Raw genomic sequence first — 72,089 nt, forward strand, 5'->3', positions numbered from 1 at the left:
AAAAAGAAAGAAGAAGCAAACTTTGCACCTTTTGAAAAACATGAATTGGGAAAGCAGCTGCTAATAGGAAAAGCCTCTGTATTGAAGCTGTCACTTTGATATTCAGCACTTGTGAATTTAACAGCCTGTCAAGCTTTAAACTCAGTTGGGGACAGTCTTGCGACTTTATTCCCCTCCAGTGTAATTTTAGTAAAATCAAAATGTTACAAAAGCAATTTGTGCTTGGCAAGCGCTACTGTACTGTATGTGAAGAGAGATTCTGAATACTCAGAAATGTCACAGAGAAGCATTCTTCTTGAAAAGTGGAAAACTGATGTGCTGATGGCTTCTTTGTGTTCATTTGACATAGTTTCTGTTCACTTTTGTATTGTATTGTTTGCAAAACGCTGTCTTATTTCAAGTCTGCTTGATTTCTGCACATCTGAAAAAAAGCTGCATTATTGACATACAGTACTGCTCATTGCAATAGTTCATTTCTGTCTTGTCTAAAAGATGCTATCTTAATGTTAAAGGCTTTTCAGTCTAATATTGGAGAGAAATATAGCTACACAATAAACTGCTGCTCTAACTTTTCAGGGCAGGTCTTAGTTCACTAGAAAATGACAGCCAGGTGTATGTTAAATGAAGAGTTCACCTCAAATTGAATATTTGCAAGAAATGTCCAGGTCATCCAAGATGATGTTTCGTCTTAGTTCCTTTTTCTTCACTTTAGATTTGGAGAAATTTGGCAGTGACTCCAGTCCATCAGTTTATGTATGGTAAAGTGAATACCTGCATATTCGTAATGGACAAATCTACCATTAAGATGTTTTTAACTTAAAACCATTGTTTCTGGGTAAAATATGACTCCTCCATAATAGGAGTGAAAAAGATGTCCTGTCTGAATCAGGAGAGAAATATGCTTAATAAAAACAGTTTAAACAATTCTAAACAAATATGTCAGTAGATGTTGACGTGAGAGGACAACAGAGGATGGATTTTGTTTAAAAATATGGATTATTGACTTTTTTTTTTTTTTGTTGCCGAAAGCGGCTTTTAAAGTTTAAAAGTATTAATTATGGATGTGTTTCCTATGAACATTTTCACTTCACAAGACATTAAATGATGGATTGGAGTCATGCAGATGATTGTTTTTATTACACAGTTGATTTTTTGGCTCTCATTGAAACGGCACCCATTTACTTTTGGAGGATGAGCAAGTGACGTAATGCTTTCTCCAAATCTGTTCCTATAAAAAAACATGTTCATCTACATCTTGGATAGGCTGAGGGTGAGTACATTTTTGGTGTCTGGTTTACCAGATCACCTCAGGCTTTCTGTTGTGCAACAGACAATAATAATCATAATAATAAATCTTTTTCTTCTTTTTGCTTTCTTGTAGAGTTTTTGAGAGTATATTTCCACTTTTTCCATCCTTTTTATCCTCTTTTAACAGTTCGCTGTTGTCAAAACTCTGGGAACATATTTAAAGTTTCAAATGTTTTCAGAAGCAGTTAAGAAATGATGAAGTGATGTAGGAAACAAACATTTGTGTTGGAGCATGGTGGGAGGTGATAATTGTGTCCTCATGCACTCTTCACTCCTGTTTGTCGATGATTAAACATAGAGGTGTCACTGTTGATTATCAAAATATAAGTGATGAAAGGCACTTCATGCTATTACAAAAAAAACTGTAATTTCAGATGTTAAATTCACATAAAAAAAACAGTGCAACAGAAACCTTTAGGAGTGAGGTGTCATTAATCAAGAGCGTCAGATGTAGGAAGAGCGGGGTGAGAAGGTGAGATGAGATTTGGTGCTCAGGGCTTATTTTCAGCCTCCATCCTTGAAGCAAAGAATTAATCAAAAGAAAAATATCTCTCACTCGTGTCGGATTCTCGCAGTGTAGCTCACCTCCAAAGTGTCTGGCATTTTCATTTTGTTGCATCAGCATCTGTACTGGCCTTTGAATAATGTGTACATTTTTTGGTAAAAATCTTCCAGAAGAGATCTCATTGAAAAATGATTTATCACGGTACGCATCAACTCAAATCATATTTATAGCACTCCACGTCCCACTTCCATGCAAACTGTTTGCATGAGATAATATTTCAGTGTTTTATTTGCTCATTCTGGTTTCCCGGGAGTGAAAAACACAACACCTGTACTAATTACTCCCCCGTGAAGAGGAAGTGAAACTATCAATGGCCCGAGGCCTGCTTGCTTGATCCAAAAATCACTAAACTGAGCACAGCGTGAGCTCTCTTTACTGCCAGTTGCTGTGAGCTTAAAGGAAATACTTCACGCAAAAATGAAAATTCTGTCACCATTTACTCACCCTCACGTCGTTCCAAACCTGAATGACTGTGTTTTCCCTTTGGAAAACAAAAGAAGATTTTAGCAAAAACAGCACCATCAAAGCCTCATAAAAGGAAATATGACTCACTCACTGTATTCCAAGTCTTCTGAGCCATTTGACAACTCAATTTAACTCAAAATCTAACTTGACAGCTATGTTTACTTTTACTGCATAGTAAAGAGCAGCTCAGACAATATGCTATAAATAAGAAAGTTTTGAAAGACTCAAAGTTGAGTAAATGATGACACACTTTTCATTTTGGGGTGTACTATTTCTTTTTCTTTCTTTCTTGATTTGTTCTTTTTACTTCACAATACGAATGAAATCAAGAAATTGAAAACAACAACGAGCAATGTAATTCGTTTTATTTGTTGCCAAAGCATTACTATAGATGAAATTTAAAAGTTAAGGCATCTGAATCAGATACTTTTCTCCTTTATTTACTCCACTGACTAACTCTAATACTGCTTCTAATCTGAAAGCAACATTTCATTAGATCAGTCCAACAATTAATTCCTAGACATTCTTACAAAAAGTAGAAAAAAAAAAAAAAACATTTAGAATCACCACAGTAAAAACAGAAGAATGTACAAAAACTTCAAAACAAGCTAACATGTGCCTTTTACTGATATGTACTCATGCACCCTTTAGGTACAAGGTTTATATTTTAAAAGGATAAAACGTTTTTACCCAATTTTTCTAAAAGTGTATGTAGATATTAGTATGTATAAGACATATTTCTGCCTCTAATAACACAGTGGTTTTTCCTCAGTGTTTTCCCTCTTGTCTGAGTAAAGATTCTTAAAAGCTGAACTTCTGAATAACGAGTTTTATGTTTTGTGACAAGTGATAGAAAGTTTCGATCTTGAGACAGGCTCTTTATGGGTTACTATTTAAAAACATGGGGAATTAAAAATGAGACACTGAGGACTGAGATGCCTTAAAGCCAGTCACAAAGAAAATAGTGCGCATGCTTATAATGATCATTAGATTAATCTACAGGCAGAGCAAAAAAGATTCTTATGAGGTGTTTAATATTGAGATGATCGGTGAGCCTTTGGCAAGAACTGTCATACAATCAGACAACACCAAAGCTATTCTCATCTTTTAACAAACTTCTTAAAATAGTACTTCTTACTTGTTAAGATATTCATGAATCTGATACCTGATTCATATTGTGACCCTGGAGCAGTCATATGTCGCTGGGGTGTATTTCTAGCAATAGCCAAAAATACATTGTAAGGGTCAAGATTATAGATTTTTCATTTATACCAAAAATCAATAGGATATTAAGTAAAGAACATGTTCCATTAAGATATTTTGCACATTTCCTACCATATCAACACTTCATTTTTGATTAGTGATATGCATTACAAGGAACTTCATCTGGACAAATGTAAAGGCAATTTTCTCAATATTTCGATTTTTTTGCACCGCCAGATTCCAGATGTTCAAATAGTTGTATATCAGTCAAATATTGTCCAATATTTAAAACCATACATCAATGGAAAGCTTATATATTAAGCTTTCAGATGATATATTAACCTCAATAAAAATAAAATAAAAAATACCCTAAACACCTTTTTTTATGGTCCAGGGTCACATATGTCATATATAGTATATCGAATATAGATATGAGACCAATTAATTTCACATTATTGTTTTGTAACAGTGTTGATTTCAATGTCTTCATATATCCCCTATCATTCACATTCTGTCTAACGAGATCAAAGACTTTCCTTCCCTTCATCTGAATAGCATCTCATTCTCCTGAGCTGATGTTTGTTCAGACGCTCAGCTTTACAAGGAGTGTGGCGTATTCTTTCATCTGTACTCAATATTACCTCTTTCTGAGGAACAAATAAATATGTACAATCTCAAATATAGAAGACATTTCACACGTTTGTTTCTGTTAGAAAACAGTTACTTCACCGCTCCAGCAAACAGGATTGAGGCGTCATGTGTGCCTGTAGGAGTTTATTATATGATGTGTATAAAAGGCCAGCTATTGTGTCTCATATGAAATACTCTTTCTTGCTCTCATCCATGGCGTCCTGCAGGGCAGGGTCTCCACGCAGAGCAGCGTCTGCTGTCTCCCCGAACTTTGTGCCCTTGGCCTCATTGGTATGATATGTGCCCTTGTGCTTATACAGGTATCGCAGAATGACGGCCAGGAGGAGGATCAGGACCAGAACCACCACAGCAATGACAACTAGAACACACAGACGCAGAGAAAGAGAAGTTATATTAGAAGGGAACCTGGGGGATGCAGCTATAAGGTGAGACTGAATGTCCTGAAATAAACTGACTACACTGTTTTGAGTTCAGAGGAGCACTGCTGCCGTGTGTGTTTTTGTCAGTGGTTGAGACAGAAAAGGGATTTTAAAAGGATCATTGTTCTGGGTTTGTTATCACAATACATGTTGATTAATACAAGAAGAAAGGTAGATAATCAGGAAATTAGGATTTTTTTTATAGTGTAAGTGTAACAACATGCCACAAACGCTATTGATTGAGTTTAACTTGTACTAATTCTAAAACATATTTCTGATTCAATAGCTGATGCCGATATCAATATCTAATGGTGGTTGATGGTCACAAGTATTTAATAGTACAAATTCATGATCATATTTTTTTCCAGTAAATAAGATGTAGACATTTTGCATAATATAAAAAAAATAAATAAAACTTGAAATAATTTTTATTATTAGATAACTAAAACCATAAAAAAGGAAAGAAAAAAAACTATAATTAAATGGAAAAAGTAAAAAAAAAAGTAAAAAAAAAAAAAAAAAAAAAAAAAAAATATATATATATATATATATATATATATATATATTTTTTTTTTAAATTAACAAAGAACAAAATTACTAAAACTTTAATTAAAATAAAAATGTAAGTAGAAAATATAAAAGTTAAAAGTACTTCAAATATTAATAAAAACTATGATAAAGAAATAGCGAAAGACACGTTCTGTTGATCAATATCTTCATTTGCCTGGTTGGCCAATTATGTTGAAATAAATATTGGCTGATTTATTAGTCTATGGTCTATAACTAGTTTTTGTAATTTTATTTTCAACTCAACTTTTCTTTAGCTATATTGAAGTGGGAATTTAACATAAACCATGTTTGACATCATGATATTAAAGTGAGAAGTTGGGGAAATGCGATAACAGAATGTTAGATTCAGATGTAAATTTAGCTAATGAAAAACTGTCAGACTTAAGCAATGAAAGCTAATCTTTAGAGTACCCTGTCTGAAGAGAATAGCAGTAAACCACACAGCCCTAACAAACTATGCACAATAAAATACACAAATTTTCTCCTTATATGCCAGACCAGTTTCCTGAAAAAGGTTTTGAGGGCATGTATCATTAGAATCCTGCTGAGGTTTACTGATTCCAATTACTTCAGTGTTGAGAACAAACCCACACACTGATTATTCACGTGTAAATGAGCTAAAGTGAGACCACTGTGGTACTGGTACTGCTTTTTTCTCCTTTTTTCTTTTTTCTTTCTTTCTTTTTTTTTTTTTTGCTCAGCCAGAGATCTTCTGAGGCCAGGAAACATCTTGTGCACAAATTACCTCTCATTTGTACAGAAATCTTCCAAGCCTCTCTGACCATCATCAAAGTGCTGTTCTCAAAATGTTCTTGTAACTACACACTCTGGAGGCAGAAAGCATCTTTTCCCACTGACTTTGAATAAGTAACATATTGCTAATATGTCATTATCATATAGAAGATATTTTACCAGTGCCCAGCTTTGCTCTGGAAAAATGTTGAAATGGACTGGATATTTAGAAATGGATATAATCCTCTGTCTGCTGCCATTTACATTGCTGTTTAGAATCATTGTTTTGGACTGTCCGTGTTCCTGTTTTGTCATCTACCACATCATTTCTTTCTGTGCCTACAGAAGTGATAGGCCCTAAAAAAACAACTGTGTCCAGACCTAAATGCCCATAATTAGGTAGAAATATTGACTTAAAGCTGCGGTAGGGAACTTTTGACGCTCTAGCGGTTAATAAACAGAACTGCTTGCGTCTTGCGGAAGAACATCGTAGCCGGAACTACTTCTCTCTGTTTATGTCTATGAAGAATCACAAAGGTACTGGGTTACTCCGCCGCGGTATCCCTGAAGCAATCTAAAATAGTCCGAATATAAACACTTATTATAGGTGCACCCTAGTGATTCAGGACAAGCTAAAAACACGGTTTGGAAAATGGATTCATGGTGTACTCGCTTATTATGTTAATTTTTCTACATTTTGAACACAAACAAAGTTACGGACCGCAGCTCTGATTGGTTGTTTTTTACCGGGAGCGCATGACTTTCTGCAAATGGCAATAGGACCACTGGGAGGAGCCAGAGGAGCTTGATTTGTACACAGATTATCTGTCTCATATTCTACTGTCAGGACATAATGACAGGTTTAATAAATATGTAAAAAATATTTTTTTTTACAAAAGTTCCCTACAGCACCTTTAAGGTAAAAGATGCACAGTTTTAGTGAGATTAAGGCATGTTAGATGTGTGAAAGTCTGTGAGCTGCTACTTACCTCCAACTATGGCTTCAAAGTATGGTCCCTCTAAAGAAAAGAAGAAAATATTGTGATGAAGCAGAATTGTATATGTCAAACTGAATTTATTTTTTGAATGGGAATGCTCATATTGCATCATTTTGTCCATTTTGTAATATAGTTCTACTAACCTCCACAGATTTTAAGCATTTTTGATCAAAGTTAACGTTATAAAAGTTAGCTCTGTTTTTCCATTTCTTAATGGCTAGAGTTTTGAAAATGTTTGATGTAAAGTGATTTTTTTTTTTTTTGTGCAGCATGCATGCAACTCTACGACGAGATCCTTCCTGCCTCAATAATCCCTCACAAAACACATACTGTTGACTTTCCTCCTGTGTTATAATAACACACATGCATCTTTCATGATGCTTTGTTTTTATAGACAGCTGTCTCCCCCGTTGTATTGCAGCGAGACTCATTCTTTCCGTCACCATGGGGACAAAAAGCTCGTTAAAGAAAGTGATTGAAGGTAATCATGAATTATTGCAAAGGCAACATCTGCTGCCTTGACTTGACTTTCACTGAAGGACAGGCAAATCAAACATGTTGCTTTCAAAATGGAGATAGATCTAGTGAGACCCCAAAACTATTTTTAAACAGAAAGGATAATGCAGGCTTGACCAAGCAGATGCCCCCCAAACATGAACAATTAAGCTCCCTCATTAGTGTCTAATAACCTGTTACATTGTGATTAAAAGCTCATTGTGATATGGTGTTTACAGCCTGATTATATTTGGAGTAATTAAGGAGACACAGAACATTCACATTTGGGTAAAGTGAAGGGCATGAAGGTGTGTTTGAAGGTATAACAACCGCTCATGTGATCTTTAATGTCTCTTTATGAGTTCAATAATTAGTTGTCCTTTAAAAGGTGTAGTGATATGAAAATAAATAAATAAAATAAATAAATGTCAACCTCACAGAGGCTCTCAACCAGTGAATTATTCATACATCAATCAAAAGTACTTCCAGCTCCATCATGGTTCTCTCTGCAGCATCTTTCCTCAAAACTTTATTAAAACTATGAAATATATGTCTTTAAAAGAGAGTCTGGTTTGTTTTCGCAAAGTTATGATGATTTTACTTTGAGTCGTCACCATTATAGCATGCAGATGTGTGACCTTTTAACCTCAGAACTGTCCATGGAACCTCTGTTAGCTTCCTCTAGAAAGCAGGGAAGTCCGTAGTGACATCTAATGAAGCAAAAAAAAAAAAAAATAAAGTAATAAATTAATTACATGTGACTGCAAATTTCTACATTAATACTGACAATTGAAAACCTTTGCTTCTGTAATGCACACCACAAGACCAGGGACCACAACACAAACAAAAAAAATGACCTAGTGCACCTTTAAAAATGCTAACATGTGCTTTAGCTGGTAGGAAAGTTTGGAAAGTTGAATTGTTCAAAAGGGGCATGAAGGACACTGTTGTTTTCATATCTCATAGGTCACGTTTTCATTTCTATAGAGTGAATAGAGAAGCAAACTGTTGAAATCTATTTAGGACTTGAAGCTGAAGTGTGGAATTTCTGCACCACTGGCTTCACCGAACCAAATTGCTAAAATAATGGTTCGCTTTCAAACAATCCTGCCACAGACTCACCACCGGCTGACCGATGCTACTCTAGTATGCTGGAACAAACGAAGCACTGTTTTGATAGCGCCACAGCATAAATGGCTTACTGTTAGCCTTTTTTGCATATTAAATTAAGATATATTCTTGACAAGCAGATGTGTGGCACAGGGAGACCAGCTATTTCAGGCTAAAATATATGATGAATAATGGATATATTTTTTATTTTAGAGCAGAAATTCTCTATATAGTGGATGTTAAGCCCGTTATAAAAGATCTTTCTAAGTCATACTCAGCGTAGAGCCACAGCACCCCAGGACGGATTAAATCTCTGCTAAATTTGCCATGCAAACACGAGGGAGCCTGTCTCGCCTGGAGGCGTCCCCTCGTTAGCCTCGTTAGTGAAATCCGCCAGCCGCTGTGACATGGAGGAGGACATCTGTGCTGCGTGGCCAGATCTGAAGAACAGCTTCTTCTTTTTTTTCACAGCCTGCCATGAAAGCCGACGGGCTGGACCTGAAAGATGATGAGGGCCAAAGGCATTCCACCCTCTCTCTCACTTCTGCCACACAGACCCAGGGCAGAGCAAACCCAGCAGCAAGACATTTGCTTTCATCACCTTCCCAGAAGTGGAGCTAATCTTGCCCAAAGCCGGCTTTTGAAGCGCACTGGTAATTGTCTCCCGATAGGATGGGCCGCAAAACCAGGAGCCAGAATGAATTCCAGTCCCTTCAGTTCTTGGGTGGGAAATGCATTAAGCTGATAATTTTCCAGCTTGAATTAATGGACATTTCTCATTGTTGCTCTGCCCAGTGCCCAAACTCTAAATCTGTCCAAATTTCAGCAAATTGGAGAACTACCAAAGCAATGGCATTTAGCTCTGATCTGAACATTTTATTCATGGGGACAACCAATGATCTGGCTGTCATCCGTTAGCCTCACACACATTGGACGACTAGGTTAAAAGTAGCCCTAAATAGTCTACTTTTAGACATCTACTAGAAATTGATTGATTCCCAAAGAACTTAATCGGTTCTTGAAGAAGACACCAAAAATATCGCTTCCTCTTGTAGTCCAGAATCTATCATTTTTCTGCTGCTCTCTTTGGTTTTCATTAAATGTACCACAGAAAGCCCATCACCTCCCTAGGCAAGCTCTATAGTACATTGTCAAAACCGCAGGAATAGAGGTCCTTGTCTCATCTCAGAGGTGATGAAGTTTCAGGGCAGGCCTTCATGTTTCACGTAGAGAATTAACAGCTCCGATGTCTGTCAGGAAAGCACTCTACTGTGGCCAACTGCCTGTGCCAAACTAACAGTGAAAACAGCCACTAAACGCCTCGCTAAACTCGCTCTTAGACATTCCTTTCCTCTCATTCTCTTTCTCTCTCTCACACACTTCTCAGATGATTGGCTGTTGTTTATTATTCATCATCCTTGTAAAAGAGCAGCTTAAAAATGCCCTGGTGAACTTGAAAACTGAAAGTCCACCTCACTTAGGCAATCTCTGATATACATACACATACTGTACATACCAAAAGATAACACAGAGAAGTTTGTTTTCAGTGAAAATCAACCCAGTGGATTTCTTATAGTTTCCACTGAATGTTATAATGTATTATGTATAAATACATTTAAAAATTGAACAGATTACACACTTCAGCTTTAAACCAGCTGGTTTTAAAATGCAGGTCCAAATCCTACAATGTGAAGAAGCATTCAAAGCTAAGCAGTGTCCCTTTAAACAGCCCATTTCCAGTAAGGACATTGACAATAGATGATAACCTGAGGGAGCTGCAGAGAAGCCTCAGCTTATAATGAACCTCTAACAAACCATACAAATGCTCAGTCCTAGTTAATCAACATATTTTAATTACATACATCTCCGTGGTGCAGCAGTCACAGTGAGGAAGAATAAGGCCACCACATAGTCGAAAGTCTATGTCGAATCCTCCAAAAATTCCTAATGGATTTCAAACTGTTTTACATATTTTCTGCTCCTCAGAGGAGGTAAGAATAAGAATTCATTCCCACAGTCCTTTAGTGCAAGGTTGTTCAACAGAGTCTGATGGGAATGTTGGTGAGACCTTGGAAAAGTTTAGTCAAAAGCTAAAAAAAAAAAAAAAAACCGATATTTAAAGATGACAGCATGGCAAGTGTCATATATATATAAATTAAAATCATCTTTACAGTAATGCATCTGTATAGGCTACATGATAAATAAGAAATGCAATTGTCTTTATATTTTGGAACAAATCATATTTTGGTGCCTATATGTCGTGATGATCTCCTCATTCATGCCTTTTCAAAACACTATGGAATTAAAAAGTTTGAAGGTTTAAAGTACAACTGACCTACTCTCTTCACAGTGATATGTTTTATGTATCAAGCTCAGAATGACTTGTAAACCCTTATCAGACTTGAGATTGTAAAAAGGAAATATTGATCATCACGTTATTTACTGAGTCTGCAATGCACAGATCCACATCAAAAAGGCCTCAAAACAGCCTTGAGTGAAAGCATGTAAGCCCATCAATAAATCTCTCATTTACTGGTCAGGAGCTCTTCTCAGATTCCTACGTGCCACCAAGGCTATTCAGACCTTTAAATCCTCCTCTTAAACAGGTTTTACGATAGTCATTTCTGTCAGACTTGAGAGGACCAGTCACTGTATTTCTACACTGTATTGTCTGTGATGTGACTGCCCTGTAAGATCATATCAGAAAATTGATGATTGAGGAAGCTTGTGTCAAGGCCAAAGGATGCTCATCAGCCTCCCCATGTAATGAAGAATTGTTCTATCGAATCAGAAATCACTGTCTTACACTGTTTTACAACTTTAAGGTGCAGTAACATTTGCAAAAGGTATGTTGTCTGCTGTCAATGTAGTTATGTATAAAGCACAGCTCACACAGAAGGCACTTTAAACCAAGCAGTTTTCTGTTTGAATAATCAACTTTAACCCACTGCAAAATCTGCATTGGGAAAATGTCTACCATGATGCAAAATTCCTGATTAGATGGATTCTTATTCAAATAAGTGTTTTTTTTTTTTTTTTTGCCCACAAAAATGTGCCTAACTAGCTACTTTAAATGTGAAGCCACATATATAGAGGAACATATTTTTAAACATTACTTGGCAGTGACTTAACATGTTGGGTGCCTGACAAAACAAAAAAAACAGAAGAAAAGAAATACACAAGACAAGACAACACGAAAGAAACAAAACAAAACAAAAAATATCAATTTGTACATATACTTGCTTGATAAGAGAGATGTTTGTAGACATAATATTTTTTTATTATGCCTTATTGCAAGATTTTCTAATGAAGAATTCTAGATAAATTAATTCTTCAAAGTAAATGTATCTTATTTTTAAATTGTTTCTAAAAGAAAACAAGCAAAAAAAAAAATCTTACAAAATTTCTTACATTTATTTTTATTTTTATTCAGCTGAAATTATTATTCATTATTGAAAATAATTCAATTATGCAGTAATATTACCCCTGTGGTCAGATACATAACCTGCTTAGACTAGTGTTAAAAGTTAATCATCTAATTTTTAATTTTGGTCCTAACTTTTTGAAGCCAGTCACATGAAAATGTAGATTGATCTAATCTGAATCCAAAAGTAAGACTGATTACCACATACATGTTTAGGCAACTGGCCGCTTATGTTCATGTATAGTGCATTAACTAATTGAATTCTGGGTTAGAAGTAAGTGAGTTATTCATTGAGTCAGTAGACCAGAGCTGAAGTAGCATAAGAGGGTTAATCACATCAAACTATTGCATCGATTTGCATCATGCAACACCCATACAGCTCACTGAGCACAGACAGGGCAGCCATCGGGACAGCAGGTGCAAGCATATATTACTCAAGAGCTCAATGGTGATTATAACCCTAAATTCATAACCGTGCTGGGCTGAGATGGAGGAGACAGAATGAGGAAACCACATGCTAGTCTCCTTCCATTCCTAAATGAAAAATGAGCCGAGTACAGAAGACAGGGAAGGAAACAGGGGTAGTAGATGTGACTAATGGAGTGAGATTTCAGCATGTCTTGGAGGAGGAGAGAGGGTGGGAAGCGTGCTGAAAGCTTGTGCTGTTACATTGAGGAGGGGAGAGAAGGACAGATTTCTGTTATTGAGCTGGGCAGTCTCAGAAGGGAACCGACGCTGTAGAAAATTTCATCCTGCCCAACCTCAACACAAATCTACTGAAATTTTAACTCTGTTGAGGATTATATGGCAGCAAACGGTATAATACAAATATATAACATTGGTATTTTTTAACCCTGTAACCCTGTAAGGGTTCACATAAGACCTGTTCACACCAAGAACAATGACTATAAAGATAACAATAATTATGACTTTATTAGCGCCCATCCATTGCTCTGTAATCATAACTGTGTACTTCACTTTTGTCATCTGCTTTAAATGCTCAAGCTCTTTAAAGTTATTCTGATTATTCTTATTATGGCTGTCAATGTTTTGTCAGACATCAGCTGGATTTTTTTTTTAACTGATTCCATAAATATTGTTACAGTGGTTGTGGGACTCCCCTATTCTTATAGAACTGGAATGACTATTAAAACTATGCAGATATCGGTATTATATTCCTTGGTGTGAACAGGCTTTAGTATATAAAAAACAACAACAAAAAAACTAATATCAAAGTTGTTTATTAGGCACATTCAGACATATTCCAAATCTTCTGAAGCAGTATGATTTGGGTTAGGAAAAGTTCTTCACTGAAAATCTCCACTGCAGTTCGCAAATTTATTCAAAGGTGTCATAATCAGAAACAAGACACACAAGAGCCATTGACACTGCTGACATCAAACCTGTCGTGCAGCCACTTTCAAATGCTTCAATAAGTATGAACAAGATTTGAGAGCTACCATTAAAGGGAAAGATTTTCAGAGAATAATGATCCAAAGGTTTCATTGTTCACTGCAAAAAATAGCTGCAAAAAGCTTGATGTGCTCTCCACTGAATAAAGAAACTCAGGATATTGAAATGACCAACAGGATGAACACAGCAGGAGAGTGATATCTGAAAGCCAGTTTATGACACAAGATTAATAGTGGAGCATTTCCTGATAGGCAAATTCAAACTGCCACAAAAAACTGCCAAATGGTGGAACAGTTGCTACAAGTGTAAAAACACTGAATTATGCCCTCATTTTCTGAGCCATGACCTAGTTTACAGTGTCATTAAGCAGAAAATCATCCTGCTGTTTTCATCCTGCTTCATCTCGCTCAAGCTAAAAACATTTGGGCTCTGTAAAATTTTTTTTTTTTTTTTTTAAGTCTCTGTAGCTCATCAGTACAGCTTTGATTTGATTAAAAATGCAGTAAAAACTGAAATATTCTAAAATATTATTTCAGTTTAAAAATACATTTAAAAATGTAATTGATTCCTGTGATGCCACAGCTGTGAAGGCTAAGTTTTTAAAATAAAACTAAATAGGCTTACACTTTATATTAAGGTGTCCTTGTTTTACAAGTACTGAGTAATATTATTTAACTACATGCACTTACTATACGTTTAGGGTTAGGATTATGGTTTGGTTTGGGGTTACTTGCATGTAATTACAGTATGCATCATTTATTTTTGTTATTATAGTAAGTAGCCTGCATGTAACGTGTAACTAGCACATCTTAAAATAAAGTGTTACCCCTAATAGCATATCCTGTAATGACAAACAAACCAAACCATCAAAACACAAAAACAGTTTGATTTTAGTGTTTGGTGGTACAGTGTTCACTAGCTTTATGAAAAAAGTGCTGGTATGAAAGTGGATCCACCCCACAGCTGTGCAACTAAACACACAAGCAGCTCACTCTTCCACACCATTACACAGACACACATCTCTCTTTACTTTTTATAACACCCTCACTTCCTATTCATAATCTTTACACAGACTCGTCAGTAAGTGGCCAGTAACAATCACTTATATTGTACATTGACATCTATAGATTCGAAATGTCAGTTGCAGTTTTTCTGTATTTTGACTCCGGTCAAAACAGGTCACTTGGCTTTGTCAGCGTTCCAAAACTCTTGCCTTTTTTTAACCCTTACATAAGCTGGTGTGAATCACCCTTGAGAAACCGCATGCACTTCAAAGAGCGAATCCACCATATTCCTTTGAGCGGCGACACAATGGCTCCGAATGGCCTCTGCTGCCTAGATGGCTTCATTCATCATCTGGATATGCCTCACAATGCCATGTGCCATAATCAAAGCAGCATAATTATTATTATGATATTCATTTCTATAGATGGCACTTGCCCTTGAGAAGGTCAGTCTATCATCTTTGGGACTAGAACATCTAATCTTTGCGAGCGGCGAAAGTGTGAGAAATAGATTGAGAATCGCAGGAAAATATGTAAGAGAAGGAAATTGCAAATGACCCCGAGGTCACTTGGCCACAGATACAGTTATTCAGTGGCCCAGAAATCAGATTGTGGTGCTGAGGGGGAGGAAAAATCAAATTGAGAAAGAGGACTGGAGGCGACAGAGTGCACGTCTATGAAGATAAGAGGAATGTGGAAATATCCACAGGGACCTAAACCTGAGTGTACAGAAAGGGTTTTAAAGTTTTCAGACTTTCCATTGCAAGTTTATAAGTACAGACATGACATTACCATCTTCATCCGCCTGTCCTGCAGGTAAAGGATTAGCCGTTTCACACCACAAGCATCAGCAGAGCTGCAACAACATAACTTTTGTACCACTCCTCCTCTTATATGACATAATGAAACCCTTTGTTTGAAAAAAAAAAAAAAACAAGCAAACACATTTTGTTCTCGGTCAGCTTACAGACCATTCACATGATGTAATTTTCCAATGATTTTCGAGTGATCTGAACCCTCAAAATCAAAAGGTCCACTAGATTGTGCATATACACTAAACATGTCCAGCTCACGTTTAATAGAGTATATTTTGATGCCTTTTTGGGTATAAGAAAAGAAGATGAAGAAAATGAAGAATATACAGGCTTAATTATTCACATTTTTGTACAGATTTAAATATATGATATGATGAGAAACTTTTTTTTTTTTTACCTAAAAAATAAGTTGTTTCACTATGTGAAAGTGAATTAAAAGATTAGTTCACTTCCAGAATAATAATAATAAAAAAATCCTGATAATTTATTCACCCCCAGGTCAGTTTCAGTGCAGCTTCAAAGGGCTCTACACAATCTCAGACGAAGAATAAGTGAAATGGTCCATCATTTTCAAAAAAAAAAAAAATAAAATAAAAAAAAATACACATTTATATCCTTTTTATCCACAAATGCTCATCTTGCCCTAATTCTTTGATGTGCGTCTATGATATAACATAATGGCATTGGAAAGGTCACGAGCGATTAGTTCTTCATCTGTAGGATAAGGTGAAGAATTCCATGTCATTTCCTCCTCAAACTTTAAAATTGACCGATATTGTTGTTTTATCTTTTTTTTTTAAGAGGGCACGATTTCAGAAAAAGAAAACAATTGATCGTTTGACTAGATAAGACACTTACGGGATCGTGTAGAGCCTTTTAAAGCTGCATTAAAACTGCAGTTTGGACCTTCAACCCATTGGCCAGCACTGAATTCCACCATATTGAGAAAAATTCTGTAATGTTTTCCTCAAAAACCTTAATTTCTTTTCGACTGAAGAAATAGAAGATATGTTGGATGACACAAGGGTGAGTAAATTATCCAATTTATATTCTGGAAGTGAACTATTCTTTTGAATTTTTGTAAGTAGACCTACACCGTTTATGTCATTTTATTTATATTTATGTCATTTGTATACTTTCTTTGTAGCAATGTGAAAGGGAAAGTTTCCCTATCATTTACTCAAATTCATGTCGCTCTAAACAAACCCTTAGGGGGCGCACCACAAATTTTAAGAAGGGTAATGTAATAAATACATGCTGTTTATGTGACCTTAATGTTAAAGTTGCAATGAAATGGAAAAAGTTAATTTTTTTTTCATATTATGTCGTACATTGAAGTGATTTTTTGAAAAAATGTATGTATGGCATGGACTGGATCAAACCATCCTGAACTCATGATGGAAACGTAATTCTGGGAACTTTTTTGCGATATGCAAAATAATATGTAGGACTATGTACATTTTGTGACATATTTGATGTTTAATGTCCACTGAGTGGCGCGAAAAGTGTGTTAATTTTTTTTCCCACTGAAACTATCAAATTTTATCTGGTGTTGGTTTTATGTGAGTCAACACTTTTCTGACTTGAAATGTCAGATGAATGGTGCTATAACTGTAATGCGTTTAAAAATAACGTACTATTTGCACCAAATCCTTTACCTACCAGATAGTATGAAACCAGCGGATGTGACGTAAAAGCCTGTTACGTCCAGAAAATGAAACTTATGGAGCTGTAATCATAACTGTGTAAGAACACAATTAGTGCTCTCTGTTTTACAGCTTCTAGTGTTCATTGCCTTTGGAAACTGCAGTGATATGTACTTATATGTTTTTGCAAAAAGGTTTCCACAGGTTCGTTTCCGTGATGAGATCAGGTTCACTAAAGATCCAGAAGATTAAGTTAAGATATTGTCATTAAGATTTAAGGTCAAAAATTCAATAAAATAAAATTTAAAGATGAATCGTTCACAACAACTGAATTTAGAAAATATATTGCATAAATGTTTATGTCATGTTAACTTTAAGGCAAAGTTTTGTTAGGCTTATGGTTTGAGGGATGTTAAAAAAAATTTGTTTTCCTCAATCAAATTGCCTTGTCTGCTCATGACACCTATATCCTCTCCACAAAAATTCTGTCATTTCCAACATATCTTGACAATTTTTTTTTGTCAAATTTAAAACATATTAATGGAGGATCATATGGGTCATTGCATCTGTTCCCAAATACAATCTCTAAACAGAAACTGAAAGTCTATTAAAAGCTACTAACTTCCTTCTGGTGCTGCTGTGAGGCTCATCATGAGTTCAAGCTCACTGGTATGTGGGGCTAGTCAGCTAGTTATAAGAATCTGAATATTGTACACACACACACACACAGTCCTGTGGGAGTCTCAGTTTAAGAGCGCTCCACAATCCCTCTTTCTCGGCTTTTCTGCAACTGATTTCCTCAAACAATCTGGTGTTTCTCTCCATCTCTCTCTTTCCTTCATGGCCTGAGGTCACATCTGCCTGGGATTTGAGGCTCAAGTGGTAACCGTTCCTATCTCACCCAGCCATATGTCACGCATCTCGCCTCGAAAGAATACCTCTCCCTCTCTGCTCTCCACCACACTCTCAGATTCCCTCATTCAAGCTGAAAGTCGGTGATTCTCTGAGAGAAAAGGCCTTTTCAATGAGTTTACTAATGGGCATGTGCTCTCATGAGCCAGTCAAGTGACTGCAGGCCCACTGAGGTCGATTTTGGACAGCTGGTTAAGAGCAGTGCCTGTTTCCGTCAGTAATAATATAAAGAGCCTGCTGTTGATTCTCCAACATTCCTGTGGACGGACATACACATAGAGAGAGATAAACTGTTTTTAAGCTGGATTTTTTTCCTAATGATATCATGCTGGTTCTAAAGACCTATAATAAAACTGAAGAAACTGAATAATTAACTTACTGCATTGCATCTGTGTTTATTTAAACAAAAAATAAAAGATTTTAACTTTTTTATCATTTTTTTTATTCAAAGAGTAAATGGTTAGCAGATTTTAGATGGTGTTTAGTAAAATTGTTAATTATAATACAAAGAATTGTAGCCAATACTTTAGTTTTGTAGTGGAGTTAGAGATTTCATATTTCAGTATTTCTTTTTAATAAGAAATCAGTATTTTTTGTTTTGTTAATGCTGAGTATTTGGAATTTCTGTAATAATGAGGTAAACATAAAATAAAAAAAATGATATATTTTTTATAGTTACAAAGTTTCAATGTTTATAAAAACCATAAAAGCAATAACTAAAATTATTATTATTAAAATACAATTATTAAAATATTGAATTATTATTGTCATCATTATTTTTGAAAGTTTGTAAAACATAACCATCCTTGAACTTGTCATAACGTAAGATAAAACATTACTAGTTGAGTAACCTCTGTGGTCCATTACAGCTACAAACACAGATGTGCAGACTGCCCTTCATTTAACAGTTCCCAATTAAAAACAATGCCATGGCGTAAGTGTCAATGCAAGGTGAATGTGCATGCAGCTGTTGGCCTGCAGCAGGATAGAGACCAACAAGTGTTTTGTTCTCCATCACATACTGGGGGACTTGGATGTGAGAGCTTTCAGAACAGAAGATAAATCAACATTTTGGCTCGTTGTTTTGTTGCTGTGAGGAACACATACACACACACACACACACACACACACACACACACACACACACACACACTCACTCAGTGTTTGTCCTGTAGCTAAGAAACATCTACAACCCCTCTGGTTCTAACTTTGTTTCATCCTCCACCAAGAACAAAGCAAAGTCTTGTCCTGTTTCTCTTATTTGTTTTCTCTCTTCTTCTCTCTTCTTGCCTCTCTACACATCTTCTTACTTGTTTGAGATCTATTTTATTTATCTCTAAATAAATGTAAAAACTTAACCTGTCACATCAGTAAGTCATCAGATAGCATTGTACTACCCTCATCCGTCTCCACAGGCACAGCTTATGCCCCTTTTTAATGCTTATTTAAACTCACCACTATGCCAACACACAACAGGTGATGACCTGGCTTCTTTGAAAACTGATCCTAAGCCTGTGATCTAAAATTCAAGCTTGAAACTGGTCACAGATCTGTGCCGTGACTTCATCACAATGCACACAGCATCTTTTTAGAATTACAGAAAATTATAGGGATAGTGATTTTCCCTGAGGATTTCATGAATCCATTTCTAAAAGTCACATGTTGGAGTACAATAATAATAATAATAAAAAAATCGGTATTTCTTCCATTATGTTTTTTTTTAATGCTCTTTTGAGTCTCAGTTTTCATTATTTTAAGAGACAGCAAATCAAATGAAAGAAAGATGCAGAGTATAAGTGAATTTCAAGTGCTTTACAACTTCTATGAGTTTCAGTTTTTAAAACTTTCTAGAGTATACAATATCTATTAGAGTACCACAATGTACTGGGTATTTCTAAAAAACATCAGTATGCATGAATATTTAATTTTAGAAATGTCACCAACAGATATTTATAAAGATTAATGGGGTATAATTAATGCCAGGAAATGCCAGCCCCAAATCTTGGCGCCTTGGTCTGGAGGTTGTTCATTTAATGTAAAGATTTCAGGTCCTTAATTTAGTTTGCTGTGTACTATTAGACATAATTAGCCTACATTAAATATGATTTCATATGTTAAAATGTAAAATGTATAAGGTTACCATTATGTAACTTTTAATGGACTATAGCATTTTCTAATACACTTTAATCTGCTCTGAAGGTTATTTAATTGTTTTAACAGGTAATAAACAGGCATAATTATTTAACCTCAATTATGAAAATGCTATAGTTTCAAAAACATCGTTTTTTTTCCTTTCTTTCATTTAACTTTAACATCCTGTGGGTGTGGAGAATGCATTTCAAATTCCAACTCATTTATTAAAAGGGATGTTACATTTAAATTTGGAATTTGGCTTTTTGCATGTTTTATCTCATCCCTTTTTTAGCGTCAAGTATTTCTAGACACTAACACACATCCTTTCCATGTAAATTAGCCTCAAAAGCTTATTCCCCAAACTTGCTAGATCACAGTATCCTTTTGCACCCCCCACAACCCAGAATCGTTCTGTATCAGAAATTTCACCATGCACAGTAAACTCAGCACTATTTTTGGGGGGCGTGTTTTCATTGCTTTCTAATTTGCATAATTCTCTCCAGTGCTAAAACAATGTAAACAACATGTGTAAACAAAGGACGTTATCAGCTGGTACAATTCATTCATGGTGAATTATTCTCAAACTGTAATAATACAGATTTCTGTTGACTATTAAGAGCTTTGCTGTATTTTGACTCTTATGGGCTTGTTATGCTCTCGGCTATGTTTTCACAGCTGGTTGTTCCCGATCTAAACATATTCCATATCTCATATTCAGAGCTGTACCTCACCACCGTCACCCTCTGTCTGGTACACCAGCAGTTCCAAAGCTAGTACAACGCAACAGTTAGCGAACAACAAAAGGTCCACAAAATGGTTTGATGTTTCAGATGTTTCACTATACCTTCATGTGATAAAGCACATATGATTGATATTCACAAACACATAAGGAAAATATAGCAGGGGTAGTTTTTTATTAATATACTCTTCAAATGTTGGGGTCAGCGTGATTTGGTCAGTTTTAATGCATTGCTGGATGAAAGTGTATATGTATATATTAGTATTTTATTTTATTTTTTTTACGAAATCAAGACATGCTTTTATTAAGCAATGCATTAAATTGACCAAAAATCAGACATTAAGGACAGAGACTAAGAATAGACTTTCTATTCAGAATGTTTAAAAATGTTTTACAGTTTGACAAGAATATTAAACTGCACAACTACACAACTACTTTTCTACATTGATAATGCTAAATCTTTTATGAGCACCAAGTCAGCATACAAAAATATCACACACACATAAAGCACACATCTGATCCCACACATATCAATTCAGAGCAGTCTGCTCTTCTAAATGTCACCAATCCACATCCAAACACAGCCATTTGATAACACTGCACTTTGTCGTCCCAGCTTATGCTGACACTCATTCAGTTCAGTGCACAGAACTACAAAATACTTACGAATAGATATGGGTGATGTGTCAGATTTGCTTTCAGTGGGGGTTACGCTACGTTCTGTGGAGTTGGCCATTACAGACGTGTGAAGGAATATTTGGCAGTGAGATTGAGGGGGACAGCTGTGGGAGAGTCTTCTCAGGAATGATGAGATGTCTGTAGAAAGAAAGAGAGAACAATTGCTTCACTCCAATGTGCTCTCAGGGAAACAGAGCGAGGAAATAGCAGGAGGGTGCTGTTTATGTTCCAAGATAAAGCACATAACAGATTACTTCATCCAAATCCCAATGTGAATACTGAATAATATTTGCACTTGATATTCTAATGTTATCCGTTATTTACATTAGCTGCACTGCATGTTTAGATATCATTAGGAAATTGTTAAGCATGTTTGTTTAGTACGTTTTTACCTTGGCTGATACCGATAGGTCAAAGATCTCTACAATGTAAACAAAACCTGACTCCCAAACACAATGTTTTTCCCATTTAGACCGCATAAAGAGGATGTGACAAAAAGGCAGCAAGATGCCACATCTCTAGCCAGCAATGTTCATCTGAGGCTTGTGTGGCATTCTAGCTATTTTATGAATATATGTTATAAAGTTCCTTAAAATTGCTGGAAAAAAGCTCTGTTTGTGACACAACACAGCAGGGTTGATAATTTGATGGGACAAATCAGAGGCTAATTCTAAATCTGCAATTATTATTTTACATGTACCTCACTGTTGAGTTAATCTGTGCTTTCTAAAGAGGATTCAACTGTCTTGCAGGTGTCAGTGAGTCAGTGGATACTGGCTCACAACCCCCACACAATGTGCAGTCCACTTCTCTATTGCTTAATGGTTTAATGTGACTGCACTTGCTCCACACTATATGACCATTCACCGCTCTCACTGAAAATAAATTGGGTCCTGGCAACCTAATCTGGGTGGTGTGGGAGTCATAATGCATTTTAAACACTAACATCTAATGTTTTTTTTCCAAAATCTAAAGTTTTATGAGCAAGGTCTGATAGACTGATAAAAAGTGACAGTAAATTCATTTATAATGTTAAAAAAGAATGTTACAACACTTAGAAAAAATAAAAAGTTGAGAAAGCTCAAACGTTTAAGGCAACCAGCTTCAGCAGACTTTTGAGTTCTCAACTTGTTTTCAGTTTATAAACTTAAACTTTTAGGTTTTCCCAATTTTTATACAGTGAAGGTCACAGTGCCCACAAAAATATTAAACAGCAAAACTGTTTACTGATAAATGTTTACTGAGCAACAAATCAGCATATTAGAATGATCTCTGAATGATCATGTGACACTGAAGACTGAAGTAATGGCTACTGAAAATTCAGCTTTCCCACGTCTCCCTTAAATTGAAATAAAATGTCACATTATAACTGTTTCTGATCAAATAAATGTAGCCTTGCTGAGCTTCAAACTTTTGAACAATAGTGTACCATCAGGTGACAGGTTTGTTGATAGCAAATTAAATATTCAGAATTCAACTGAATTGAGAGCTTATGAATTAGAATCAAATCAAATTAGGAAGTCATTGCTTTTACGCAGTTGGTCTGCTCTGAACGATATGTTTAGGTGCTGTACTCTGTTCATCTGATATGTAGATGTGTACGCAATATAGTGCCATGTGACTCATTCGATTGAACTCCATTGGCCTTATTTAGCCTTTGCTGAATTTTCTGGCAGTGACTAAACAAAGGAAGAGGCCTTATCCTGACCCTGGGCCTTATCACTCACTGTGAAACAAAGGAAACATTCACAGTATTTCATTCTCTCATCAGCACACAGTGTCCACACCCTGTACTTCCTTCCTGAAATCCAGCGATGGAATTCTTTTATTGACATATATCAAAAGTATCATACTCTGACATTCTCTTGTTTTTAGTATGTAGTATTGCAGACTTCAGTTTGAACGCTGTCATTTTTAAAAGATGGGTTTGACAAGGCTACTAATTTATAAACTTGTTCGACTCTATGAAGATGTGTCAATGTTTATGCCTGCAGCTGAGGGAGGAGCTCTCATAAATGTTATATGTGATGATGATGGAAAACAAGTTCTCACTCTCACTCTCTAATTTAGGATCACTTTTATTTACTTCCCACTTCACGACTCGGTGGTAGAATAAGGCAATTTTAGCTGGTTTTAAGTTTAGCTCTCTGTTATTTAAAAACAGCACTGTTAATGTCGTCTATGTTCAAATATGAGCTTTGAGGTAGCAGCATGACTGGCTTTTACTCTAATATTTACACTTGAAGCTTTTATACAAGCCTCAGGCAACATGGGTAGCAAAGCAATAAGGATGGTGAGGAAAAAGCAACCAACACATGCCCGATATAAATGTGGAGGAGCCGAGGCAATTTAAAAACATCCCAGACTGGACATCATGTAACTGGTTAACAAAATGTCTAAAGTAGGCAAGGCAACTTTGAAGAAGCTAATATATATATAAAAAAAAAATTTTGGGTAATAATAAAAAATTATTCATTCAAAAATACTTTTTTTTTTCTTCTGAGGAACTTAAAAGAAAATAAATGTCTGATGAATGTTTATTTATTTATTCATTTAATTTTTGGTCCATACAATCACAGTCAATGGCATTTTTTGAAAACATATTATAAGGTTTTTTTTTTTTTTGTCTTATTTTTTAAAATGTATACATGGAATGACAGGAGGTTTAGTAAATTAAGACATAATTTTCATTTTTGTGTAAACTACCTGATAAATATCATTCAAAGGGTTGTCAGAGTTTAGAGTTTACTATCAATGATTTAGAGAGATGGCTTCAGTATTGTGAAATATAGATTTCTGTGTGTTTGGGGTATACATGTGCAGCTTAATATAGCAGGGCAGATGTCGCTTACAAGTGTTTGTGGGTATTTGCTGACCTGGCATGTTTCTTCTCTGTCACTCAACACTTTTAAACTACACACAACCCTCTCGAGGACCAGACACTCTTTCAGATAATAACGAAAGCCACAGATTTAGATATAAAGTTAAAATTTGTTCTGATTGGAAAAAAGTTGGGCAGATGTAAATAGCAGAAAAACGTAAAGTTAAAGACTGTTAAAGAATAGTACTTGTTTTACCACTTAAAAATACTTTAACAATAATGTACCATGCTTTATATGTAATACATTTAAATCTACAGAGCAGCACATTTCATGACCGCAGGCTTTATTTTAAATTCTAAAGTGAAATCTAACTCACCAACTTTTCTTCAACAGTTTTGCAACAAGTTCTCCTGTCCTTTTTCTAGGAACAGAAATACTTCCTCTGCTCAGTTGTTCTTTCACTTTCTAACAGGATGGAAATATTATCATGAATCATATCAGAGGTCTGTTTTTAGATCCGTTAGGTTTAAATGTATAGCACGTGAACTTCCCCTTTCTGCCCACTCCACCCTTTACATACTGCTTTACTAATAGTTTCTTGTGTTCAACCAATGGCTGGACAGACTCCTCCTCCCGAGTAAAGCACAACCTCACAGACTCCTCCTCTGGAATAACACACAGCTGTTGGCAGACTGAGCCCAGGGAAGGGGGAAGATAGCTTGACTGAGAGGAAAGACAGAGGTAGACAGCAATAGTTATGCAAGGGAAATGTGCAATTGTGAAATATGCAGCTGTGAAATATAGATTTTTTATATTTACAAATATTTAATACTAAACAAAATATTAATAATTCAGTTTAGCGATATAATTTTTTGTCATTTACGTCAATCAATTAAAACACTTTAGTATAGGGACCAGTTCTCACTATTAACTAGTTGCTTGTTAGCATGCTATTAACATATTGGCTGTTTATTAGCACTTATTGTATACTGCATGACCATATTCTACATCAATAATTTTACCCAATAGCTGAATTTAACAACTTACTAACTATTAATAAACAGCAAATTAGGAGTTTCCTTCTGTATGCCCGAATATTGTAATATTAGACACTGATTAAATAAATTTGTCTACATGGAGCAACTGCAGTTTTGGTTGTCTAACTATGGTATCAGCTCTAAGAAAAGCAGAAAAACAAAAGCAGTGGAATAAGGACTAGACTTCACGAATGCATCCAGTCACACCTGCTCATGTTCACGCCGGCCAACTGCAATCTCACACCTAGAAAAATAAGCTACAGCTCATCAGACAGTGACTGTAGCACTTGCCATCTGTCCCTGGATCTACATTACAGGTATGTGTGCTTTCAGGTGTGTTATCCTGCACAGCCATTTAAAATAGATGACCATGTTTCTCTCTACAATTAAATAAATGTTTTCAAAAAGCTCTTATGTGCAGCATTTATTTTATAGTAAAATATATATGGGTGAACACTGAAGTATGCAAATCCATAATAATGCAATACAGCAACTGTCCCCACACTTAATCTCACATATAAACTACAGCACATGTTTTTGCTGCATGGTCCACACACACCAAATAATAATAAAAAAAATGCACATGACTCTGCAGGAAAAGGAAATCATCAGAAGCACTGATTTGCTAATGGAACCATTCCCTAACTTCTCAATACAGCAACTATAGAGACATAGAAGGCAAATGGAAATCATGAGTGCATTTCATGTTTTGAAGAGCACTTAAAATTATTATCTGTGACTGGTAAAATATTTACTAAAATATAATTTGAGTAAGTACTTGCAGGTTGTATTTTGCTTATGAAAATAATTTTGTCAGAATACTTGGTAACTTTTGAACAGATTTGTGTTGCAACATCTACCCAGCCAAACCTTGACCCTGCATCACGTGTGTCTATTGATCACCACCACCTGTTTCACAGGAATGATTTAGTCCTTTCATCTGTGCTTCGTTTCGCTTTTTCATGTTAGAGGAGTCTTTATTTTTAATGATGGTGTGAACATCAGACTCCAACTTAATGTACTTTGAATGAAGCAATTAATTTTAAATGTGATTATTTCTGCTAGTTAAGCACTGCATGAAAATACATAATATACATAATTATTCAGCAAATTGCAAGACCTAGGACATGCCAAGGAGTATGTTTAATTTAATATTATTAACTTCAGTATAAAATATCCTACTGGCCATCCATCCTTCGCCCCTGGCATGAGATGCTGGGATAGGACCTAGGCCCCTGGTGACCCTAAAGAGGATAACATGGTTTGAAAATTGATGGATATACTGTATCATCTTGATTGGTTTTCAATGCATCCTCTTCAATATGTGTACTCAAGAGTCTCAGTGCCATTTTGATTGACTTAGAGACTATATTATATGAAGTCAACTTGGTTACGTCAGAAGAGACTGGGATTTTAATTGCTGTCATTTTCTTCCCTAAAAAATGAGGGGTGACTTGTGACTGCTGGATAGCACATATGCTGTGCAAACTGTTTTTCATTTCTGCTTTGCATGGACCAGATGCTGTCCCATTCTCTCCCTGAACTCCATCAATGACTTGAGAATATTATTTCTGCATATGGTGCTATCTTGAGGGGTGCCATGTCTGTTTAAAGACTTCTTAATTAATGATATCCTTCATTAGCACAGAAAATCTGACACAGAATAAATTAGTCTGACTGTGAAAACTTCCTGACACAAGCTATATGAAAGTATAGCTCACAACAAACAAACAAAAGGTTATGTCATTGTTGAGATATTTCAAGGATGAACTGAAAACTGGGCCCCTTTGATGATATATCACATACACTCACACACACAAAAAGAAATTCAATGCCATCGTGTACTTACTGTCACGATGTTACAAAAGCTGCATTATTTAACCAGTCTAGGCTCATTGGGAAAACCTGCCTGTGTCAACATTTATGTAAAATTACATTATGCTGAAATTTCACTAAAAGTGCCACTAAAAAGTGTGTTAAGTTGAACAGATAAATGTGAATCTGGCACCTTAAATTTAAACATACTGTAAGGGTAAAAACGAGCAAACCTGAGACAAAAAAAAAAAAAAAAATGAGCTGATTCAACTGTGCCATTTTAGCTTGCTTGTAAAAATCTTTGAGCTCTTTTAATCCTGACTGGTGTTTCATGGGACTCATAAAGCAGGGATAGTACAATGATGTATACTAGGTGAGCTACAGAACAAGTTTACTACATCAGAAAAGCCGCATATGTGATACAAGCTTGTTATATTTGTTTACAAATTGTGTATAGTAAAAGTGTTTTGAGGCCTTAAGATATTATTTGTAAAGAGGACCAGGTACATCCATGATCAACTTTGCGTTCAACATAAGGAAAAGAGAAGAAATAATGAACAGATAAAAGTTAAGGTAGAACCTAAGAGTAAGCAAAATAAACATTTTATTTGTAATAAAAATACATTAACCTGTTTGACATCTGTGTGACAGTTTACAATTTTACACCGATAACAAATGTGTTAGTACTGTAGATTCAGTCAGTTTACTGTGCTAATTAAAATCAGCCAATATGACACCCATACCATAATGAATACGTATTTAAAACTTCTCTAAGCAAGTGCTTAGTTGTTTGGATAATCAATCCAGCCTTGTGGGTTTCTTTGCGTTTTACCTAAAACACTAGATTACAAATTTTTTTTTCATTGATATGTCCCTACAAAACTCCCCACTAATCCTTGGGTGTCTCCTGGCTTTTGCTCTGGTTTTCCAACACTGACTGTCTTCCATTAGTGAGATGGGTGTTTACAGTAATTACAGAGAACAAGATCCCTCATTCTCTAAGGCAAGATGGTTTAGACAGACATCTGATTGGCTGCAAGTGAGAACATTACAGCCTCCTGACACATAAACAGAGAGAAATTGTACAATAAATTACACTAGCACGTCTATTTGCAACAATGTGTTGTGTATTTTAAATGGCAAACATGCTAGCAGTGTGTACTTATACTGTAAAGAATTAAACTTAAAGTGTTCATATTTTAGGAGCAAATGGTCTGATGTCTTCAGCAGAATTTGTAAAATTTCAAAACACTGGAGAACATTGTTTCTCCCGTCCCTCCTCTTCAGACTTGATGCTCAGGCGGGTTGCCAGATTGAGGACATGCAACAGGAATATGACTCTGGTCATAAAGCTTTTTAGCTGGATGAAGAGGCTTTTTAGGTTGGACAGAATATGGAATCTCTGAACAATTTTGTTTGCTGGCTTCCCTGACTGCAATACGCTGTGTTGCCCGCCAACTGGCAACACGGGGTGTAAAATACCATTGGATAGATTGGAAGTGGGCGGAACTGCACAGACCAAAATAGACATTCTGAAACAGAATGCACATTTCAAAGTAGAATAACTGGTTTTTTTATTTATTTTTATTTTTATAAAGAAACAAGAATGCGAACTTGTTTCTGCAAACATATTATGATATTTTTATGATTTAGTACAGTAAAAAAAAAAAAAAAAGATACATACAGCACCTTTAACTGAATCATCTTAAAATATGCATGGGACTAGGTGCTATATTACAGCAACAGCAAAGTTCCTTTTCAAGAAATGTCTGTTCACTCATTGGCCATAAATGCAACACCTCCAGAAAGCTATTTTGGGCATCCAATACCATCTCCAATCTATTTAAATGGGGAAATCTTGACATCTTAGAAATTGCTTTCCACACAGACATTTAAATAACATTTTTCAATTCAGTAACAAAAGGGGTAAAGGGATTTTCACAGCAATTGTTGATATACATTATGTGATTTATTTTAATTATGAAATTGAATTACTTAATCAGCATATACATTTAGAATACAATAAAAAAAAGCATTTCAGCAAATGAAGCATTTTTAATGAATGTTAATTTACTTTTTACATTTCCATTAGTGTAATTTCTCATCACACTATTTCACACAATCACTACGACCCCCCACAACAAACAACCTTGAGAGGAAGATCAATTTTAATTGCTTGTGTTGACAAACTTCCTCTCTTGACATTGGTTTGATGGTTTCAATCAAGGACAGTGAAACTCCTTCTGTTTAAACTGCATCAGAGCACACTTGAGGGTATGTGTACCATAATCAAAATATGAACATAAAAATAGCAGCCAAAACAAAATATAATATACATGCATAGCTGACAATATAAGGTCTGTGCAGGTAACCTAAGAAGAGACTCAAGAAACCATTAAATTACTGACATACATGAGTAAAAAGAACAAAGAGATGTTCACTGTCTACTAGAGCAAGTCGGTTCTTCAGTGATAAGAATCCAGGACTATAATGAAGTACTAACTTAAGACTCCAGTACAGGATTTCACCTATACGCTCAGCTGTCTCCCAGCACTGATATAATCTGGATGATCAATATACATCCCTAAAAACACCACAAACAGCAACAAAGCAACACTTTACTGTGATGATTCCCCCAGTAGGGGGTGCACTGTTTTCTCATCCCAGAACCCTTAGGTGCTTGCAACTATTTTAGCCAACTGTAAAATACAGGCAGGCGTATTAAAGAAATCACTAAAATAGAAAATTCTGCAAATGAACAATATTAATGTATGGGTTAGTTCACTCAAAACCTTTGTTTCAGTTCATTAATTTAAATCCCTCCCTGCTTTCAATCAATTTGATTTAATAGTTTCCTTCTCACACTCACAAAGATTCCTCAGTCTCTGAATGCTAGAACCTTGGAACAAAAAGGGAATGTAAATACGCGATGAGGACACAGAGTCAAAGGGCTAAAGGCAGATGACTGGAAATCTATGATGTTTGTTTTGGCTCAGTGATGGACAGCAGCAGCCAACACATGAGTGCCAGCACACACTCCAGACACTGGCTGCTGGAATGAAAATGAAATCTGCCTGTTCCAGGGTTGTGTATGACTCTGTGGGTGTGGTTTATAAACTAAAATGATCCTGGAAAATGTAGAAAAACAGTTAACTGAACGTGTCCCCACAAAATGAAAAGATTCAGAAGAGATGTCTCCATAAAGATATAAATATATAAGGTTGTTTGCACTATTTGCTGTTCTGTTTCCTTTTCTGTTCTGACAGATGTATTGTAAAGATACATCTTAACAAATAGCCATAACAGTTAAACATATTTGAATCAAATACTATTATTATGATACATCCAACAACTACAAGGAAATCCCTAAAAACACAAATGAACAAACAGTTGAAGGAAGTGTAGTCAGTTTTTGCGTTACTGGTGTCACCTAGTTTAACTAAAAAAATAAAGCAACCATTGCAAACTGCCCATGTCACACCTGACCCAACTCAAATATCACAAACTCAGCTCTTACAGGTTGATAAACTACAAGGCACGTCTCAGAGGGTAAAAGCAGGCTACTTTCTATAAAAGGTCCAACATAGCAGGAACAGGTTTAATTTGAAGATTAACTCATATATCAAGAGGAAACTGCACATGTTTGTGGTATTGATTAAAACACAAACATTCTACCGAATTCCTCCACCTTGTACAAACACTGCTAGTGTTTACCCTTGTTTTACCCTATTTTCTGTGCATATTTTGGGCAAGTCTATGAATTTTGGCTTTCACTTCTGTAACAGAATCTGAATTTCTATTTCCACACCGACTAAACACCTTTTGGCTCAGCCTACTACAATAACCACACCCCAAACTCTCCCTATTGGCTGCATGGAGGTATGCAAATAGTGACAGGCAGGTAATACATTCTATCATTGCATTTGGAACTAATTGGATTGGACAAACATTTTATGTTCCTGACGCTTTCACAGAAAACATATTTATATATATTTTTTAATATTTATACAGCTTCTTTTCCTTTTCTTTGTGTTTTTTATTATTTATTTATTTTTTAATGTATTTTTTTTTTTTTTTTTTTGCTATAAGAATGTGAAGAGACTTTCAGTAAGTATAACAAAAAAAGTTTCTCGAATGAAACTGTCTACTCTGCAGGGGCGATTCTAAGATTTTGATTTTAGGGGGGCTCAGCCCCCAATAAGGGTATGATTAAAAAATATTATTTTACTATTAGGGTAGGGTTGTATACTACTAACCTTATTGCAATCCACTATTCCATTGTATTCCCTGTATTTCATATATGGGAGTAGGAGTACTGACTGAGCCATATATAACACTGTAAAAAAAAACTGTAAAAAAAAACTAATACAGTTTTTTACATGTGACCAGTCACTGGAAAATTTTGAATTGGGAATGTAGATTTATTTATTTATTTATTTATTTTTTTACAATAAAGACTTCCTGATTCAGTATTAGGACATTCATGTTTATCCTTTGATGATACCACTGCTTTTTCTTATGAAATGTACGTGGAAATTGGCAATGAATCTTGGGAACACAGTGGTATTGTGTGTGTGTGTGTGTGAGGCTGTCTGTTCTATTCTCACCTGACTGTTGCTCATTTGCAGACCTACTCCCGCACGACAAAACATTTTTTGTATATCCATCTACAATGAAATATAAATTATTATATTTTATTATTATTATTATTAATTTTTAGCTTTTTAGCCTTTATAATCAACAATACGGTTGGTTATACATCAAGTCAGCCCCTGAACATTTATTTCATTTCAAATCATTTAACTAACCAGCTAATATTCATTAAGAATATAGACAAAACATGTATTAATGTAATTGTCTATTGGCAATATGTTTAATCTGTTCTATATTTATTTATATTTATTAAAAATAACATAATTATCAATTTGCCACTTCTATAAATCAATTACTTAAAAAAAATAAAAAATAAAAAAAATCACAGATCCCTTTACTCTTACTCTAATATATGTATCATGATACACTAATGATTAATTATTACTTAATACAAAATTATGTTTAATAATAGAAAACAAAATAACTCCACATGATGTTTCTCTCTCTGTGCCATTTAGTACTTTCAGACAATGATGTGTGTCGTTAAAAATTTATTTTGCATGGCTGCATAATGTAATGCCGAAATACACAATAATATGTTTTCAATTTCAAAAAGTAATTTAAAATAAATCATGATCGTTTTCTAAAGTATGTTTTCATGGGTGTTAATCGCTTCATTTTTGTTGGAAGAAAAAACATCTGTCACACTGTGATAAAGGCTGAAAGTGAACGCAGCGAAGACGTACTGGTATTGGATGCGAGAACACACACACCACACGCACGCACACACACACACACACGCGCACACGCACACACACACACACCTTGTACTCTCTGATGTTCGCTCTGCTCGGCGCCCCTGTGGATTGAAAAACGCGCTGAATCCATGCAGACTCAGATAAGGGGAGGAGCCGGAACTTGATGCAGCTTGCCACCGTCTCAAATGAGTTTTTAAAAGGGACTGAAGCGATCACTAATTAATTAATCAAATATTTTTTAGGGGGGCTGGGCATAAGTTGAAGCCCCCCTAAAAAGGGCCTAGCAACGCCCCTGCTACTCTGCCTTTAAAAATGAATAGAAACCACAATCACGTTCAGCCATCGTGTCTCTCTGAGCAACATGAAATCATGGTGTTTTTGGTCCTGACTGAATCAGTGTTTTGGAATGAATAGTTTGAGCGAACCCGTGTTTTGAATGAATTGGTTGAGTGAATGAATCAATGACTCTTAAAAAACGTATTAATTTACCATATACTGCATCATTCCATTTATCTAGACCCATTATTAACTTCTACCTGACTAAAAATATTTATTTTGGGAATACAGTCATGTTAGTTGGGAATACAGTCATGTAGAGTCTTTTGTCCATGTGACTGTTCAGACTCTCCACATGTGGGTTATCATCTCCAAATCTTTCTGGTCATTTACTATCAAACCCAATTAGTCAGTGAGTGACAAACACACTGGGTTATAAATCTTCAGACCTGTGAGCTTCAGTTTAGCCACACGGGAGGCATTGGAATCAATTACAGCATGTGTTTGTTCTCTCTGACACGGTACGGCTGAATAGCTGTGACCTTGCAGAGATACCCTCTGTTCTTCGCCTCTATCTGTAGGGATCAGTAATCATTTAAATTGAAATTTCCTCCCAGCAGTGTGTAAAAACTGGGGCAAACTGTTCTCTTCGGTTGACACCAAAGATCACCTAGTGGCTGGAACTGAGTCTTATAAATGCAAACTCTTTTGATCATCAGTGCAGAAGAAATGCATAGTTATTCCTTATTGTACAAGTCATCTTTTTTCCAGACTAAGGTTCTGATTGTTTTGCACACTAGACTGCCCCCAATATGGGTTAAAAATCCTTTCTGTGCTCACTCAGGGGGACAAATAATATTGGGCATGTTCTGCAGAATGAAGGGAGGGTGAAACCTTTCATTAGTACTGCACAGGGTCTCTGGAGCTGTTTAACTTCGTGGGTGACATCCTGACCTCAGCTTCCTTTCACTGACAAAGTAATTTCCCTCTTGAGGTGCAGTGCAAAATCACTGCACTAGAGCACACTGAATCCACATGTGACATCCAGAATGATATACTGACTATTCAGCTGAACTTTGGTTTGGGAATTAATTGAGAAGCGTGTAAAAGCACAATATATGCCGCTAGAGAAACAACCTTTTACATTGATTACCAATTAGGTCACAATTGTATGATGTACTCTATAGCACTTTGCAGTTTCTTTGAAATCCATTTACCAAGGAATAAACTCACCTAAGAGAGATCTTCTCCCGTATGTGTTCAGTGCCTAAAATATGATACTTGTACCTGGTATAAGGAAATATAGAACACAAGGACTATAAGGAGCAATTTTACTTGTATATAAAGTATATAAAAAGAACAGTATATAAAATGAACACTTAAGGTAATTTGTTTATATATTAATTTATATGTTTTAAATCTGTGTAACTCAACACCATTTCTTATTGCCAATTTAAGCACTTTGCATATAGACAAAGTCAGTATTTGCCTTTGGCAAGAACATTAGCCAAGATAAACTTAAAACTGTCCAGGAATGTATTTGAATAATTACCCCCTTAAAAGTGACCTTTCAGTGACTCTATTGAACGGACTTAAGGAGCTGATCCAATCTGATTTCTTTTGATTTCTCACATCAGTCAACAGATAGTGTACAACTGTTATAACTGGTACAGACATGCTTGCACTTTCAGCTAAAAATTGTCTCTGTAATGGCTTTGTTAAAAGGAAGTAGGAAGATACTTTACAACACTTTTAGAAATAGGAGACAAATCAGCTTCGCTTTAAACGGTTTTAGAATGTCTGTGTTAGAACAGAATGCCAGAACTAACACAAATAAGCCCTGACAACAGCTAATATGCAGATATCTCAGAAAAAAAAAACAGGTAGGAAAATTGTGTGGTTTACTAATGCATTTTCCAGAATGGTACTTAAAATTGCCAGTGCAGGGTAAGAAAAACCTTATTCCGCTTACCAATGTGTATGAAATGGGCTGATATGTACTCCTTCTTCTTTAAAAACCTTTTTTACTATTACCTGATACTCTGTGGGATGAGCACTCACTGCAGCCCAAAAAAATTATGCTTTTTTGGCTAGAACATGTGCCATTATAAAATTGGACAGTGTGTTAGACACACCATACAGTGTGTTAATATGATTGAAAGTCACCGCCAAAAAATGGCACTACAATTTACTGTCTATTTTTAACTAATAAAGGATCAAGGATTTTTACAAACCTTTGTATGTACAGTTCATTTTCAATATCGAATGATACTGACAAATTACTTAATTATTTTGCAATATACAGTTAAATTCAAAAGTTTAAACACACCTTGCAGAATGTGCAAAATTTTCATTAATTTAATAAAAATTTTATTTGTGATAGTTGTTTCCTTGTTTGTCCCCAACAGTTAAATTCCCTAGTGTTTTTCAAAAAATCCTTCATTTCCCATAAATTATTTGGTTTAAAGCATTTTTGTGTATTAAACCAACAACAATGGTGTGATTATGAGATCCATCTATTCATAGATATATATTTTTTTATTTAATTTTGCCCTTTAGAAGCTACAGAAGATACTTGCATGTTTTCCAGAAGACAAAATAAGTTTTCACCCCCTGGCCCTTAATGCATCGTGGCCTAATGAGGGGAAGTCGTGGCCTAATGAGGGGAAGTCGTGGCCTAATGGTTAGAGGGTTGGACTCCCAATTGAAGGGTTGTGGGTTCTAGTCTCGGGCCGGACGGAATTGTGGGTGGGGGTAGTGCATGAACAGCTCTGTCTCCACCTTCAATACCACGACTTAGGTGCCCTTGAGCAAGGCATCGAACCCCCAACTGCTCCCCGGGCGCCGCAGCATAAATGGCTGCCCACTGCTCCGGGTGTGTGCTCACAGTGTGTGTGTTCACTGCTCTGTGTGTGTGCATTTCGGATGGGTTAAATGCAGAGCACAAATTCTGAGTATGGGTCACCATACTTGGCTGAATGTCACTTCACTTTCCACTTTCCACTTTATTCTGAAGCATCAAGAATCAAGTGTATATAAACTTTTGAATGGTGTCATTTTTATTTCAATTAAATTTTAATTCAACGATTATTTTCTTTTGTAATCTAAACCTTTTATGTGAAATATCTTATTCAGATGAGTACTAAATAAACAATAACTTGCGTTTTTTAAGATCCATCTTATTTTGGTAAAATAATTAACATTTTGCAGATTTTGCAAGGTGTATGTAAACTATTGACTTCAACTGTAACTACTTTTAGTCTTTTAAAAAAAGTATCCAGTGGGGATATACTGTTGTTGCAAATATTCTTCAGCTTACTGGGTACACAATACATTTTTTATACCAAAGTCAAAGTCAAAGTCACCTTTATTTATATAGCGCTTTAAACAAAATACATTGCGTCAAAGCAACTGAACAACATTCATTAGAAAAACAGTGTGTCAATAATGCAAAATGATAGTTAAAGGCAGTTCATCATTGAATTCAGTTATGTCATCTCTGTTCAGTTAAATAGTGTCTGTGCATTTATTTGCAATCAAGTCAACGATATCGCTGTAGATGAAGTGACCCCAACTAAGCAAGCCAGAGGCGACAGCGGCAAGGAACGGAAACTCCATCAGTGACAGAATGGAGAAAAAAACCTCTGGAGAAACCAGGCTCAGTTGGGGGGCCAGTTCTCCTCTGACCAGACGAAACCAGTAGTTCAATTCCAGGCTGCAACAAAGTCAGATTGTGCAGAAGAATCATCTGTTTCCTGTGGTCTTGTCCTGTTGGTCCAATGAGACAAGGTCTTTACAGGGGATCTGTATCTGGGGCTCTAGTTGTCCTGGTCTCCGCTGTCTTTCAGGGCAGTAGAGGTCCTTTCTAGGTGCTGACCCAGCATCTGGTCTGGATACGTACTGGATCCGGATGACTGCAGTGACCCTATGATCTGGATACAGACTGGATCTGGTGGCCACGACAACCTCAGAACAAGAGAGAAACAGACAAATATTAGCATAGATGCCATTCTTCTAATGATGTAGCAAGTACATAGGGTGTTATGTGAAGTGTTTCCGGTTCCGGTTTACCTAATTAATGTAGCCTAAAAATACTTTAACGGATTTGGATATTAAAAGCATATTAGTATGTTTATGTGTATGCCAGGTTAAAGAGATGGGTCTTTAATCTAGATTTAAAGTGCAAGAGTGTGTCTGCCTCCCGAACAATGTTAGGTAGGTTATGACAGAGTTTAGGCGCCAAATGGGAAAAGGATCTGCCGCCCGCAGTTGATTTTGATATTCTAGGTATTATCAAATTGCCTGAGTTTTGAGAACATAGCGGACGTAGAAGGAGTATAATGTAAACGGAGCTCATTCAAATACTAAGGTGCTAAACCATTCAGGGCTTTATAAGTAATAAGCAATATTTTAAAATCTATACGATGTTTGATAGGGAGCCAGTTCAGTGTTGACAGGACCGGGCTAATATGGTCATACTTCCTGGTTCTAGTAAGAACTCTTGCTGCTGCATTTTGGACTAGCTGTAGTTTGTTTACTAAGCGTGTAGAGCAACCACCCAATAAAGCATTACAATAATCTAACCTTGAGGTCATGAATGCATGGATTAACATTTCTGCATTTGACATTGAGAGCATAGGCCATAAGTTAGATATATTTTTGAGATGGAAAAATGCAGTTTTACAAATGCTAGAAACGTGGCTTTCTAAGGAAAGATTGCGATCAAATAGCACACCTAGATTCCTAACTGATGACGAAGAATTGACAGAGCAACCATCAAGTCTTAGACAGTGTTCTAGGTTATTACAAGCAGAGTTTTTAGGTCCTATAATTTACACCTCTGTTTTTTTCTGAATTTAGCAGTAAGAAATTACTCGTCATCCAGTTTTTTATATCGACTATGCATTCCATTCGTTTTTCAAATTGGTGTGTTTCTCCGGGCCGCGAAGAAATATAGAGCTGAGTATCATCAGCATAACAGTGAAAGCTAACACCATGTTTCCTGATGAAATCTCCCAGAATAACATATGAAGCGTGAAGAGTAGCGGCCCTAGTACTGAGCCTTGAGGTACTCCATACTGCACTTGTGATCGATATGAGACATCTTCATTCACTGCTACGAACTGATGGCGGTCATATAAGTACGATTTAAACCATGCTAATGCACTTCCACTGATTCCAACAAAGTGTTCAAGTCTATGCAAAAGAATGTTGTGGTCAATTGTGTCAAACGCAGCACTAAGATCCAATAAAACTAACAGAGAGATCCACGATCAGATGATAAGACCAGATCATTTGTAACTTTTGGAGAGCAGTCTCAGTACTATGATACGGTCTAAATCCTGACTGGAAATCCTCACATATACCATTTTTCTCTGAGACCACCTTTTCTAGTATCTTGGACAGAAAAGGGAGATTCGAGATTGGTCTATAATTAACTAGTTCTTTGGGGTCAAGTTGTGGTTTTTTGATGAGAGGCTTAATAACAGCCAGTTTCAAGGTTTTGGGAACATATCCTAATGACAATGAGGAATTAATAATAGTGTGAAGATGATCTATGACTTCTGGAAGCACCTCTTTTAGGAGCTTAGATGGCATAGGGTCTAACATACATGTTGTTGGTTTAGATGATTTAACAAGTTTATACAATTCTTCCTCTCCTATAGTAGAGAATGAGTGGAACTGTTCCTCAGGGGGTCTATAGTGCACTGTCTGATGTGATATTGTAGCTGACAGCTGAATGAAAAAAATACTTAATACAGAAGTGTAGTTCATGCATTTATGGTCATGACTTCTGCTCCCAGTGAAGCCTAATATGTTTTTTTATAATGATAAACACTGTATATAGAGAACAAAATCCCTTGCATTGATTAAAAAAAAAAGTCAAACAGCTTTACAATTAATCTAATTCTTAAATCCTAAAATTGTAAATCTTAAATTTTGAGAAGTAAAAGCAACACTTTCTCTTTTGCTCTTGGAGCTTTAAAACCCTTTGTGCTTGTTTGTGCTCCAGTGTAGGCAACTGTCTTTTTTAAATAGTAGTCTTTCCTTTTCTCACTTTCTCCTCTCTGTGGGCCATATTCCCCAATGAATGCTCATATCAGTGCATTGTCAGCCCTTTTGATGGAACCTGAATGGTCACTGCCTGTTATTCGCCACATGGGGACTCTAATAATCGCAATGTAATATTTCTGCACGGGGGAGGAAGGTGGGCTGTAATTTGAGAACTGTCAGGTGGTGGACTCCAGTAAAATCTTTGAGGGTTGTAGTGGGGCATATTCTTGTGCACTTCTTATGGCACCATTTTTATCTGCTCACATGGACAGAACTAAAGGAGAGGTAAGACTGGCAAAAGCTAGCAGACAAAGAAGGTCTGTTGTCCATTGTCAGTGGTATATGAACTACTGATAGCTCAGAGGTTACTTACAGTACAAACTGGCTGCTTTAAATTTGTAAACGTGACAAACTGACATATTCAAAGTTTAATGGGATGGGAAATCCAAATTAAGAAATGTTTTACCTCACAAACAATTTCTGTTTGTGTGGCTTTCTCTTGGAATGAGTGCATTTTTCCATGGAATTTTGCAATATAGGTAAATGTGACCACATTCTTAAAGTGATCTTAATGACCCTTAATCGGCAGTCAAGTTTATTGTTGCTCTGCATAATTTCATATTGTCATTCCAATATGATTTTGCACGATCTGGAGTTTTGCATAAGGGTGAAAAAATTCAACATGCTGAAATTTTGTTGACGTGACTGTACCTTTAGACAGAAATCTTTTAAACCGGGGACAGTAACCTATATTTTTTGCATTAATGTTGCAAGATGATTACCTTAAAATAAATATCACCATTACAACAATCGTTCACTTTTAAATGCAAAAATATTACAAATGCAATTACAATTATTTTAATCTAATGATGTTTACAACAGAAGTTGTAGGCGGTTTTAGATTTTTTTTTTTTTTAAGCAGGCAGCAAGTTTCTAAAAATAACTTATTTCAGTATCTCCCATTAGACAGTTTAAAATGAGGTGGAGAATGAGTCAGAGGAAAACACTAGAGAGAAAGTGCTGCAGATCTCATGCTGTAAACACAAAGTGATTATTTAATGACTTTGGGGCTTGTTTAATCCAAGCACAGCTATGTATTCAGGTACATTTTGCTGTTTAAGGTTTATCTGACTGTGAATGCCTTGTAGATAATTTACTCTCCCTCATTTTTTGGGATTATTACCTAAACATAAAAAGAGGGGCAAGATTACTGTATGTTGAATATTTTGCCTAGCTTAAAAGATGCCTATAAATGATAAATTCACTAGAGTGCTTGTGGTAAGATATTTTCCTGTACTCTTCAGCTCTGTACTGGGAGCAGATTTATCCAACCTCATTTGTTTGCATTGAAACAACAGATGAAAACTATATTAGACAGCTGTCATTTTCTCCAACGCTATCAAAGCCTGCTGCTGTGATGTTTACACTCACGTAACATTGTCTCTGGCTCTGTGATGGAGGTGCTGATGCCCACTTAATGTCTTTATATGAGCTAAGTTTCAGGGAAGAGCCATACAAATGTTTGTTCTAAGCCTCATGAATTCTAGTGTCAATCCTGTCCTTATAGTCCTTTGAAAAAGACTAAATGTAAGCAAATGATTCCCCTGCTCTTCTATGAAATCTGTAACTGCAGCACATCATAGGGAGGAATTCTCTCAGTCCCTCTGGCTGCACTGATGTGAAGTGCAGGCACACATCTATGAGGTTTATTACATCCCTGAGTGAATGTCCTCCTGTTATTATCTCTCAGAACTCGCACAACAACAGAACTCTATATTTTTCAGAACATGTCTCACTTTGGTAAGTTTTGGAACTACTTGTTTTAACTTCTTAACTGTACACCATATTTACCTTTGACTGTTACTGCAGGGACGTCTGCAGATCGCTGTCTCAATCAGAGAGTGTTTACATGCAAGCTCTTGAGTCTGAAAAAGGACCAGAACTTAAGAAATACCTCCAAATACTCAATAAATGATCTCTCAGTACGAAGCCTTGAGAAAACACTTTGTAAGTCTGCTAGGGTGATAAATATTAAAGAGCTATGTCAAAACATAAAAGCCTTTGATTTTTCCTATGCCTTCATTTCCATTTTTAGGCATGTAATGAATGCAATGTATATATTTTAATTTAGCCTAAAAGCCTAATTAATAATGTTTATTGTGCAGTGTCTTTAGATCAAGAACTTCAAGCAAATTCTTTAAGCAATAGACAGAAAAGGTATAATTTATAAAATATTTCTTATCGTTATTATTAACCTACCCATGTTAATATACAGTATTAACTTTTTAATGTTATTTCGCAGATCAAACAATGTCAAAGGGGTCATACGACTCTGCTAAAAAGAACATTATTCATTGTATTTGGTGTAATGCAATGTGTTTATGTGGTTTAAGGTTAAAAAAACACATTCTTTTCCACATACTGGACATTACTGTTGCTCCTCTAAGCCCCACCTTTCTGAAACTCGTCGATTTTTACAAAGCACATTGTTCTGAAAAGTGAGGTGTGCTCTGATTGGTCGGCTATCTAGTGCATTGTGATTGGCTGAAAGCCTCAAGCATGTGCCGGAAATGTGAGAATAAAAGTTACACCTTCTTTCTTTGCGTGAACATTTGAACAGCATGACATAGACATGTGGGGGCGTGTTTGAACAAACCGTTTGAGGAGGGAGTGGTTGACTCTCTTTGGATTTGAGACTTTCTTTATGCACCAAGAGCTTGTAACACTCCAAAGAGAGAGGAAAATTTGAAATCGCATCATATGACCCCTTTAATGTCTGGCTACTCTGAAATGTCTTAAAAAATATCTGAAACTGTGAAAACTACTCATTAACCACTATGAGAGGGTGATGGTCATAGCAAAAGCTACAATATCCTTCTTTTTATTTTTAATAATAGCTGTTAAGATGCTCCTCATCAAAACACTTGTGTGCGCAAGGGGGCTTTTTGTGCATTCTATATGGGCTCCCAGATGGAAGTTCATGCTGAAAAACAGATGACCTTTTTCTGTTCACCTTTATTTTCCTTCATTTTTTTGCTGACAGAAAGCTCTTTAATGCTAGTGCTGACCATTGGGGTGCACTTTGCTTGGAGTGTGTTGTCTGATTATATGGGTCAGCAAATTTCCATATAAGCATACCTCTAGATAATAGGAAAACTGCCATTAGAGATTCCCAGGTGGCCTGTCTGAAATGGTTTGCAGTGGAAAGGGAATCAACATGAGCACACATGGACTGAAAAGCTGGTGCAGGTGAAGGATGATCGCTGGAAGTTAGAAAACTGAGGGAAATCAGTTATGTATCTTTGACAATATATATATATATATATATAATTACATATCATTTATTTACATGTCCATTATTTTCCATGTCGACTGTGCTCTCTGTGTTGAAATTGAACCTCTTCATCTGGATTCTGTGTATGGAGCCGCTGCTACTCTCCACTTCAGTGACAAATGAGGACATCTCTCTACGTGAGATCTGAGCAGCATTAGGACTACAGCGTGAGAGTCATGCTTGATAAACCCAGTAAGAGGTGGTCATTTTAAAGCCTTGACACTCGGTGGACCATCACTGATTAAAGACTGATTGACTGTCAGTCACAGACTCATCACATGCTTGCATTTAGCCCTCATGTGAATTCCTGAGAGCAGATGTATTAAAATGCCTCTGTCTTGATGGTGAGGTAGGGCTTTACTTAATAATGCAATAATGTCAAGGCTTAATGCACAGTAACAATTAAAACAAGTTTGCCAGCATTCACTGAGTGAGTATGTGCATCAAAAGCTGGTGTAACATTTGCTTTTGATATATACAGTCGGCAGATAATAATCCAATGATGATGTTGATGATAATTTCCAATAGCTAAAGTATAATGTGCTATTAATATTGCACATACAGTAAACCACTCAAAAGTTTGGGTCAGTAAGGTTTTATTTCCTATTTAAGCTATTAATACATTTAATCAGGAAGGATGGATTAAACTGATCAAAAGTGACAGTAAAGACATTTATCGTGTGACACTGAAGACTTCTTTTCTTCACAGGAATAAATTACAATTATTTTATTTTAAATGGTTATATTCCCAAATGTAACGGTTTTTATTGTATTTTTAATCAAATAAATACAGCTTTGGTCAGCAAAGGAGACTTCTTTTAAAAAATACACCAACCACAATCTTTAGCATGGTTGTGTATATACACAATTAATTAAAATATTAACTAAACAAATATAAAATTAATAATTATACTGCATATATCACTCAGAAAACTCCATCCCTAAACAGCATTAATGAGCAAAACAAACTATATGATTGATTACCTTAAATAACATTCATACTGCTCTTCCTGTAAGTGGGTTTGAGTAAGCTGCAGTATCCACAGACCCTTCTGTCATTTAGCCAAAGTTCTTGTTATGTGAGACCACACAGCTGCAGACAACACTTTTATGAGGCTGCCTTTATAGTCTAGAAAATCAAAGAAAGAGTTGTTCCTCTTGTAATTTGTCTACTGCAGAAACACTTTGCTGTAAGCCAGCTGAAAATTACACCACATGAGGCAAATGAAACTTTAACGATATGTTCCTTTTTGTAATTATTCTTATAATTCTGCCATCAATTTGCAGATCTAGACTAGAGTCCTGCAGTTTATATTGCATATGGAGAATGTATAAAATAATTTGGTATCTGCTTTATATGAAACTGTCGTTTTGCTTCTGCTATTATGTGAAAAATGCCTGCCATTTCTATATTCACCACCAGCTTTGGCAATAACGATTTTCTGATGTGGGGGGAAACCAGTTTATCCCCACCATTTTTCTCTCCAGGTAGCAGAACAAATGATAGCATATGCATCATACCACTGAGCCATTTTCTGCCAGTCTCTCTCTTAATCCATTTATTGAGTCCTGTGGATGTTTTGATCACTGAACACCTCAATTTATGGGCGGATTCAATCTGAAGCACAATCCCTAATGTGTGGTGCTTGTTTCGGGGACGTATTTATTTTCAATGATTTATAATAAGCTGAAAGCTCACATTTATTGAGCTTTCGCCATCTGACACATTAATGGATATCTCAGTGTTATGAGAGACACAAAACTAGAATTGCTATTCAGGAGATCGTTTACCTGGGATGCAAATATTCAGTTTAGTGTTACATCATATTTCACAATTGACCGGTTTTTGTGTGGAATCATTTGTTATATTTTCCATCATATTGGCTGGAAATGGCTTCACGGTTCTGTTTGCAGTATGATACCGTACAAAAAATGTTTTGTCTCAGCAACTTCTTCGTGAATACCCAGCCTAAAGGCTTTTTCACACACTTCTGTGCTTTTTAAACATCTGTATGAAATGGAAACTCATCCCTTCTATTTTCTGAATGCATATCTTGTTGTGAACAAGCCATCGGTGCATACATGAAAAAATCCAAACACTGCTGATCTAGCATGGATTGAGCTAAACTATCCACGTCTCCCCTTGATCTACATTCAGAGTTAATTATCTGATGTGGTTGTTCATTGCTTAGTGGCCACTGACTCATGTTAAATTAGATAAAGATATTCTTCAGGAGAGAGAACAGTAATCATTGGGATCACTGACAGTTTTACTGTGGAGTGCTTGGCTGCACTACATTATTGGTCTCAAAGGACAGATCGTGATAAAGCCAAATGTGCTCTTCAGCTGTTTCATATCAGGTATGCACATCCTTATTTTTTTCATAAAATATTATCCATTTCAACAAGTTCACTGTTCAGCAACATTTTATGTAAATATAGATTTATTTTATTTTATATGTACCAGTAACCAACAGTGAAAAGCAGCTAAGAGCCTTTCATATTCCTTTAAAACTTCAAGCAATATAGAGCAGGCAGACTGAATGAGAGACTGCAGTGTTTCCTGTTCATGAAGTTATATTTGACTTTTAAATGATTTACTGAGTGTTAGCACCCAGAGGGAATAATTACAGAGTTTTATTGGATTGTCAATGGGAAGGGATAAGGCAGATAATGAGATAAAAAGCCAAAATTGTCCTTCAAGCTACAGTATTTATTAAATAACCAGAGGTTTATAAGATGGAGACATCTTCATCAGCCATCACTGCATAATTAACTTCAAATATAGAGAGAAATGTTGGTCACCCTGGCACTAATTTAACTGAGAAGTTCAAATGTTAGACAATTTTTAGAGAAGGTACAGTTCCTGAATTTGAAAAAATGGGGTCACTCACTATGTGTTCCTTTGAAATATAAAACAAAAACGAAAGCACAAGGATTTATGAGTAGGCTATCCTAAAATGCTTTTGGATTTTTAATTGCTTTTTTTGTGATGAAAGAATATTAGCTTATGGGAAATTATTCAATAATCTGAAGCCATCAACCTTAAAAACACAAAACAACGTGCCCAGTCAAGTGCAAAGAATACATTTCAAATAAGAACACGAAAAGTTCAAGTTTATTTTTCTTCATTCAATGGCATGTTCAAATCTGCAGCAGCCTAGTCTGTGGTAAAACAATCAAATATTGTGTGATATATAATGTCAGTCACAACTGCCTATCACACACGGAATAGACCTAAAACCAGATTAACAGACTCAGCATGAGTGCACAGATAAAGTTGTGGCTGCACACTATTGTGACAAACTCCTGGGGAAATTGGTGAAGCATACTTAACAAGGTACAGTACAGAAAAATTAATAATGTTCCACTGCACAATAATTTGAATATAAATCTTCACACGTGACGATTTGTTTGAAATAGCTTGGAAAAGAGACTTGAACATTTCATCATGCTATAGTACACCACGAATCTATACACATGCAGTATTATGGAGCATTATAATGGTTAATTTAACCCTAAATTGTCTGCATCAGTTTAAAGAAAGATATTCAGCTGACTGTATTTTATTCACTGACTGAAATATCATGTGCTGCTCGGCAAAACGTGCTATACACACCCCCATCCCAGTTAATGAGGCATTCAGCAGGTGTAGTGAAGGCAAATTCTCCCCACTCTGAAGGGAAAGGCATGGATTTGACTATACATTTCAATAAAATCATATGGTTCGATTAAATCCAGAGGTTGTCATGTGCAGGATTTGCTACACAGTTAATGTACCATAAAGGAGATTTTTCAGATGCAAATAAAGCGACGTCAGCCCTTTACTGACAGTCCTGGCCAATCAGAGCAATGCACAGTATTATTTGCCAAAATAGGACAATGTAAACATAAGCCATGATTTTGACACACCGCATACTGTACATTGCCTGGATTTGTGTACTATTTTGTTCACAGTTTGGCTTGCTGTTCAATAAAAATGTTTCAAATTTCATTAAATTGAAATCAAATGAGGTTACTTACATTTACAAAATTGGATTTATTGGTAGCACTTTAGTATAGGGACCAATTCTCACTTTTAACTAGTTGCTCATTAGCATGCATACTAACAACAATTGTCTGTTTATTACTACATATATAGCATATATTCATCATGGCCATATTCTACATCACTAATCCTAATACCTAAACTTAACATCCACCTTAATAACTATTAATTAACAGCCAATTAAGAGTTTACTGAGGCAAAAGTCATAATTAATGGTTTGTTAATAGTGAGAACTGGACCTTAAAATAAAATGTGACCAATTTTTCTAAACTGTGTAAATATGTGTTTTACAAGAAAACACTATATCAGTCTTTCTAACTTAAAATTTCCTGCTTAATTCGATGGAGTATCTGAGTGAAAATTGTTTCAGTGTAATATTACAATTATTAAGGCTCATGGTTATAGCTGTTGGTTGCAGTTACTCTTGACATTAATTTACACAGCTTATTGATAAATTGTAGATTTGTAATTCAAAGCAGAGGAATATGGGAATATTATAGCAAAACTTCACATGTAGCACAAAACTCAGTTACAGACGTTTAAACAAAACATGTTTCAGCATTCCCCGGTCTTCCCTTAAAAATATTTTTGTTAATTTCCATACATTTCCCATTTCAATTTTACTAACATGTGAAAATATAGGTAAGAGCCTACAAGTTCTGAACATACGTTTGCTTAAATCAGATATAATGAAACTGCATAATAAATGGTGAGATTCCTAAGATCTTATTTGTGTCTCTTTAGTTTGTTAATGACACTTACAATTCCATGGCGAAACACAGACTGGGAGAATCCAAAACACAGTAAATTTCCCAAACTGGACATTGAGCAGAATGTCATTGTGACAAATCTATTGGGATCAACCATTTCGAAGAGGTCCGTTATGTAGAGGAAAGCAACTGCAATAGTCCACAGGCTGCTGGGCAGAAACAGGGCTGCCTGTACCATGCCTGTTACTGTGACCCGCATCTGGCTCTTCTGCTGGGGTTGGGAAAAAGATTCACTGCTCTGGCCCATCTTTTTCATATGTTTGCGCAGATAAACAAAGGTTTTGCCCCAAGAGAATAATAACGTGAACAGCGGACAGGTGCAATATAGCAAATATGTAAAATTAGCCACATGAAATAAATACAAGTCTGTCTCTAAGCTTTCAACTAGTGTTTTGTTTAGTTCAGGTGAAGTGAAATTGCTTGGGACAGGCCCGAGCAAAGTATATGTTACTGCTCCCATAGACAAAGAAATTAGAAGCACTATTTGATTCAGACCGAAGCCGATGTATAGTATGGCATTCATATTCCTCTTAATCCAGATAAAGATGGGATGTTGCTGAGGAACTATTGAAATGTAGTAGAAAATGCTGATCCAGGCATTGCATGAGAAATTGGCGCAGAAAAACTGATAAATCAAAGCTCTGGTTAGCGTTTGAAGCCAGAAAGGTGCATCAAAAAGCAACATAACAATGGTCAGCACAGTCACCAGTTGTTGAAACGTTGAATTGAATAACACAACAATTAACAAGAAGCGCAGTGGATTGCGAGGCATTACTCCAGCGACTGGTCTCATTAGACAAAAAGAGAAGACGATGTTGAAAAAGGTTGCTGTGAGGCAAAGGGGACTGGAGAGCAAAGCATATAGCCATGGCTCCATCTTCACTGCCTCGAATCAGTTCCTGCAAATGTCCTGCTGTTCCTGATACACCCTGGCTTTTATTACAACAAATAAATTATATAAGGTCAAAGTAAAATAGGTTGGTAAATTAAATGTTGCTTGACGGCCAACCATAAACAAATGACACACATTCTTACATGGATTAAAACAGAACTATCCACATGCTCATCTTCAAGTGTTACGTAATCAGTACAACTGCAATAATTATTTGAATAATATTCTGAAACAATACTTTATTTATAAACAGCTTTACCTTATTGACTGTAAACCTATAGATTCTAGAGTTTTATGTTTCTACTTTCTTAAGACTCAATTCTTAAAGGAATAGTTCACCCTAAAATGGAAATTTGATGAAAACGTACTCACGCTCAGGCCATCCAGGATGAGTTGTTTCTTCATCAGAACATATTTGTAAAACTTTGGCAGTACATCACTTGCTCGGCAGCGGATGCTGAATGGGTGCCGCCAGTCCAAACAACTGATAAAAGCATGACAATAATCCACACAACGAACACCTTGTGATGTGAAAAGCTGCGTGTTTGTAATAATAATAATAATGATAATAATAATAATAATAATAATAATAATAATAATAATAATAATAAATACACTAGACAAAGGGGAATTGAACAAGTCTCTAAGTATGAAATACTAGCTCAGTATACTTATGATCTCTGCTTGGTGGACAACAACAAAAACATAGACTTTATTGAAAAAAAGGAACCAAGCAATATACTGTATACTGAAAGCCAAGCCACCCACAATATTGCAGCATAGTGGTGAGCTTTACACAAGTAAGCACTTCATTATTAATATTATTGTCATTTTATTTTATTTTTTATTTTTTTCATAGACTGTAATACCTTGGGAATGACCATGCTCATCACTAAAACCTTAAGACAATTTTCATCATTACTCATTGTTCAGTTTTGCATATGGATGATGCAGCTGGGCTCTTTTATCAAAATGCTTAATTAGCCATTAACCAAGATTATGCAAACCTTTTTGTGATATTTGCATTGGTAATGATGCTGTATATTGTTTTTGAGTGTCATCTTCATACAGTATGTAAAAGACAATTGCATATGGTTGAATAAAAGGTCTATGCACGCACAACAATTCAAATTACTCCTGGAAAAAAAATGGCAAATCTTTTTCATAAACTATTTAATTTATTCTGTGAAAAAAGGAGAAACACATATTATAGTTCCTTATGTGAATGAAGGAAATTAATAAATCAGTTAAAGCAATTATATTGTGACAGCAACTGTAATGTGAAATGAGAGTAAATTACTTTACAGGCTAGAGGTTTTAAAGACATGTTACTGTGCTATAAAGATAAAGTGCACACAGTCATTGTCACATTAACTGTCCCATGTAATGCTATTAACCTTGCTTCTATACTGTAAATGTACAGTACAGAAAGCTTTTGAAAAAAAATCGACTTACTCAAAAATGTCGCACAATAATGAAAAAAATCTCTTTTTTTATTAAACATGTATTTACAATATAGCTGTACATTTACATTCATACAAAACAGCCCCTAAAATAATTAATATCAATAGAGGTACAAAATAGTTTGAGAGAGAAATATATCAAAGGACACTTCCGTTTCCAAAGAGAAAGAGAAAGATCTGTCAGTCCAGTCCTACATAAAACAACTACTGTATCTCTGTGTTCGCTGGGGAAAAGAATGAGAGATCATCTCGGAAAATAATAAATAATACAATGCCACTTACTGTACGAAGATTATCTTGTGTATTGGAGTAAAGAACAGTTAACAGTTTTTGTGTTCATTTGATAGACTTTCAAGGAAGTGTTTTTTTTTTTTTTTAAACCACAGGTATTAATGTATATGCATGACAAAATCCTTGGTAGCTCTTTATTTTAGAGTCCTGTTCCACATGTAGATGCTATGTAGTTTTTTATAGTAATTACAATAACTGGGTAAGAACTACAGTAGCTACTAACCCTGGACCTACCCCTAAACATAACCTTAATTCATGTAGTTACATTTTATTACCCAGTACTACCTTAGGTAAGTACATTGCAAGTACACATACTGTAAAATAAAGTGCAACCAAATCTTTTGTTCAGAGTCAATACTGATTTTGTATTACAGGCAAATATTAAATGACTACCTGCTACAGTTATGACCTACAGTACTCAGAACTGTCTGTGAAGATTTTCGGTTATCCAGCTCATTGAAGGATGTCTAGTGTTATTCTTGCCATTAAGATGCTGTGAACTGATGGTGGAGATTCTGTGGCATTCACCATTTTAGACAGAGACGACGAAGACACCTGATATTATCATCCGTCTCGGGGGATCTGATCTCTGATCTTGATGATGATTGGATTTCAAAGGAACGGCCTCTGATTTCTAGTGGAATGTGCAATGTATTTTAGTCAAACTTTACATGCAATTCTGTGTCACTGCATGTTATTGTTGAGCCTCCAGAAACAGAAGATAATAGCAGATGTTAACGGATTGTCAAACTGTCTCAGGGAGGGGGGGACAGCCTATGACACCAGCTTAACTGTTTCTGTGATCGGGATTCACACTGTTAGTGTAACACGGCAAGGTTAAACAGCGGGAAATTTCCATCATCCGTTTACAACTCGTGTCAAAATAGACACATATCCAGGTAACTAGAACAACACAGTCAATCTACACCCACACTACTGTTCAAAAGATTGGGGTCGGTAAGAATTTTTTTTTCTAATATATATATATATATATTTATATATATATATATATATATATATATAGATTTTTTTCTTCTATGCTCACAAAGGCTGCATTTATTTGATCAGAAATACAGCAAAAAACTGTATTGTAATAAAATGTTACTTTTTATTATTTGAATATATTTTATATTTATTTATTTATTTATTTTTTTCTTTGATGGCAAAGCTGAATTTTCAGATGCCATTACTTCACAGCCAGTCTTCAATGTCCCATGATATTTCATAAAAAATGCTGATTTGCTGCTCAGGAAACAATTATATTACAATCAATGTTAAAAACAGTCATGCTTCTTAATATGTTTGTGGAAACTGTTATTCTTTGATAAATAAAAGATAATAAACAGCATTTATTTGAAAAAAAAAAAAAAATCTAATATCTTTACTGTTACTTTTGATCAATTTAATGCACCCTTCAGGAATAAAAGCATTCATAAAAAAAAAAAATTCTTACTGACCTCTTAAAATGTGTTCATTATCAATATGGCAGATATTTCACATAACACAGACAGGTAATGTTACATTAGGAAGCATCATGTTCAACTCTACAATATTTCTGCTAATGTTTTTAATCAAGTCACTTTACTGAATGAGTTTGGTCTCTGTTAGCAGCTTCTTTGTGAAACTAAAATCATTTAAACTTGTCCTGCATGTTTACACATCGACAAATTGTATTCTTAGCTATGAGGCAGAGTAACGTAAAATTATAAATCAAGTTGGGACAGGCTACTGTCCTCGACCTGAAGCATTATATTATTTAAATAATGTACCAGGTACTTCCTCTCACAATGTTGCCACTTTGAAGATGTTTCTGGTAACCTAGAAAAATTCACAGGCTTAAAATATGTGGGTTTAGTTTCCTTTGTTAACAGAATAATTAACACTTCAGAGTCTGCATCTGCATTCATGCAATAAAGATGACACTCTCCATTTCAGTTACTATCCAGAGGGCATATTACTGAATTAATACAAATACCTCCTAACACACCACTCACATCCCATAAATAACCTAATGTTGATTAATCCAACACTTGGGGCAAGCACTGTGAAAACTACAAGCTACTACTTACACAGATCAGAAGATCCCACTGTTCCCAAAGCGAGGAAATATCCAACTAACTGTCCTTACCGGATAGTAAGGGCCTCATGACATGTTTGCTGAAGGAGACACGGGAGGAACTGATAGCCGAACCGAAAGCTACAAGACTGTCCATCAGATGTAGTACTCTTGCATGCTGTCTCTCATGGAGTTGTGAAGGTGAAACTCTGCCCTGTAAGCAGCTTCAAGGCTACGTTGGTGTTCCTTTTCTTGGAGTCTTGCAGTTCTTTGAGCTTGACGATGTTGGTAAAGGAAACGAGTCATCACTGCTAGCACACAGAGGGTACTGAAGACCGCAGCTGTCACCACACCTGCGAATCAGAACGGACACTCAACTTAAAAGGTGTTTTGAATTGGAAATGGGGCCGTTCACACAGAGCGTTCTTGCATTTATAAAAAGCACAAAAGAGCAAACCAAAATCTGTCAAGGCAATTTTTTAAAGGTTGAAGTCTTATTTAGCTAAAAAAAACTAAAACCTGATTCAGGTTTGCATCGATTACAATTCAGAAAGTGATTAAAATGGTTGCATTTGTGTGAAAGACATATATTCAAAACAGGTCCAGCTTGACAGGATTTGAAAATAAAATGAAATAAAAAATTAAATGCCAATGAATGCAACACTCCCACAGTCTCACATCTCACAACTATATTTCTCATTTAATGGAAAATTTATGCTGCCAACAAATAACTAACAGTGAACAATCCCTTGTGACAGTTTCAATGGAGATTTTATTACCATGAGTTACTGCGCACAACAAATTACCAATACAAAGTCATTACCCATTTCTGAAATAAAGAGAGCAAAAAGGAAAGATGAACATAAACAATATGTGTGATAGTGAAAGCTCATTTCATACTTCACTGACTGTTACAAATGAAACAATGAAGCAGACTGAGGTGGTAAAACAAACCTCCGATTACAGCTGAATCAGGCTGGCTGTCGTCTTCGTGATGCTCGTTATCTTTTCCCACCTCCTCTCCATGATCTACAGAGAGGTGACACATGCATCACACAGATCTAACACGGGTTAAACTGTAAAGCGATGTATGGGCAAGATGCACATTTTAAGAGTCCAACCCTTTTGTTTTTCACAATGCTGATTATACTTCCCTTTCACTGCATTATGTTTTCTGTTTTATGTTTATCATTCAAAAGTGAAAAGTACATTTTGTTTCTAAATCTATTAATTTCAGTTACAAGGTAGATTAGTGCTATGGTTGATTGGTAACTCTAGGTAAAATGTTTAGAAAATTCGACATAGATCTCCTCATTCCCATAAAAACTTGTACCATGCTCACAGTAACTATTACTTAAGTGTATGTTTTATAAATTGCATCTATTTTTCTCATAACTAATCCAGCCACAGGGCGTCTTTATTATGCCTACAATAACTATAAAGCCACAAGAGCCATTCAAAACACAAAAAAAGCACACCAGGTGATTTGTCATTTCATTAAAGCAGACCTGTGACCCACTGTTTTCACAATTACTGTGGAAAATTATAAGGCAACTGGGATATGTTTCCGACCAAACACATATTGTGATGTCCCTTCTTTTAAAATCAATATTTAAATGTTGGATACGATATGTCTGACAACATTCAATCCTAACAATATTCCTTAAATTGTACAACTGTGAATTGCTATGCAAATAATGCACTCAAAGGCTAAAGCTTTGTATTCTTAAATGGCTTAATTATTTTTGCATTAATTTCCAAGAACTTACCAAGACGAGATACAGAGGTTGAAAGGTCAGCTAATGCTCCGCAGTTTGATTCCAGTAAATGTCCTCGTATGCTGACTAGAGAGCTACCTCGGTTCAATAACGCCGCTTTCAGTGGAGCAACGTGGTTGTACTGGACAGATGAGAAGCAGCCAATGAAGCCTTTAGACCCAGCATGAGCTACCTCATCATCCATGACATCACTTCCTGTTTGGAAAAAAGAAAAGCATGTATGTCAAAGATTGTTTTTGTCATACATATTAATAGTAAATACTCATCAAAAGCACTGTGTACAGCTATTGTGAGCATTCATATCAAAAGTTACAATTACAGACAGGCAGGAACCCAAAAAGTTTCACTAGTTTCAAACCCCTGAATATATTTCAGACACGAGCACAATCCTGCTCTTGCACCGTTAATACATGTGCTTCGTGACTGCTAGACACTTTGAGAGACTGAAAAAAAGATAAAAGGTTTCAAACAGTCAGCCTTCATTGGTGAATCACCCTTGTCTAATGTCAGGAAAGGGGAAATTTCAGACCCATCAAGCATCATGACAGGTTCTGAAAAGTCATGGCTCTATGTAGCTGGGAAAACTTCAGGAGCAAAACAACATAAAGGTGAGTATGAGTGTAGATATTTTGAATCCATATTACAGATAATGTGCAAAAATGCTTCCTTTGCCACTTTTCTCCCCTTAAAGGAGGCTTTTTAAACAAGAACAATTATATTCATTACCTGTTACTTTTCCCAAGGTCAGTGACTTCATAGAGTTAAATGCTGCATCATATGAAAGGGTGTACTTCTTATTTTCATGGTCAACCTAAGAAAATCAAGAGCAATTGAATGAATACATGAGAAACTGCATAGAATGCGATGCAATTCTAATAAGCTATTATGCGAATTGTCTAAGGCTATACAGTAATCGATGTACTAAAAAGGCTGTTTCTCAGAACTATCTGTACTGCTGTGATTATCTATCTCGTGTTTCAAACAAATCCAGTGTAAGCACGCATGTTTCATGTATGTATTGAAATATAACACCTGAACAAACACGTCCTTTCCCTCCCGCTGGATGTGAACTCTATGCAGCCGTCCATCTGCCAGGCTGCTCAAGATGGGGACGAACACATCCGGTCTCTTCTCCTTATGCAGTTTGTACCAGATTTGTAAACTCCCTGAGAGGAACAGATCAATGCATTAACATATTTGGCAAAAGTTCCTTATAGCTGTAGTCAGGGATGAATGATTTTTTGGGGAGCATGTTGTAAATCATTGTAAAAATCAATTATATTATCCATGTGGTACTTGGATGAGTCATGCAAAAATTAAAACCATGTAACTCCAGTCATGGTGAATTATGTATGTTCCAATATAATTTGGGAGTCATTCTGTAGCATTATTACGGAGCAGAGCAGATGGACTTCACAGCTCCAGCTCCCAAGAAGAGTCTTGGATAAGTCTATGAGACAACATATTTATATATAGACTATGTAGGACCTTAGCAGCTGCTCTAAAAAAATTATAAATATTAATTCCCTGGCAGCCTCTAGCCTTAACTCTGTATTGAATTTGTCAATACACATTTATTTGTCCCTCCTACACACATATAGTGCCGATAAAGGGTCAGCGTGTAGGTCGTGCTGAAATTCCCCCACAAAGTTGTTAGAGTTATATTTGAGACATCTCTTAACACTTCTTGTCAGTATTTCTAAAAAGCATTGTGTGATTAGATTTAGCTCAACAAGAATGTGGGTGGTGCTATTATGTAGGAATGAGTGTTGCATAATAAAAATCCATATTTTGGTAAGCTGGGTGAAGGCATGATTGATCTTTAAAGCACAGCTCTTTACTCAGTCTTGTGTTTCAAACATGTAAGATTTTCTTGGAACACAAACCTTACAGTGCAAGGTGCATGCTGCTCGTTTTGATGCGATAAAAATAAATGGTAACCAAAAATGACAAAAATTATCAGCAGTCAACATGTTTTCTGTACTATATTCTGTTGTGAATATATATATATATTATATTTTCAGTTTTGATTTAATTTGCTAATATATATTTATATATATATATATATATATATATATATATATATATATATATATATATATATATATATATATATATTCTAATTTATATTTATTTCACTTTTAGTATTTTGTCATTATGGATCTTGACACATTTTGGTTGCCATTCACTTTTAAAAGCATAGAAAACATAAGAATATTGCCCTTACAACTCCACAATATCATATGGGTTTAGAATGACATGAGTATGATTACATTTCATTTTTGAGTAAACTGTTCTTTTAAGAGTTTTAACGCAAGCCCGCAGAACAGCATGAAATTAACAGCTTTGGTTATATAACAACGTCTCATCTAGTTTGGACTGTTAATGTTTTGCTAGTTAATTGTGATTTATTACGATTCTAGCACATCTAGTGATCTACAAGGCTGTAAAACTGACAGTTTAAGAACCAAATGAGCAGGATTAATCAGTGGCCATGTGGCCTAAATCTCATTAGAGAAGAGCACAATCAGAGAACTATAACTTTTTATGTTTCTTTAAATTTAATCTCGCAGTACAGTATTCCAGATAATAGGGGATGTAGGTAATTCATTTAGTGCTGCAATATCCCTATTATAGACATATAAACCTTTCATAAACTAATGTCATCCAGCATTGAAAATGATAGACGTTTGCACAGCCGTCTCACCGTTCCGAGCTAAGATGATGGCCACATACTGCTGGCTGAGGGTGTTGACTGTGAGCAGCATGGCAGGACTCTGTGTGGTCTGGAAACTCAGTGCCAGGTTGTCTCTGGTCTTGCTGTACTGAGAAGGGACAGACAGCACTGCGGCCGACCGGTTCTGTATGACAGAGAACGGCTCCTGAAAAATGTAGGTGACTGAAGCTCCTCTTTCAAAGGACATGGACACCTCTGTGGACATAAAAAGACCAGATGGACATTCATCAGGTTTACCTGATTTCCAAGAGTTTTGTTTAAACACTTTGAATTTTGTGACTCTTGACCATGCACACAGTACATTTATATCAATTGATTCTACAAGCAATGGCCATACATAATTTCGTAAACAATATTCTAAATACAATTCTACATACATTTCTAAATCTTAAAAAATGATATAGCTGAACAGCTGCACAAGTGTTAGTCTATACATTTTATGCCCATCTGTACAAAAGGGGACAAATCTTTAGAACAATTTGTACTGTAATGTAAACAGTAACAATGTAAAATATACTAAATGAATTCTGAATAGTAGAGAGATTTCACTCTTGTTTTGTAAAGATATTTTACAAAATAATTGATTTTTATAATTCTACCTGGGTGACACTTAAGTATAGGGACCAAATCACACTATCAACTACTTGCTTATTAGCATGCCTTTTAATAAAATATTGGCTGTTTTTAGTACTTATGAAGAACATATTCTGCATCCCTAATCCTACCCAATGCCTAAACTAAATAACAACCTTTCTAACTATTAATAAGCAGCAAATTAGTAGTTACTGAGACAAAACTCATTGTTAATGGTTTGTTAATAGTGAGAATTAGACCTTATAATAAAGTGTGACTGCTACCTGTTGTTAGTGTTAAGTGTTTTTGTTGGGTGCCAATCTTTGGTGGTGTTATGAAAGAATGACTTGATTGCAAACATGTATGTAAGTGTTTTGGTAGTTTTAGTGCATTTTGAATGTGAGATGTACTGATGTGCCAAGTGGATTAGATGAACTGTGAAGAGTTTTGAAAAACTGACCCAAGTATTGAGAAATGTGTCCTGGTGCTCAGTTCAATCCTTTTTTTTATGTTAAACGTTTTGAGTTAGAAGTTTTATCCTTTAAGTTTGCAGGCTGGTCAACAAGTCAACAAGAAAAATAACTTGTAAGACATTTTCCGCAAATGTGAAACATTTTGAAGTGAAACAGGAAAAAGACAGACAGACAGACAGACAGAGAGATAGACAGAAAACATACGGCGATGACAGACAGAAAGAACACACAGAGAAGATTAAAAATCGACATATTAAACATTCCCAGTATCATAATGCGTCAATGACTATTGCAGCAAAAATCAGAACAAGTACTTTGGCATTAATTACATTTTCTTCTGTCTGTATTTGAATAATGTGCATCATCAATGGCAGGCTCTATTAGATACAGACTATCAGACAGACAGACAGACAGACCCAGGCAAGAGAACAGAACAGTCAGACTTTCTCATCTCATCCCCAGTGCCTTTGATCAGCACAGCTCATCAGATCAAACTAAAGAAAGGCAGCTTAATGCACATCTGACTTTCTGATGTCTTCATGAATACAAATGTGTAGATTTTCCCTTCTTGTTTACGGACAGATTATATAACACTATATTTCTGAAAAAAAAAAAAAAAAGTCTGCCAGTATGGCATAACTTTCATTAACAAGATGCTAGAAAAAAACACCCACACAAGGAAAGTGCAAATTCAAACATAGCAAGGTTAAGATAAGTCATTAATACTTGGTTGTTCTGTCATAATGGAAGGGCAGCTTTTTTAAACTAAAGAAACTTATGCAAAAAAAGATTCCGTACATCAAGATGTTCAAAAATCCCACTCAACACATACGCCTCCGAGACTTCTGCGCTTCCAGTGCTCATACAGGCAACATCAAAGCTCTCCAATCCAGCACCAGAGAGCCTTTGATAGAGCAGAGTTATTCAAAGACTGGCAGCGCTTGCCCACTGACATATGGCTAACTTATTTTTAAGGTACATTATGCAAATATATAGACGTCACTTAGTCATCCATGAATTCATGTCACATATTACATGGCAGTTTCATCAGGTCCAAGACAAAGATGATGCTGTTGGAAGCATTCATTATTGCTTAATAACTGTCTGCAAAATAATTATATTTTACATTTAGGATTTTTATTGTTATACTGAATCTGTTATTAAAAAGATAATGCATTTTACATTCAAATTATTTATTCATTATATTCTGTTTATTTTGTATTCATCTATAAAGTAAAACATGGATTCTCTCATGGATTCTCTCAAATTAAACATCGTATTAGTTATTATGAATAGTCTTTTTAAGTGCTTTCTTTTATTGCTTTTTTTTTTCTTTTATTATTTGTTTTTTTGTGTGTGTATTACTTGGATTAAACAGTTATAAAAGGTTTAATTTATTTATACAAATTTGGAATATTACCTTCTGTGCAAGAGGGTCCCCCGTAAGCAGAATTAGTGCAGTCGCACATGTAACCGCTGCTTTTCTCAATGCATTTCCCCCGATTGTGGCAGAGCCCAGCTGAGCTGCTGCAGTGACCAGCGCACCCTGAACTCACTCCTGGTGTCACTTTGGCTCGTTCCTCCAAGTCAAAAATCACTCCATTCATGTTAAATGCTCGAATGCATCCAAGAAAGCCTCTTTGTCTTGTGGTTGTGCCTCCTGAGAGATAAGAGAGGAAATTATGAGGGGGGGGGGTAATCAGAAATACTATTCAAAAGCAGATGCATATTATTCGACTGAATAAACAACTCTTCTCTCACTGCGGTGCCCTTTCAAAAGGTTTATTTTACCAACAAACAGCTGGCTTCCAAGCTGAAGGCGAAGGTGTCCATCAGGTGGGGTTTCTATGATCCGCAGGGGCAGCTGGTCGACCTGCAGGCATGCTTCTTTCACATTGCGCTCGGCTCGAACCCAATGCCACTGCCTGTCGTTCAGTGGCACAGGAGATTTGACGGTCAGGACAACTGGCCCATCGCCCACATTAAAGGAGAAAGTCACAGCTGAGGGAGCTGGGTAAACAGGAACAAAGAGGAAAGAAGTCTAAATAAGTGAAAACTAACACTTCTAAACGTGCTAGATAGATAAACAATAGTGTTCATTCATTAGTTTTTTTTTCAAGGAAAATATTTATTTTATTCAACAAGGATGTATTAAGTTGACAGTAAAGACTTTTATTATATACAGAATGATACTGTTTCAAATAAATGCTCTATTTAAATAAATAAATTATTTTTTTAATTCAAATAATCCTGGAATAAGTTGTTTCATGGTTTCCACAAATAAATTAAGCAGCTCAACTGTTTTTAATAATAAATGTTTCTGGAGCAGAAAATTTGCATATTAGAAAGATTTCTAAAGAATAATGTGACACTGAAGATTGGAGTAATGACTGCAGAAAATTCAGATTTGCCTATACAGGATTATATAATATTTAAAGTATATAAATATAGAAAACAGTTATTTCCAAATGTATCTTACCAATCTCACACCTTTGAAGAGTAGTGAATATATCAATGTTTAACAATCTAAGTTGAATAAAATAACAATTATTGTATATGTTTAGAATAAACATGAACAATGAACAATAGTACAGTGAAAAATCAAAATGATAAATTACACTAAATGCATACATTTTTTCATTGTTAATTCATCTTATTGCATAAACTAATTGTTAAGAAAAATATATTTTTTGTAAGTTTAATCTATTTCTTCTATAAACATTATTTGTTATACTGCTCAATTAGAAATCTAACATAGGCCCTTTACAGATGTTACAGATGTGCTGGGACTCACAGCTCAGCTCAACCCGGATAAAGTCTCGAATGCCCATGTTTTCCACAAAGACCCCAGAGGGGGAAGCAGTCTTGAAGTAGAAGGAGACATCAAGGGAAAGCTCTACCTGGAGAGCTGGGAACTGCAGATATGAAGCCGCTTGGTAAAAAGATACAGCATTCCACAGGTACTCTAACAGAGAAGAAGAAAGACAAATGTCATTTATTTGACAGTTTACATATTCCTTTTATAGACTGAATTATCTGCTTCTGTCTGCTTGTTTTCTTCTCTCTAGGCTCTACCAAAATGTTTTTTGCCAGCTGAAAACTCCCAGCTGTGAGAGTGCAGCGTTTTTTTTTGTTTTTTTTTTTTTCGTTGAGATGCTGTGATATGGTATATCCACTGAAATAATGGCAAATACAAAGAGAATTAAATGTTTCTCCAAACATTATTTTCTATAGCAATATTATGGTAATCCAGCAATTCAATCTGTTAAAGACATAAATACTCAGAGACAATATTAACTTCAATAGTAACTCAATAGCTGTTCTGTTTCATCCCTCTTGACCACCAGAGGAGGTGTTTAAGCACTAGTTTAAGCCAGCTCGAAAGGTCGAAATAATATATCAAAAAAAGTCACGTGGTGACGTAGACTGAGCCTCGAGTATAATAGATACACTAGCTCATCCTTCGGTCTCTTTCTCTTTCTCGTTTGTCTGTGATAGGTCATTTTTCAATCGATTTTCGCGCTGTTAAGTGAAGCTTGTCACACAGGCAGATGAAGAGGGTTCTAAGAGAATGGATGACGAACCTTACAGTTTCTCTTCTCCATCTCGCACCGACTTTGACGTGCATCTGACTCACTTTTTTAGGATCACTTCAATATGGTGAATGTTGCTGCGCAATCTTCCCCACAGGAGAATAGAGTTTTACCAGCCACAGGTGGTTCTAGTGGTGATTTGATTCATTCTGGACTAATTCCATCCTCCGTGGATAATACCTTAACTCTGCTCCAGATGGCGGTTGCTCGTTTAGGACTGGATAACTCATCAGTGCAGCCAGCCCAGTCCAATGTCTTTTTTAGGCAACCTTCAGCTGGGTCTAACTTTGCTATGCCACCATGGAAGGATTTCGTTGCAGAATTTCAACCAATTTTCTCCCAAAAAAGAGCAACCTGTCACTGCCCTTGTGGCCCTGTGAGACAATGTGCATTGCCCCAGTACTCGCTACTCAAAAATGCATATGAGTCTATCGCATATATTACTCATGCGGAAAACACAATATGTCAATTACTCTTCATCTTCATCTGTCATCTGTTTTGACCCAATATCCAAGAGCTTCTGGAAAAGAGGTTAAAATTGTCTGAGGTCACTCATCAGTTGACTCAGGTTCAGTGCGCTCTTGTTTTCAAGGTGCCGGACATTCAGGCTCGACATAGTTTTGCACCAGTGGGGCCAAGTCAGTTACTTCCTCATTTCAAAGAGGGATGGTGTTTTTTTCCAATTCTAGACTGGAGACATCTAAAAATGTTCTTGAAAACTATTCCCTTTCATTTGTTATGTGCAGCAGATGTTCTTCGTTCAGTAAGCAATGAAGATTGTTCTATAAGCATCGATGTGAAAGATGCATACATTCATGGTCTGACTGCTCATCACCACAGTCTTTTTTTTTTTTTATTCAGTTTCAAGAACCAGACCTACCCTTTCAGGTTCCTACCGTTCAGCCTGTCTTTAGCCCTTGAGTTTTCACTAGGGGCATGACTGCAGTTCTACATACGCTGTGGTCCAGAGGAATGTGAATCCTGCCTTACCTGCTGTGTTCACCCACAAAACAAGCTGCCCGCAACACCAAGCTACTTTTGTAGCATTGGCAGAAGCTGGGTCTTGCAGCCAAAGAGATAAGGGGTTGTCTGAAACCAGTGCAAACAATAACTTTTCAATGGAATGACAATGGACTCTCGTGTAATGTCTCCAACCCTCTCACATGCTCGAGTGGGCAGTATTCTGCAGCTCCTTGTCTGTTTCCACCTGGGCAAAAACTTGCAGTACAAGACATTGTTACAACTCTCAGGGATGTTAACCACTGCCACTTCACGATTCCACTCGGCTTGCTCAACCTCAAGCCTCTGCAGCAGTTGAACAACAGTTTGTGGTTGAGCCCTGTAAGACATTTTCAATGGCTTATTGTTGTCTCGCGCAGTTGTGTCCAGGAATTGATACAGTGGAATCACCAGTAGTTTCTTATGTCAGGTTTTCCTCTAGGGGTCATTCCTTCTCGGCGAGAGGTCTCCACGACTGATGCTTCCTTCTTCGGGTGAGGGGCATCATGGAATCACATGTGTGTTTGTGGCTGGTGGTCTCCAGTTTGGTCAAGGGGCCACATCTATCTCCTGGAATTGCATGCAGTTTTCTTAGCCCTGCAGCATTTCTTGCCAGTTATTTCAGGCTGTGATGTCCTTATTTGGTCCGACAACACCTTGACAAATTTTCACCTAAACAGTCAAGGTCTCTGCAACCTACCCACAAGATACTTACTTGGTCTCTTCCTTGACTAGCATCATTGGGGGTGGTTCACCTCCCGGGATCGAGAAATCAGATCTTCTGCACCCAGGGCAATGGAGGCTTCCAACAATTTGTCAAAGCAGAAGTGGATGTTTTCGCAACAGAGGTGAGTTCGCTTGTGGTTTGCAAGAACAGAGCTTTGTCTCACGAGTGGCCAAACTGTCTGCTTTATGTCTTTCCTCCTCTTCCACTTTTGTGGGACACTTTACACAGGATATCTATGTGCAACCAAAGAGTGTTACTGCTAGCACCTTGTGAGCCTGCCATTTTTCGTACCATAATTAGGACAAGAACTGCATCCACACATCAGCTCTATGCAGCTCTTTGGAGGATTTTCTTGTTGTGGTGCGAGGAGCATGGTTTAGAACCTGTACACTGTGAAGTTCCTGGAGTTCTCAGCTTTTTACAACATCTTTTGGATTCAGTCAAAGCAGCCTCCAAGCTGAAATGTTTAGGTTGTGGCCATTTCTGCACATTATGTTCAGGTTAATGGTTCTTCTCTTGGTTCTCATAATCTCTTGTGCAGTTTTTATAGGGGCCAGGATGGCTGAGACCAGATTTTCCTGCATGGGATTTGCAACTTGATTTTGTCTGTCTGCCACAATTTGCCTTTGCAGAAAGCTGTTTTATGTATGCATTGGTATGAGTTATGTATGCATTGGTTGCCAGATGATTCTGGTGTTGTGCTCAGAACAAATTCTTCTTTTCTACATAAAGTTCTGCTTCCGCTTTTTATAAATCAATTTAGCAGCTTTTCAGTCAGCACCACAGTCAGATTATTTAGGGGTTCACCCTTAGTGTCCTGTGCTAGCCCGGAAGGGACATGTGACTGCTACAGTACCATCCATTTAGGAGAAAAGATCAGCTTTTTGTTTGTTATGGGGGTTCAAGGAAAGGGACCACTGTTTCAAAGCAGAGATTGTCAAATTTAATTGTTGAGGTTCTCTTTGTGGCATACAAGAAGCCCCGAAAACCTTTGCCAGAGGCTATCTCTTGTCATTCCACTAGGGTTGTGTCTACAACTTGAGCTGCTTTCAGAAAAGTCTCTATGGCAGATATTTACGCTGCTGCTACTTTGGCTTCCCCATGTACTTTTGCCTGCTTCTACAAGCTCAACGTTCCTGCACCTCATGCTGTCAGTTCAGCAGTTCTTCAGGAGCAACCTTGAGCTTTTTTTCAGGCGAGTGGCATTCCTCATGACTGTATTGGTAGGAGTCATCCACTAGTGCTTAAGCACCACCTCTGGTGGTCAGGAGGAACGAAAGAGAATACTAGTTACATATGCAACTGTGGTTCTGTGAATTCCGGATGACCGCCAGAGTTAGCTGTCACTCGGAATGCGCGAGAAAGGCATATTGAGACCGAAGGCTGAGCTAGTGTGCCTACGGAACCACTTAACTTTATTGGTATATTATCTCTACCTATCGAGCTGGTGCTGCGATTATCTACTAGTGCTTAAGCACCGCCTCTGGCAGTCATCTGGAATTCACGGAACAACAGTTACATATGTTACTAGCGTTCAGTCGTTGTACAAACACGGTGGTCCGTATTAGTCCTGCCCCTCATCCACTGTGATTGGTTAGCTGACTAGAAAGTGTTAGTGATGAACGCAGCGTATTCCTGAAAGTTGAACTTTCTTCAACTCTCTGTGCAGAGAAAAAGACGTTCAGCATGCTCTTGGTGTTTTAAGAAATGCAGCGCTCCCATGTAGAACTAGGGCTGCATCAGCTAATCAATAAAATCGATTATTATCGATAATGAAAATAATCAACAACGATTCTCATTATCAATTGTTTTAAGGACATTGGGCAGAATGTGGAATGGTTTGTTTTTTTCAGTATAATTTAAATATAGAAAATAGGGGTTTTCATCTGATTAATGGATTAATCGACAAAAATTATCACCCAACTAATCGATTATCAAAATAATCCTTAGTTGCATCCCTATTTAGACCAACTGAAAAAAATACACTAGCCGCAGGGGAAAACACGGCCTTAGTTTCTTTTGAATCCATCCGTCATGTATGACAACAGCAGAAAAGATCAGTTCACGTACTGTCACCAGAGCACTGCAGGGGTCCCACGACATACATAGCTTCAGAGCCCAGTCTGTAAGTATCACCGACCACAATCTCCCGCACTGGCAAGTGCTCCTTATATGAGAGGACACCAGTGTCATTCTCCCTGTAAACAACAGATGAATAAGGAAACAAAACATAGCTTTATTTTAAACAAAAATATATATATTAGATATATTTTATATAGCAAGGATGCATGAAATTGATCAAACATGTCAGTAAAGGTTTACATTTTCAAAATAAATAAATAAATAATAGAAAAAAAAATATTTCAAATAATGGTGCTCTTTTAAAAATACCATTCAAAGCTAATAATAAGAAATGTTTCTTGATCACCAAATCAGCATATGATTAACAAAGGATTATGTGACACTAAAGACTAGTAATAACTGAAGATTCAGCTTTAAAATTATATTTTAAAAGATATTGAAACTTAAAATAGTTATCTCAATAAAATGAATGCAGCTTAGGAAAGCTTAAAAGGCTTCTCTTTTAAAAAAAAAAAAAACTTTCTTCAAACACATACTATACACACACACACACACACACACAATAGATACAATTTTATATACAATACAGATACAATTTTAAATACATATCATATATATTGTAAATTATTAACCTACTTTACTGACTGTAGTGACCCTACAATAAGTCTTAATAAAAAATATGTAGTGTATGAAAAATGATGTGCTTTAACAGCTGTTATGGATCAGGTATAAATTATGCATAAAACTAGTCTAGGCTTATATAAAAGGTGTTTACTGTGTTTCATCTGGTTTTGAGCATTGTCTGTGCACATAATTGCACAACTTGTGTGCAATTATCAGTGAATTAGGCCCAGTGTTAGTAAAAGTAAGGTCCATCTCAGTAATCTAATAGACGTCATGAAGTGCATTTGCCTTGTTACCATGACACTCTGTCTGCATCACAGTTGCAGAAGTAGTTCATGTCAGCACAGTTCTCTTCCAGACCGCATGAACACTGCTGCACCCCTGGCTGAATTCCTCCCCAGTAGGTCCTCTTCTCTCCTCTGCGGTCCACCCACCAGGACAAAGGGGAGCTGTCTGTAACGCCAGACTTATTAATGTTAATGCAAATGAAACACACAGATTCCATTTAAGACCTTTACAAATAAATTATTTACAGTAGATATCATAATAGATTTTCTTGCATATTGTTGTTAATAGACACACACATATATATATATCATAAGGGGGTAAGTCATAAGCATACTATCATATATGGGGTCATAAGTCATTAGCATACTTGCAACTGACTAATAACGATACGTGTACATAAAATCCACACACTGACATTATAGAGCTTTTTTATTTACTGTTACACTGAAAAAAAATGGATACAATTTTCACTCACAAAAATTTCTAGTAAATTTTACAATTAAATTACAGTTAAGAAACACTAAAAAGTTGAAAAACTGAAATAGTATTTTCTTGAAAAAACATACAATTATCAAATATTATAAAAAAAATATTATATATCATCAAGACTTATGTTATACATTTTATTTACATGGGAAATGTGTAAAAATTTCAGTAATTTCAAATGGACACACATTCGTTAAGTGTAAGGAAACACACTGACTAATATACAGTAGATGGCTATATATATATATATATATATATATATATATATATATATATATATATATATATATATATATATATATATATATATATATATATATATATCAGATTAAATATCTATTTCACTTCTCCATGACTGTAATTACTTGATCAGTGATGACAGCAACTACCTGGGAAATATGATACTTTTGATTTGTGTGAAAGAGAAGAATTTGCATGAGTATAGACCTTGAAGAACTGACAGATCTTTAAACTGACAGCTTAATTAAGCACACTAAATCAAAACACTTGTGATAAGGTGTGTTAATAATTACTTCCAATAAATCTGCAATGCATATTAATGCCAAGTGGAATTTAATCTGGGCAGTAATTATGGATTTAGACTGGGATGACTGCCAGACTGTTTTTATTTTTTTATTCTCTGCTAGCTGATGAACTACAAGAAGTTTACAACTTAAATTAAAACTACATTTGGCATTCCTCTTGTAAATTTGATTTACATCTGATTAAATCATTTATATTGTTTATAAAAACCTGCCTCCTGACTTTGAGCAAGTGAGAGACATTACACTTTGTGATGCCATATTATTTGTTCACTCTCACCTCTAAATTGAAAGGAAAGCACTTTGACAAACTAGACAACAGCCTCAAAATAATTTAACACAAACTGATCTGTGTAAATGATGTGATGTAAATGTAAATTTGTTGTGTTAAACAACAATTTTTTTTTTACTATTATTGTAAGAAGAAGAAGAAGAAGAAGAAGAAGAAGAAGAAGAAGAAGAAGAAGAAGAAGAAAACTGATAAAAATCTTGAAAATCAATATTGTTTGGATTTGGTGAGAAATATATTTACATGGCATGCTCAATTCATATAATTATAATAATAATAATAATAATTGATAACTCCTTGTTTTAATAATAATAAATTAATAATAATTCCTTACATTTATATAGCGCTTTTTCTAGACACTCAAAGCGCTTACATAGTCAGGGGGTATCTCCTCATCTCCTCCTCACCCTTTTAAAAGGGTCACATGATTTTGCTAAAAAAATAACATGATTTTGTGTATTTGGTGTTATGAAATGTGTTTATGTGGATTAAGTTTAAAAAAACATAATTTTCCACATACTGTATTGTATCTATTGTTTCTCCTCTATGCCCTAAATTTTTACAAATCTCAACATTCTGAAAAGCAAGTTATGCTCTGATTGGCCAGCTATCCATTGCGTTGTAATTGGCTGAATACCTCAAGCGTGTGACGGAAATGTTACGCCCCTTACTATACTGTGATGCTGTGTCCCGGTGTTACGAGACAAAACCAATAAAACCCATAATAAATTAGGCATTTGATGCATCTAGTGGGGACATAATTACAGTTTATAATGACTTATACTATGTCTTTTTACGTGTTGTGTTGCATCGTGCCCCGTAAACATAAAACCATGTCTGAATTTGTGATCTGAGAAATGACAAACAACAAGCGCTACTTGACACTGCTCAAAACTTACGTTTATAATCATCAGTGGCAAATTACTGACAGACTGTGAGTCAAACCAGCTGGCATTGTAAACAGTTCTCAGTAAAATGCGCTGCAAACATCTGAACATTTCGATTGAACTGTTCTGAAACAATGTTGTAAATACAACTTAATCACTGATTTCTAGTTGTGTCCTTTTGTGGAAGACCAAACAAAGTAGTTTTGCTTTCACAACAAAACACATAATACTACATCGAGAATCGAAGTTACGCCTTCTTTCTTTGCATAAACATTTGGGTGGGGTTATGCAAATATTTCCACACAGTGACATAGATATGTAGCAGCGTATTTACATGAGGCGTTTTAGGAGGGGCATGGACGAGTCTTAACTTTAATAAAGAATATCTCTTTGAGTTTAAGACTATAGTCTTGGCAACTTCAGGGATCTTATCTATACACAAACAGTTTGTAACACTCCAAAGAGAAAGGAAAACTTGAAATCGCAACATGTGACCCCTTTAACTAAAGTGATCAAGACATTTGCCTATATTACCTGACTTATAACTAAGGTAACACATTTTAATATTAAGAGGGACAGAGATAAACCAGTGTTTCAAAAAGCAATACAAATAATTATGCTATTCTTTGAAGCCAGCTGGACCAGAAGAGAGAGACAGAGAGAGAACCCCATACCCCCCCACCACACACACACATTTTTTATGATACAATAGGTAGGGAATAATAATCTTGTTTATAGTCTGCAGTGACATGATATCTGCCTCAGGAGAACAGAGCTACATCAATTTTTCATAAACTGAGGAAAACTGCACATGACTCCCCCCAAGAGCTGCCAAAACTGAAATAACAGCTTTTGAAAACCTCTCTCTCTTCCTTCCTGCAGACACTGGATGACCATTATGACCTTTCTCACATACGTTTGGTAAGATGCTAATGAACCGAATATTTTTGCATGGTAAAATTGTCTAGTAACGCACTTCAGAAAAGTGTTTGTCTACATTTACTGTCATGATGCTTGACAGACCGAAATGTCTGCATGTAAAATTTTCAGATTTATGCTGATTTCATATATTTCATTGTTCATCATAATTCAGAAGTACTAATATTATTTAGTACTTAATAAATAGTAACGTGTTAATCAGCATTGATCCATCCCTAAGCTCTGAGAGACTAAGGCCAGTACTTACCCCAGGGGTTAAACAGCCGTGACCTTCTGCAGTGGTAGGCGATTCTCTGCTCACAGTGTTCTGACAGAGACACCAGGGCCTTCAGCTGTTCAGATGAGGCACTATAATTAAACCATCCCACATATGGCTTCTGCAGTGTAGAGCCTCGTACTCTGACTGCATTTGAGCTGTTGTGACGAACCACTGTCCACACTTTGCTTCCTGAAACATTTGATGCTCTGTATTATTTCAACATTCCAGGACACGTAAAAGGTACAAAACAAATGCGTGTCTTTTTTACCATTTAATAAGAATAAGAATAAGAAAAATTCTAGTGAAACATATGGACAGACAGATGAAGTAAATAAAACACGGAGTTGCAGACCAAGACAACATTCTCAGTGAGCAAGACAAAGAGATGACAGTGCTGTGCCCTGGGCTGCCCCAGAGAATGCTGCCACCCAAAGTAACTGTCTATAATGTCTATTCAAGCATTTACCAAAGCTCAAAGCTTATGGTTTCACAATTATTAGTATTATTATTTTTTTATTCCCTAATAAATTAAGTTACTGGCTATTCAGAACTTCTACAACCCAAAACAAAAATAGCAGAAATGAACTATTTTTGCTGCTTATTCAAAATCACTCATTAGATTTAAATATATGAATTGTTTTAATCTGATTCTGAATTATTAAATTGCTTTTAGTCAATCATTATTTGTGGAAACAATAAAAATAAAATAAAATAGAAACAAAAACAATTATTGGTGACTTCTCTTATAAAAACCATGTTTGTTGTAATTCCCAACCATTGCTCACTCCAAAATGAATGTTTAATGGCAAACACAAGGTTAGCAGATATACTGTTAGTTCATAATGGGTTTCGCTTTTTCTCCACAAAAGTCACCGTACTGAATTCAGCATTTTTAAAGTCTATTCCTACACTGACACGCATTCAATTCGAACACAGGACACGTCATTTTATACTTGCGGCAGGATTTTTAACAACCTCTGAAGTCATAGTCATTGAATACAACTCATTTGTATTTTAAAGACATACCACTTCTTGTCCAGTGTGTGATCCTCTTTACAGTTAGTTTTGTTAATGTTGGAGGGCATAAGCTATAAATATATAACGCTAATTCCAGACCCTGTAAATAAATGACTTTTGAACTGAGTAAAACACATATGAAAGATATAACAGTTTGATCCAATCTAACATTTGAGCTGGGGGAAGAAAGAAATAACCGACCTGTAATATTACAGTAGACCTGAATAGGATCAAGAGGGCCACTTCCATCAGGATCTATCGAGAAATATCCAGAAGTGCTTCCAGCAAGCCTGTAGTGTTCACATGAAGCTTCATATATGGCTAAGAATTCAAAAAGAGAATACAACATTTCATTAAGTTACCTGAATATTTCACAAACAACATCAAGGACACTGTTTGGAGCTTCTGGATAAAACAGTGCTGTCTAGATGTCTGTATTTTAGCAAACATTATGAAAAGATGATTCCTTTGAGCAAAAAACACAGATCTGCAAATCAAGGATTAAAGCTTCCTAAAAATCTGATTGAGTATTTCATAATGCAGGCACTGTACAGTATGTCATGTTAGTTTTGCGGCGTGTGCATGTTTTTAAAGCTTTTCAGACTCAAATTCAAATAACCCTAAGGGAATTTTGACAGTGAACAATACATAATAAAAATGAACAGTAAGTGTGTCTAAAATGTAGGAATCCATTGCGCAGACCTACAGTTATGGCACGTAGCTCCACTGTATCCTGTACCAGTGCAATCACAAGAGAAAGACGGCCACGTCTGGGAACACCGGCTGCCATGCTCACAGAAATTATACAGACACCTGTCATATAAAAAGAGATAGGTAAATATTTAGTTCAAGTATACAGTAAAAAATGAGAACAAACCAAGTGTGACAAAGGATTAGAAATGTGCTTTGAAACAAAATATAAGCAGTCAGCATTTATTTTTAACAGGCTCATTTTGAATGAAAGTCCTAAGACGACAGAGAACTGACTACATGTCCATCTGAAGTCAAAATCAATTTTCTGAGACTGAATGAGTATGTCAGCATACAATTAAGTTGTCTGTTGCTGGCATTGAAATAGACCTTAATGTGGCCTCACTGCTCAGACAGCACCAAACAGTCTGTTAAATCAAGAGAACCGTTGTGCTTTTGACAGAATATTTTATACCAAGTGGAGCTGGATCTAATTTAGAAAGGGTAAATGAATATGTGAATTTGTGCGAGGGGAGTATCAGAGACGGTGGATGTGACTGTCGCTTGCCTGCAGAAAATTAATTTCCTTTTCAAGAATTTATTTGCTTTTCTATGAAAAGCACAAAGTCATGATGGTCCATAACCTCTAACAAAGGGAATCTTTTACAAAATGAAAGAACAAAATCAACTAAAGCTAAAAGCTTACACAAAAGAGGTATTCAGTGTAGTCCTGGATGTCATGAAATGCAATTTTAACACTGTAAAGAATACACGAATGTACTGTACATGATCAAAATTTCAAATTTAGAACATGATTCAGCAAATTTCAGCTCATTTCATCCATCTGTTTTCCTCAGTAACAGAGTTAAATGAGCCTTTGTTTTCTTCAGAGTAGGGAAGTCTTGCCTGTCGATAATACAGACATACAAAAATTGATATGCTTGCTGGAGACGTGTTGATTAATAGCGCATTAATTTGTCTGCTTAACTTTCACAATTACCAGCCTTTTAGGCCTGCATATATTATTTCACAGAGCTCAGTTTGCACGCCTAGTCCCTGAAGAGCCCACTTTATGAGGCCTCCACGTACTGTCCAATAAAGCCATTCAAACAGCCATTAACCACTACAGGCAGAGTCAACTGCAGGCCGGATACTGTTTCAGGTGATGATTTCATTACCTCTCTGCTATTTCTAGTCATGCTTGGAAAAAAGTTTTGCTGGACCATAAAATGATGGCGACCAATGTGCAGAACTGCTCTGCTGCAATAAACTGCCCTGTGAAATTTTACTGAGAGATTTCCGGTAAGGGGACATTGTCAAAAGTAAAAGTCAATGACCTGAAAATTTGTTGTAAGGTTGGTGACGTGGAAAAAAGCAGGACACACCGTGTGTGTTTTTAGTGAGTGATGGACAGCCGATCTCCATTCGTGATTTTAACTGGTCACATAAGTCCCATTAAATCACAAAACAGTCACTCTAATACTTCAGTAACATTAAACATTTATAACAGCATTAATATTATTAGCAATATAAATCCAGAATGGTGATATAGAGACATCAATTAAAGGAGAACTTACACATACATCAGAATTTAAGGGAATTATAACTTAATTATGA

The 72,089-nt window shown here is 36.0% G+C and overlaps 3 protein-coding genes across 3 annotated transcripts in view; all 3 read right to left on the reverse strand.

Annotated features, from left to right (window-relative positions):
* Positions 1 to 2,688: 2,688 nt before the first annotated feature.
* On the reverse strand, positions 2,689 to 24,670 carry LOC127965408 (glycophorin-C). Its single transcript, XM_052566216.1, has 4 exons — positions 24,479 to 24,670; positions 21,269 to 21,418; positions 6,903 to 6,932; positions 2,689 to 4,550 (listed from the first exon to the last, which is right to left on the reverse strand). Exons 2-4 carry the CDS (start codon positions 21,336 to 21,338, stop codon positions 4,354 to 4,356), a joined length of 297 nt encoding a protein of 98 aa, XP_052422176.1. The 5' UTR covers positions 21,339 to 21,418; positions 24,479 to 24,670; the 3' UTR covers positions 2,689 to 4,353.
* Positions 24,671 to 46,741: 22,071 nt separating this feature from the next.
* Positions 46,742 to 47,664, reverse strand: LOC127965407 (taste receptor type 2 member 60). The gene has a single exon (XM_052566215.1). It carries the CDS (start codon positions 47,662 to 47,664, stop codon positions 46,744 to 46,746), a length of 921 nt encoding a protein of 306 aa, XP_052422175.1. The 3' UTR covers positions 46,742 to 46,743.
* A 2,785-nt stretch (positions 47,665 to 50,449) lies between these two features.
* LOC127964466 (contactin-associated protein-like 5) overlaps positions 50,450 to 72,089 on the reverse strand; it is a 39,666-nt gene continuing 18,026 nt past the window's right edge. The window contains exons 9-22 of the mRNA XM_052564686.1: positions 70,489 to 70,595; positions 69,984 to 70,103; positions 68,754 to 68,954; positions 65,372 to 65,528; positions 64,440 to 64,567; positions 59,845 to 60,015; positions 58,842 to 59,060; positions 58,471 to 58,710; positions 55,975 to 56,199; positions 54,300 to 54,433; positions 53,994 to 54,078; positions 53,259 to 53,462; positions 52,444 to 52,518; positions 50,450 to 51,842 (exon numbers count right to left, since the gene is read on the reverse strand). Of these exons, the coding sequence (XP_052420646.1) occupies positions 51,646 to 51,842; positions 52,444 to 52,518; positions 53,259 to 53,462; positions 53,994 to 54,078; positions 54,300 to 54,433; positions 55,975 to 56,199; positions 58,471 to 58,710; positions 58,842 to 59,060; positions 59,845 to 60,015; positions 64,440 to 64,567; positions 65,372 to 65,528; positions 68,754 to 68,954; positions 69,984 to 70,103; positions 70,489 to 70,595 (2,263 nt within the window). The 3' untranslated portion in view covers positions 50,450 to 51,645. The remainder of the gene's footprint in view (positions 51,843 to 52,443; positions 52,519 to 53,258; positions 53,463 to 53,993; positions 54,079 to 54,299; positions 54,434 to 55,974; positions 56,200 to 58,470; positions 58,711 to 58,841; positions 59,061 to 59,844; positions 60,016 to 64,439; positions 64,568 to 65,371; positions 65,529 to 68,753; positions 68,955 to 69,983; positions 70,104 to 70,488; positions 70,596 to 72,089) is intronic.

This window comes from Carassius gibelio, chromosome B9 (assembly GCF_023724105.1).
Source record: "Carassius gibelio isolate Cgi1373 ecotype wild population from Czech Republic chromosome B9, carGib1.2-hapl.c, whole genome shotgun sequence".
NCBI classification, from domain to species: domain Eukaryota; kingdom Metazoa; phylum Chordata; class Actinopteri; order Cypriniformes; family Cyprinidae; genus Carassius; species Carassius gibelio.

Coding starts and splice junctions, on each gene's coding strand:
- LOC127965407 (XM_052566215.1), bottom strand. CDS start 47,664: ATGGAGCCATGGCTATATGCTTTGCTCTCCAGTCCCCTTTGCCTCACA.
- LOC127965408 (XM_052566216.1), bottom strand. CDS start 21,338: ATGGCCAACTCCACAGAACGTAGCGTAACCCCCACTGAAAGCAAATCT. Junction 6,933..21,268: donor CACATCACCCATATCTATTC/GTAAGTATTTTG, acceptor TCTTTTCTTTAG/AGGGACCATACTTTGAAGCC. Junction 4,551..6,902: donor CTTTGAAGCCATAGTTGGAG/GTAAGTAGCAGC, acceptor TGTGTGTTCTAG/TTGTCATTGCTGTGGTGGTT.